This window comes from Eutrema salsugineum, unplaced genomic scaffold (genome assembly GCF_000478725.1).
Source record: "Eutrema salsugineum unplaced genomic scaffold, Eutsalg1_0 scaffold_5, whole genome shotgun sequence".
NCBI lineage: Eukaryota > Viridiplantae > Streptophyta > Magnoliopsida > Brassicales > Brassicaceae > Eutrema > Eutrema salsugineum.
In genome coordinates this window covers 2,514,105-2,584,646 of record NW_006256612.1, presented here as the reverse complement: position 1 = coordinate 2,584,646, position 70,542 = coordinate 2,514,105, and the positions used below count along the sequence as shown (strand labels likewise).

The 70,542-nt window shown below is 36.5% G+C and overlaps 4 protein-coding genes and 2 pseudogenes across 4 annotated transcripts; 3 read left to right on the top strand and 3 right to left on the bottom strand.

Moving 5' to 3' along the window:
• The first annotated feature begins 10,769 nt into the window (after positions 1-10,769).
• Positions 10,770-11,252, top strand: LOC112083928. Its single transcript, XM_024152150.1, has one exon. The coding sequence runs from the start codon at positions 10,770-10,772 to the stop codon at positions 11,250-11,252; it is 483 nt and encodes a 160-aa protein (XP_024007918.1).
• Positions 11,253-16,149: 4,897 nt separating this feature from the next.
• LOC18991806 lies at positions 16,150-17,380 on the top strand (annotated as a pseudogene).
• A 15,101-nt stretch (positions 17,381-32,481) lies between these two features.
• Positions 32,482-34,069, bottom strand: LOC112083927. The gene is made up of 3 exons (XM_024152149.1): positions 33,781-34,069; positions 33,441-33,681; positions 32,482-33,229 (listed from the first exon to the last, which is right to left on the bottom strand). The coding sequence occupies exons 1-3, from the start codon at positions 34,067-34,069 to the stop codon at positions 32,482-32,484; spliced, it is 1,278 nt and encodes a 425-aa protein (XP_024007917.1).
• A 23,977-nt stretch (positions 34,070-58,046) lies between these two features.
• On the top strand, positions 58,047-58,472 carry LOC18991803. The gene has a single exon (XM_024152583.1). It carries the CDS (start codon positions 58,064-58,066, stop codon positions 58,316-58,318), a length of 255 nt encoding a protein of 84 aa, XP_024008351.1. The 5' UTR covers positions 58,047-58,063; the 3' UTR covers positions 58,319-58,472.
• LOC18991802 (glycine cleavage system H protein 3, mitochondrial) lies at positions 58,466-59,563 on the bottom strand. The gene is made up of 4 exons (XM_006415128.2): positions 59,320-59,563; positions 59,130-59,218; positions 58,861-59,031; positions 58,466-58,774 (listed from the first exon to the last, which is right to left on the bottom strand). The coding sequence occupies exons 1-4, from the start codon at positions 59,429-59,431 to the stop codon at positions 58,646-58,648; spliced, it is 501 nt and encodes a 166-aa protein (XP_006415191.1). The 5' UTR covers positions 59,432-59,563; the 3' UTR covers positions 58,466-58,645.
• An 823-nt stretch (positions 59,564-60,386) lies between these two features.
• Positions 60,387-63,964, bottom strand: LOC18991801 (annotated as a pseudogene).
• Positions 63,965-70,542: the final 6,578 nt, after the last annotated feature.

Below are 70,542 nucleotides of genomic sequence, written 5' to 3'. Positions count from 1 at the left end.
CAAGATTGAAATTGTGAACACGTGATTTCGTGAACCGTTCGTAGAATCGTAGTGTATGTCCTCCATAGTGGTGAGGGCAATTTCGATTTTTTCACGAATATTCATATTCTTGCGGGTTGTCATCTTCTTGATTGTTCGTACAAAACAAAGAAAGGTGGCCACCTTTGGGTGGCAGCAAAAAAAAGTCAAAGACGTATACGAGCTGTGCTTGATAGGATTTTTGTGTTCAACTTTTTATTCTTTAGTACTTGATTTATGGGAACATTTTGTCGATATGAGAATCTCTATATTCGAAAATCATTAATTTCAGTTCGTGTTTGTGACTTGACATCTTGAGTTATAAGAACACTTTGTGATTTTGCGATGAATATACGCAATAAAGATGTAAAACCTAACAATGGAGTTAACTTTCAAGAGTACTATCATTATGTAAAGAACTGTTGACAATCACCACTGAGTACTGATATATACTGATAATATATAGCATATACTATATATCTTTATCGTTTAATTAATATTCTAGTATTATATTATCTTAGACAACATTAAAAAAGGGAGAGTTTGCTATATATCCAGGTGATCCAAAACGATTAATATCGTAAATATGTGTTTTTGGGGCGTGATTTAAATATATAATGTGGTATTATATAAAATAGAGTGTCAACATCATATAGAATAACAGGATAGTTGTTAAACCTCATATGAAGTTCAGAAAACACATTATGTCACATGGAGACTTATTTACGATTTTCCAAATAATTGACCAACATATGGTCACTTAAGGTTACTAAAAAATGATGGTATTCTTTCAAAATATAATGATGCCTTCTGGTACAGTAATCATTTAATAACTTTGTACAAGCTGTAACGATATCAGCTCCTATTATGCAAAAAGCGAAACAGTATTGTTGTTAATAATCCATTAACTGTTTAGAACCTATTTCGAATATTTTTTTTTTCTTACAAAAGCTATTGAGAATATTAACATGAGAAAATATGTTAGTTTGTACTATGGTACTAATAATCCATTAGCTACCATCCCTACGCAATAAAAAATACGAAAAATATTAAGAAATTAATTGAATTTTTGCTGGAATTGGGTTTTGTGATGTTACCAATGCATTACTGTTTTTTTTTTGAAATCAAAACAGTGTGACCCAAATTCTCAAGTTCCCCTTCTGATCTAACCTAAAAAGGATCCATCGTAAATTTTTTGACTAAAACAAAATAAATCATCGTAAAATTGAAGATTTTATCTATACTGTCATGTGGGCAGCTAGCTGTTAGATATAAACTTCCACATATTATCTAGAATATAAATTCTTAATAAGAAAATAGATAAACTAAGAAGAGAAATAAAATAAATATTTCTATATATATTCCCTAAGTTTTGCATGGTGACTCTACATGGAATATAGAATTACAAGAAACAAAAACGAGATTTTTTAAAATGAAAAAAATAAATTTAAAAGAAAAACTATTGCCAACTATACTTGTAACATCCCAATTCAGGCCTAATTGGGAAAAGTCCATTAAGACCAGACCTGCTCTAGCAACCCTAATTTACCCCCATATTTAAGTGAAGAATTAAATGAGAAAAAGTCTTATTCTCATTCTTTTAACCCTAGCCACCAAAGCAAAAAGGAAGAGAGAGAGAGAGAAGAGCTCGCCGCCGCCGAGGGAGAGAAGGGAAGCCGCCGCCTGAGCTCGCCGCCGCCGCCGTCTGAGAGGAGACGGAGTGGTCGTCAGCCTCCTCCTTCGCAGAAACTCCTTGATTCCTTTGCTACCAGTTCTCCTTAAGTTAGATCTGCTTTTAGGCCAAGGTGAGGATTAGATCTAGGTTTTCTTTTTATTCTTTTGTCTTCTTCTGGTGTGTGGAGTCTAGATCTGATGAGCCTAGGATGTTTCCTTGTGCATCTAGCTAGATCCATGTGTGAGTCTAATGAAAAGACCTAGGATCTCATTAGAGGAAGAACCAGCATGTTTGATTGTTCACCCTGATGTGTGGTTAGTGATTGGTAGTGTAGCTAGATCAGGTGTTCATCTCGGTGATGGTGTGCCGAGGTATGGACTTGTTTGCTGGGCTATTGCTGTCTGTGTGACTATAGCGGTAGTTCAACGGTGGGGGAAGGTACGCCGATCCTTCCGGAGCCTGTATGGCTGGAGGTGTGTCTTTGTGACTGCCTGGTATTATGTCTGTGTGACATGGGAGATGTTGTCCTAGTCTGTGTGACATGGGAGATGTTGTCCTAGTCTGTGTGACTAGGAGGTGTGGCCAGATAGGCGGGTTGGAGACACCATTGCTTGCTAGTTGTTTGTGCATCGCTAGGATGCTTGTGTGTTGCTTGTTGGATTTATTCTTGACATGTTGGTGGAAAATGAATGAGTGGGAAGGGAGCCTGGTTTGGTTCTCACTGAGTAATTTCCCCAAATTACTTACTGAGTAATTTCCCCAAATTACTCACCCCTCTCTTTATAATCCATATTGCAGGTGAGTGTGATGAATGTGATTGTGTTGATGTCTGGGAGGAACTAGACGAGTAGCTCTAGTGTGGTGTACCTTCAGAGATGGAGGAAGATTTTTATCGCTTTAAAAACTATTTTTCGTATTTCCTTTTAAGACATTGTTTTCTGCTTATTTTTGGATTTATTCAAGTATTTATTTATATTGTAAGACTGGATTTGGTTTTATTTGGAATAAGATTTAAGGATTATTCAGAAATTATTGGTTAGGTTAGATAATACTGCCGGTTTAGTCTGGTTTTCTTTGGAACCTAAGACCGGGGTGTTACAATTGGTATCAGAGCCTAGGTTCGAGTTAGGAATAGAGAGAGTGTCTAGTCTAGAGTAGTGGGATTGGGAATTAGACTTTTCTTTTAAAAAAAAAAAACGTTTTTAAAAAAAGTTTTCAAATATTTTCGGATTTAAAAAAAAAAAAAATTTCAAGTTCAAAGATTTTTTCTTAAAATGTTTTCAAACAAACTAAACCACCACCTAGATTGGTCTCTCTAGTTATTGTTTGCCTATTTTAATTGCAGGAAGTTCAGTCTTTACGAGATCAGACTGACTTATCTGTTCTCTCATGTTGTGCAATGTAGATGCCTCCGAAAGCCAGAAATGTGCGCACCAGATCCCAAGCTCGTCGTTCAGGTGAGGATGAGGAGACCACTGACACGACAGGAAGTGTGAACCGAGTTCCAATGAACCCGCAGGCTGGAAATCCTGAGGAAGATGTACCTGTTCAAGTGCCTGCAGCAGCAGCTGCAGAAGCAGTCCATGCTGCAGTCTTGGAGGAGCTGCAACGCTATCGGGAGATGTATGGCCACTTGAACCAGGGAGTGGGTGTGAATGCTCAGCAGCAGCCGCAGCATCAGCAGAATACGCCTCCGCCGCCAGTGCATGAACCGCCGCCTGTGGTTGTGCCGCCAGTGTTTGTTCAGCCACAGAATGTGCCGCCACCAGTGTTTGCTCAGCAGCAGTATGTGCCTCCGCCTCCTGCGCCTGTCAATGTGTTTGGGCTGACATATTATCAGGCCATGAAGCACCTGAAGGATATGGGGATGGAAGCTTTTGGTGGGAGATCTGACCCAGTGTCTGCAGATAACTGGAGGAAGAGGTTGGAGAGGAATTTTGATGCCATGAGATGTCCGGATGGGTACCGGAAGGACTTAGCCGTGCAGTATCTGAAGGAAGAGGCGCTGATATGGTGGGATGGTGTGGTAGAAGCAACTCAGGGTCGGTATGAGTTGGCTTACCATGATTTCCAGGAAGCATTCGCTAAGGAATATTTTCCACCCGAAGCCTTGGATCAGATGGAGAGTGCCTTTGAAGACCTGCGCCAGGAAAACCGCACTGTGAGGGAGTATAAGGAGGAGTTCAACAGGTTGAGGAGGTTCTCCAGGAAGCACTTCAGTCAGGCAGACTTGGTCCGTCAATTCATGAAGGGCTTGAAGTTGGAGTTGAGGAGCAGATGTTCTGTCAGGAGGTACCCCATATTAGTGGAACTTGTGGAGACAGCTCCCATTCAGGAAACCAATTTGGATGAGCTTAGGAGGACCAGGCAGGGTCAAATCCGAGCACCCCGTGCCCTGGAGGCACCAAAGAGGACATGGGATGATATAGCAGCAGGGAGAGCCAACGGGAATGCTCTGGAGTGCCAGCGTTGTGGGAAGAGGCACACCGGTCCGTGTGGATTGATTAAGTGCTATGGATGTGGAGGAATGGGTCACCAAGGCAGGGATTGCCCAAGTGCTACGAGGATTGGCAAGTGTTATCGCTGCGGGAGATCAGGTCATTACAAGAAGGATTGCAGGATGCCACCGCTTATTCAGCAGGAAGGAGGAGCAGCGCCAGGAGCACCACCAGCTAAGAGGCAGGCTGTTGGACCTCGTGTCTTCGCCATTGGAGATCTTGAGGGAGGCGCACCGATCGCTGGTAAGTGAATGTTTGAGTGATTCTATATGTTGCTTGTGAATAGGAATGTAGAATGGAAATGCATAACTAGACATAAGTATGAATCATGTAGGATCGGTCTCAGTAGAGGGAGCGATTGCATATACCTTGTTCGACACCGATGCCACTCATAGCTTCGTGAGCCCGAAGTTGACCAAGTGTTGGAGTTTTTCTGGGAAGTTCATTCCTAGGTCTAAGGCAGTGAAAACTGCTGGGAATGAACAAGTAAGGACCATTGGGGTACATGAAGGTGTACCAATTTTGTTGGAGGGTGCAGGATTTCCATGGAATCTAGTGGAAATGGAGTTGAACCTCTATGATGTTATTCTGGGGATGGATTGGCTGAAGCACTATGGAGTCGTCCTGAATTGTCGGAGGTCGAGAGCTTATCTTCCACAACAAGGAGAGGATTTAGTTTTTCAAGGAATGAAATTTGATGTAGGAGTGCCAATCATCTCAATGATTCACGCAGAGAATCTTATGGAGGAAGGATGTGAAGCATTCCTAGCGACAATCTCTATGTCTGAAGAGGGAGCAGACAAAAGCCTTGAAGAGATACCAGTGGCAAATGAGTATGCAGATGTATTTGAGCCATTAACTGGACCACCACCAAGGAGGGAAGTTGACTTCACTATTGAAGTAGAACCAGGGACGGCCCCTGTTTCGAAGGTCCCATATCGATTGACACCAACAGAGATGGCTGAGCTAAAGAAGCAGTTGGAGGACTTGACGGATAAAGGATTTATTCGGCCAAGTAGCTCGCCATGGGGAAGCACCAGTGTTGTTTGTAAAGAAGAAAGATGAGAGCTTTCGACTTTGCATCGACTATAGAGGATTGAATAAGGTGACCATCAAGAACAAGTATCCCTTGCCGAGAATTGATGAGCTATTGGACCAGTTAGAAGGAGCTTCATGGTTCTCCAAGATTGATTTAGCATCTGGTTACCATCAGATTCGGATAGCAGAAGAAGATATCCACAAGACAGCATTTCGAACTCGCTATGGACATTATGAGTTTGTGGTGATGCCGTTCGGATTGACGAATGCACCTGCAGCTTTCATGAAGTTGATGAATGATGTTTTTCGGGAACACTTGGATAAGTGTGTGATTGTTTTCATTGATGATATTTTGGTCTACTCAAGGAGTGAAAGGGAGCATAAATGGCATTTAGGAATGATTCTTCAGAAGTTAAGGGATCAGCAGCTTTTTGCAAAGCTAAGCAAGTGCAGCTTATGGCAAAGGAAGATAGGATTCCTTGGGCATGTTGTTTCGGAAGTAGGAGTGGCAGTAGATCCTGAGAAGATCACTGCAGTGACAGAATGGCCTGTGCCTAAGAGTGTTGCTGAGGTTCGCAGCTTTTTGGGTCTGGCAGGCTATTATCGCAAGTTTGTGCCGAATTTCTCTAGAATTTCAAAGCCGCTCACAAGTCTAATTGGAAAGAATGTCAAGTTTGAGTGGACAGAGAAGAGATCCCAGAGTTTTGAGGAGCTGAAGAAGAGCCTCACAGAAACTCCGGTGTTGGTACTCCCGAGGACAGGAATACCTTATGATGTATACACCGACGCCTCTCGATCCGGATTAGGATGTGTGCTTATGCAGGAAGGGAAGGTCATAGCATATGCATCCAGGCAACTTCGGAAGCATGAAGTGAACTATCCAACTCATGACTTAGAGCTAGCCGCTGTAGTTTTTGCTCTTAAGATATGACGCGCCTACTTATATGGAGAGAAGGTGCACATATTCACAGATCACAAAAGTTTGAAGCATGTGTTCACCCAGAGTGATCTGAATTTGAGGCAGAGGAGGTGGATAGAGTTGTTGGCAGACTACGATCTAGAGATTTCATATCATCCGGGAAAAGCTAATCAGGTAGTTGATGCCTTGAGTAGAAGGAGGAGTGATGTTTCTGAGATCAAAGAAACACAGGAACTGATAGCAACAATGGCGAGGTTGAATTTGTGTGTTGCTGAAGTAGAGGATGACGCCGCTGGATTAGAAGCATTGGACAATGCTGACTTGTTGTGGAAAATACGGCAAGAACAGGGAAAAGGTTTGGCTTTGAAGGAAATGTTTGACAAGCAAGTGGTTGGGTACCACCAGGCAGATAATGGAACCTACATGTACAAGAATCGGGTTTGCGTTCCTAAGGATGATGAGCTAAGGAATGAGGTGCTGAGTCAAGCCCATTAGTCCAAATTTTCTATTCACCCTGGAAACACCAAGATGTATCGGGACCTGAAACGCTATTACCATTGGGCAGGTATGAAGCGTGACATTGCTGCTTGGATTTCTCAGTGTGCTATATGTCAGCAAGTGAAAGCAGAGCAGATGGCGCCAAGTGGACTACTCCAGAACTTGCCATTACCAGAATGGAAATGGGACATGGTGACAAATGGATTTTGTGACAGGGCTGCCAAGGACACTAAGTAAGAAGAATGCGATTTGGGTAATCGTAGACCGCCTTACTAAATCAGCTCACTTTGTGCCAATCAGAAAGACAGATGGGGCCGAGCAGTTGGCGCAGAAGTATATTGATGTGATTGTGAGGTTGCATGGAGTTCCAGTGAGCATTGTATCTGATCGAGATCCGGAGTTTACAGCTAGTTTCTGGCAAGCATTTCAGAAAGCATTGGGAACAAAGGTTCATTTAAGCACAGCCTATCATCCTCAAACGGACGGCAAATCGGAAAGGACGATTAGGACCTTGGAGGACCTGCTAAGGGCTTGTGTCCTGGATTGGGAAGGAAGCTGGGAAAAGCATCTTCCTTTAGCAGAGTTTGCTTACCACAACAGTTATCATGCCAGTATTGGAATGGCTCCGTACGAAGCTCTTTATGGGAGACCTTGTCGTACACCTCTCTGTTGGACAGAAGTAGAAGATATGAGAGATTTAGAACCAGAATTGCTGAGGGAAGCATCTGAGCAAGTGGAAATGCTTAAGATCAGGCTGAAAGAAGCCCATGACCGACAGAAAAGTTATGCTGATCAGCGAAGGCAAGAATTATCTTTTGAGGTTGGTGATATGGTATATTTGAAGTTGAGAACCTTTAGAGGGAATGATGAGCATAGGAAATTGAAGAAGCTTAAGCCAAGGTACTTGGGACCGTACCCTATTGTCGAAAGAATTGGAGAAGTGGCTTACCGCTTAGAGTTGCCCAAGGAGTTAGCTGAGTTCCATGATGTGTTCCATATTTCGCTTTTGAGGAAAGTTGTGAGGGAGCCAGAGCTCATTTTGCCTCAGCCGCCATTAGATGTAAGAAAGAATTTCTCAGCAGTATATCAACCGGTGGCAGTGTTGGAATTTCGGAAAATGAAGATCAATGGTAAGAGGAAGCCGTCGGTTAAAGTTTGTTGGGAGAGGGATGGCATCCGTGAGGAAACCTGGGAGTTAGAACAGGAAATGCGGAAGGGTTACCCGGAGCTCTTTCAGGACAGGTGTTGGAGAGAATTCGGGGACGATTTTCTTGGAAGTCGGGGAGAGTTGTAACATCCCAATTCAGGCCCAATTAGGAAAAGCCCATCAAGACCAGGCCCGCTCCAGCAACCCTAATTTGCCCCCATATTTAAGTGAAGAATTAAATGAGAAAGAGCCTCATTCTCGTTCTTTTAACGCTAGCCACCAAAGCAAAAAGGAAGAGAGAGAGAGAGGAGCTCGCCGCCGCCGAGGGAGAGAAGGGAAGCCGCCGCCGCCGCCTGAGCTCACCGCCGCCGCCGTCTGAGAGGAGAAGGAGTGGTCGTCAGCCTCCTCCTTCGTAGAAACTCCTTGATTCCTTTGCTACCAGTTCTCCTTAAGTTAGATCTGCTTTTAGGCCAAGGTGAGGATTAGATCTAGGTTTTCTTTTTATTCTTTTGTCTTTTTCTGGTGTGTGGAGTCTAGATCTGATGAGCCTAGGATATTTCCTTGTGCATCTAGCTAGATCCATGTGTGAGTCTAATGAAAAGACCTAAGATCTCATTAGAGGAAGAACCAGCATGTTTGATTGTTCACCCTGATGTGTGGTTAGTGATTGGTAGTGTAGCTAGATCAGGTGTTCATCTCGGTGATGGTGTGCCGAGGTATGGACTTGTTTGCTGGGCTATTGCTGTCTATGTGAATATAGCGGTAGTTCAACGGTGGGGGAAGGTACGCCGATCTTTCCGGAGCCTGTATGGCTAGAGGTGTGTCTGTGTGACTGCCTGGTATTATGTCTGTGTGACATGGGAGATGTTGTCCTAGTCTGTGTGACTAGGAGGTGTGGCCTTGTGTGATAGGCGGGTTGGAGACACCATTGCTTGCTAGTTGTTTGTGCATCGCTAGGATGCTTGTGTGTTGCTTGTTGGATTTATTCTTGACATGTTGGTGGAAAATGAATGAGTGGGAAGGAAGCCTGGTTTGGTTCTCACTGAGTAATTTCCCCAAATTACTCACTCCTCTCTTTAAAATCCATATTGCAGGTGAGTGTGATGAATGTGATTGTGTTGATGTCTGGGAAGAACTAGACGAGTAGCTCTAGTGTGGTGTGCCTTCAGAGATGGAGGAAGATTTTTAGAACTATTTTTCGTATTTTCTTTTAAGACATTGTTTTCTGCTTATTTTCGGATTTATTCAAGTTATTTATTTCTATTGTAAGACTGGATTTGGTTTGATTTGGAATAAGATTTAAAGATTATTCAGGAATTATTGGTTAGGTTAGATAATACTGCCGATTTAATCTGGTTTTCTTTAGAACCTAAGACCGGAGTGTTACAATACTAATAATGGTAATTTGCATGGTTATATATAATAATTAAAAATGCATGTTTCAAGGTACCAATTACACAGAATATATGGTGACATGCATCAACTAATAGACAATAATATAAATAAAGAAAATATATTTTACCAAAAAAATAACAATACAAAATAATAAAAATATGTTGCAATCTACTACATATTTGCCATAACTTCTATATTAAAACTGAAGTATCTTTTGTGTTTAAACAGATTTTTTTTTGTTTTCTACTATTCTACTTTTGGATATCTATTATTTCTGTTGCCAAACAAATTTTTCATTTGATTTTCTTATTTTAATTATTTTTGGAAAATAATAAAATATATTTAAATAATTCCAAAAATTCTAATTTTAATTTCATTTAGTTTAAATTTTCTTAAATACAGATTAATTAAATTAAAAAATTACAAAAATAGTTGTTATTATCTTTATAAAATAGTAAATAGGATATTATGTTCATATTTATAATATTTAAATTTAAATTAAATTCTCATAATAAAAAACAATAAAAATATGTTATTATATAGTTTTTTTAATAATCAATTAATCTAAAAATTTTAATATTTAAAATTAATAAATCTTCATATTATGATAATATAAGAGATGGATTAGAATTATGTTTTATAAATATATTCATTTCTGAATTAATAGAACGGACGAGTTAAAATTATATTTTTATAATCGTGATTAAATTTATTAAAAAAATATATAAAATAAAGTTTTTCTGAATACAAAAATAAATATGTGTCACTTATTAAAAAATATTATATCTATAAAAATAATATATTACAAAATAATATTAAAAAATCAATTTTTCGTACGGGCGCACGAGTAATATCTAATCCGAGTTAAAATATAACTGAATCCAATGGGGTTCAATTTTTATATTTCAAAACTAAAATTCAACCCCTATCGTAAATCTGACTCAAATATCAGAGTTAGATTGGATCTAACTAAAAAATCCGACCCAAAACACAGAAAAAACACGATCCAACTGTAAAAATGAAAAATTAAAGAACGTGTTCTTTGCGATTTGGTTCATCTCCATTCAAAAGAATTTAGCCTATCTAGCAATGAAGTTGTGTTTGGAGAAGGAAGGTATACGTACTTATACGAACTTGAAAGAAAAAAAATCATAAATATTGGAATAATAGATGGGTTTAATATGTATGTTGTTTTCAATTGACCAAGAAATTTAAAAGAATAATAGCTTAATTTTTTTTATTCTTTATAGGAAAAATTCTTGAAAAATACACCAACTTATTTTTCTTTGGACGTTTAATACACAGACTATTTTGATTGGATAAAATATACACAGACTTTATAATAGTTGAGCTTTAATACACGAATTTTTGAATTCCGAAAGTTTGACACCGATTCTCTAAACTCCGTTAGTCTGTTTAACAGATAGTAATTACACCGTTTAGTTTTTAAAAACACCGTTTAAGGATAAATAAACGTGGGTTTATTAACAGAAGAAAAGACACTAGTTACCCTCTCCATTCACCCCCAACTCGATTGAACCCTAATTCGAGTCTTCTCTCTCTCTCAACCTAAAATCGAAAATGGAAAGCCAAAATTCACGGTCAGATGCGAACTCTCTCTGTCAGAGCTTTAACCAGAAGAATGATGGTCCTCTCTGTCACTGCAGCAGACCGACTTGGATGTCTAAATCATGGACAGACGAAAATTCGGGGAGAAGATTTTTCAAATGCAATGTTCATGGATTTTTGACTTGGGCAGATAAAGAGAAGCCAAATGGGTGGCAGAAGGTGAGTTTATTGGAAGCCCGAGGTCAGATTCGTCGGCTAAAAGAAGAAATTAAGGATCTTAGAGAAGTGAAACAACAAGGTTTAAGCGCAACCGCATGTGATTCAGTCATGGTGAAATCGGAAACATGGAAGAAGAACAATGAAGAGATGAAGAAGCTTGAACACGAAGCTATGGCATCCAAAGAAAGGGAAAATTGCTCCGCCAATTTGTGGTACTTTCGTGGGGGTGGATTCATCATAGTTACGGCTATGATCATTAAAATGTCGAAGACTTAGCTTTGTAGTTTGAATGTTAAGTTGTTCCTTTCTGTTTGGGTTTAATGATTTAAGTTGAACTCTTGTGTTGTTGGAATCCCTTGTTAAACTCTCTTGAAATCTGTTGTAATGGTTTTTGTTTTGTTGATGCATTGCCAGTGTTTTCTAATGCATCTGAAGCTTCACTAGAGGTGTAAAGGAAAGAAATGAACAAAAATTGAAGCAGAAACCAAACATAAGAACCATAACAGAGTGCATACATAGAAGCCATTACCGAGTAATACATGTTTAAATAACATTTTGTTCCAAAACAAGAGTGCATAAATATAAGTCATAACCGAAGAAGGCTGTTGCTTAAAACAGCATTCACCTCCAAAATAAGAGAACTAAGTTCCAAAAACCACACCAAACAAAGATAGAGATGATCCTAAAAATGTTAAACCAAAGATAGAAATGATCCTACAACCAAGGAGCACGAGGAGGTGGTTGTGATGATGAAGGAGGTCGAGTTGGTGCTTGTGATGATGAAGGAGCTGGAGGAGGTGGTTAGGACGATGAAGGAGCTCAAGGTCGAGGTGCTTGGCTTGTTGAAGGATATCAAGGAGGAGGTGCTCGTGGAGGTGGACCAGTCATATCAACTGCCCTCGACCAAGTCTTAGGATCTGTTCGCTGAAGATCTTTAAATGCATCTTCATCAAATGCCTTCAAAGCATCCATATTGTAGTTATGATCACCAACCGATGAGCTGTATGTTCTTGCCCAGAAATAATCCTCATACTCATGTTGGCCGTAAACTTTCCTCTAGTTGGCATATATATGTCGAGCACAATGCCTATGTTCTGCATTTGGTAGGAGATCAGACCTTTTTGTTTGTCAGAGATCACCGTGAATCCATTCCCTACTCCCAAGTCAAGGTCAGTCTTCAATTTGTCAACAAACCACGCCCAAGAATCGTTATCCTCTACTCGAACAATAGCCCAAGCTATGGGATATATTCTGTTATCATCGTCTCTTCCGACTGCAGCCAAAATCTCGCCCTTCAACTCCCATTTCATAAAAGACCCATCAAGCCCAATGATTGGTCGTCAAGACCTTTTCCAACTGTTTCTCAAATTTGCAAAGCAAATATAGAACCTATCGAAGACAGCCTTACCATCAGCTCGCGGAAGAGTAACAATCTTTGTAGTTACACCCTCATTGCTTCTTATAATTTCAACCTCATAATCCCACAGCTTAGCAAATTGCTCCCTTTGAGTTTCGATTATGAAGTTTAGAGAAATTCTTCTTGCCTTCTGACATATCCACTTGGATACATTGAGAGTATATCTCAGCATGATCTCGTCTTTAATGTCTGTCCATTTCAGACCAGGCCTTCTCCTCGCTTCATCCTTGTATAACTTCCCAATTGTCCCCTTTTTGAGCATCCGAGCTTTACTACTCTTCATATGAGTATGTCCATCGACATAACTCTTCACCATCTATTTTTTTATCGGCTTCTTGACTGAGCAATATATACGCCAAGGACATTTCTTATTCGTACATATTGCTCCTAACTTATTCTTCTCCCACTGACAAAGAATGATGTCAAATTTGGTTTTCAAGACATACCTTAGTAGCTGGTCTTTAAACTCTTCACCACTTCTGAAAATCTGCATTAACCACAGGTAAGGTTCCTTCTCGTTACTGTATGAAGCTCTAGATTTCTGCGTTTCCTTTCTACTGAAATCTTCCCATTCATCTTCGGTATCCACAGCAGGTTCTGGTCTGTCAGCATCCTTACATTGTCTCTCTATTTCAGCCTCATCATCGAATGCAGACTCCACATCATGTTGTCATGTATTGTTGTGTACTTCACCAGCAGCTCCATCACCTTCACCAAACACTTCACCGACAGGTTCATTGTCTCCTGCAGGAACTTCCACGATGGCTCCACTAAATCCACCAAACACTTCACCATCACCACCATCGTCTCTAAGCCGGATTTCTTCAAAAATTTCCTCAACCCTTGGATCATCCGCTCTTTCTTGCACTATTTCTTCTTCTGGTTCCTCAACACCAGCATTTTCATTCGCATTGTTGTTAACATCATCATCAGAATCAGACTCTTCTCTCTCATTTTCCCTATCATCAACGGCTTGTAGAGCACCATCATCAGACTCTTTTCTCTCATTTTGATCACTTTGCGGAAGTACCACTTGCTCGAGGAACAAATCAATTTCTCCTCCTTTCATAGCTACAGCACACATTTCTAGTATCTCTGCATCAGAACTGAGATAGAAGATAGCCTTACATGATTCCATTTCTGCCTCTGGGAGCTTGTACCAAACTTGTTCCACCGCACCACCACCCGTGCTCTTCACAGAATTCTTCAAAAATCAACTATGTCATGTAATCTGGATCAACCACTAACCCTCTCTTCACGGATCCTCCCTCGTATGTCCACTTACTCTCCCTCGAATGCATAAGTCCTCAATAGTACAGATTCACCTTGAAAGTGTCACTGCAACATTGAAGATAAAAGGGTAAATCAAAGCAAATCCATGCATCAATCTAAACCCTATAACAATATGGAACCAGAAAACACGACACGACATCAAAAATCGATTTCCTACCTCATTGTCTCGAACTCTTCGTTTCAGGATTTCAGCACTCGTCTCTTCTCGGTTCTCTTTAAATCATATCGCGTCGAGTGTGAAATCAAGATACGACTTTGAATTCGTGGATGGATTTCGATAATGTGGATTAGGATTCGTAATTCGATTTGGAGAAAAATCGATTTCGGTTTCTAGGGTTCTTTAGTTCGATTTGGAGAAAAATTAGAAGGGTAATTCGGATCTTTTCTTGTTTTAATTAACTCACGTTTTTATCCTTAAACAGTGTTTTTAAAAACTAAACGGTGTGATTACCATCTGTTAAACAGACTAACGGGGTTTAGAGAATCGGTGTCAAACTTTTGGAATTCAAAAATTTGTGTATTAAAGTTCAACTATTATATAGTCTGTGTATATTTTATCCAACCAAAATAGTCTGTGTATTAAACGTCTAAAAAAATAAGTTGGTGTACTTTTCAAGAATTTTTCCATCTTTATATATTATAAGTATGTCACAATTTGGTCCATACAAATTGATGATGTTATCGCCCCATACCAAATTCACTGATCTGAAATTTGACCGAACATCAAATTATGACAACATCGAAGCCATCGCTGACAGCTTAATCCACGCCAAGGCCCAATCAACCACCATGAGAAACCGATAATCTATTCTATTAAAACAGAAGCACATTTAATGCTTACATCCAAACACTCCTAAATTTTTTTTTTAATATTTATTTTATTTTTATATTTAATTTCCGAAAATTAGCTATTAATTTAGATATTTTTAGATTTCCTAAAATCTAGGTCATCTTTAATTTAAATTTCAAATTATTAGAAATTTAATGAAATTTAGTTACAAAAATTTGCATTCAATTTAATTTAAATTCAAAAAATTCAAAAAAAAAATTATAATTAAATTTTATTACGAAAATTCAGATAATAATTTTAATACTTTAAAATTTCTTAAATACAGGAGAGATTTAATTTAAGATTTTAAATTTAAATAGTATTTTTATAAAAATACATAGTAAATAAATATTTTATCATATTTTATCATAATCAATTGGTCTAAAATATCAAATATTTGAGATTAATAAATATTTATATTATACAATAATATGATCGAGCTGATTAGAGTTATATATATATATATATAAATATATTTAAGGTCCATGAGTTAATTTATTAAAACATGTAAGATATTAAGATGATTTGAGACAATTAAACTAACAGGTTAGCCAGTTTATATATATATATATATATATACATTTTTTTAATAGCACAAATAGTAAATAAATATCTTATTATATTTTTTCATAATCAATTGATCCAAATATTCCATATTAGTAAATATTTATAGGGTTATAAAATTACAATTATAGTCTTATACGGGTTAATTTTTTTTTTTTGACATCATACGGGTTAGTTTGTCAAGACATGTAAGATATTAAAAATTATTTAAGACAACTAAACGGATGGATTAACAAATTCATAGATGTATAGATTGTTTATGTGTAAATCAAAATTCACATAATAACAAAGTTTATAATTAACATTAGATCAATGTATACTTAATTAACGTATACTCTTATTCTACTAATATACAAATTTTACTGTTTAAAATTAAAATATGATAACAATTTTTTGATTTAAAAAAATAAATAACAAAAATAAATTATATCTAAACAAAAAAGATAAATACAACTTATATTAGAAATAAAAAATAAACATTCTCGTGCGGACGCACGGAGTTAAAATCTAGTTTTTTTTTAAAAAAATACCATTAATGCTAATTCATGATTCCATCATGTTTATCGTAAATAGACTGTATTTTACAAGAAAAAGAATGAAGAATATGACTAATCGTTTGGCTTTGAATTTGTATTCCTCGAGCAAGATGTTCACATGTCACTGAAATTTCTTAAAGTACCATAGAAGTAATGAGAGATTTGTTGAAGTTTAATCTGAACAATTTCGGTTTTGTGATTATTGTGTCTATATAGTATTCAATTCCATGTTCCATAACAGATATTGCATATAAACTTTTATATTAGTATATTGGTCCAAAACCTTTATAAATGCGTTTTTCTTTCTTTCTTTCTTGTCATTCCGACTTTGTTTTCAAAGCTAAAGATCAAGCCTCATAGTCCACATCGAATTTATGATCAACCTATAGTGGCTTGAAACCGAAATCAAAACCACGATTTGGTTCGGTTCGAAATGAATGCCCTAGGGCTCCCGAACTCTATATGTATATATATTAGAGATTGCCTACAATGAGTTGATTTCCATTCATTTATCTCTCTCTGATCCGTCTGATGATGGATTCACTCCCGATTGATCTCATTCGCGATATATTCTCTAGATTGCCTGCCAAGTCAATAGGAAGGTCTCGTTGCGTGTCGAGGCAATGGGAGTCCATACTTTGCCGTCAAGATTTCACCGAACTGTTCCTAACCAGGTCTTCTGCTCGCCCGCGTCTCTTCTTCGCATTTAAAGGATATCAAAAATGGCACTTCTTCTCATCGCCTCAGCCTCATAGTCCACATGACAGGTCGTCGTCGTCTCTTGTAGTAGAGGCCGATTCTCATTCTCAGTTGAAGCTCCCTGGAGGCATGCGGCTAGACTTTTGTAGTCGTGCCTATGGTTTGTTCTGTTTCCGTCTGGTCTCAAATCAGTATGTGGATACGGTACAGCATGTGATATGTAACCCTACCACAGGACAGTACACGATCTTACCTAAACTGAGAACGAACAGACAAAGGTGGTACAGCTTTTTAGGATTTGATCCGATTGACAAGCAATTCAAGGTACTACTTTGCATGGCCGAACTATCTTTTGAATGTGATTATAGAATTCTGACATTAGAAACCGGAAAGATGTGCTGGAGGAAGATCAAACCTCCCTTAACCCATCATCCTGCTGCTGACTCGTCTCAAGGGATATGCATTGATGGGGTTTTGTATTACTTTGCTCAAGAATATAAAAACCCTTGTGTGATAGTTTGCTTTGATGTTAGGTCTGAAAAAATTCATGTTTATCAACGCACCACTATCCATTTATGAATGGGATGTGATTAAATTGATAAACTATAAGGGTAAATTAGCTGTGATTAGTGGGCTGCGTAATTCCACTACTGGCTCTGATGAAAGGCCTATCCTTGAGTTTTTTGTGTGGGTTCTAGAGTACTACGAGTTTCAAGAATGGTCGCAATATGCCTACACTTTTCCGGATCACAATTTCATTGATCGCTACAATGTTTTTGTTGTTGGAGTGACCACAAAAGGGGAAATTAATTTTTCGAAGAAGTATGGACGTACACCAGATTATGTGTTCTACTTCAATCCCGAAAGCAACACTCTTCGCAGTGTTGAAATCCAAGTTAACCATGAAGTGCTTGACCACAGGAGTTACACCAGAGATGGAGCTAGCACCTTTGTAGACCATGTAGAGGATCTTAATTTTGATATGAGAGCTCACCTGCTACAAGATCGTCTTAGGTTTGAGAGCATTAACAAATTTGATGCCCTGTCTCTTTTAGATTATGATTAATTTGCAGGTGTCAAAACCTGATTGCTTCCCTTGCTCTCCCAAATCGGCTAAAAAGTTCCTATTTAATCAAGGTTGTATTCTCTTTCTGTAAACATCAAAATTATCAAAGAAATTCTTTTAAGAAATAAAGTTTTTGGCTGAAGTTGTCTCCATAAAATATAGCTATTTTGGCTTGTAAGTATGTTTGACTTGTAGAGTTTCTTGAGAGCCTTATCACTCTGTTGGCTTAATTAGCATTTTGTTCATATTTTCTTCTTTGAGAGCCCTATCACTCTGTTGCTTAATTAGCATTTTGTTCATATTCTCTTCTTTGAGATATGAGACGCGACTTTCTTTCTTTCTGCATTTTGTTTAATTTGAGTTGACAAAATAGCATTGGTAAGAGTATTCTTGGCGGCAACGAAGATTTTTGGTGGCTCTGTAGCAGGAACGAGGAGAGTCACTTCAGCACCAAAAGGGTTTCTTTTCTTGCCCTGTACGATGGAGATAGAAGCAGAAGAAGAAGCAATACATTGTGCCAGTCTCTGATTGGGATGCTTGATGATCCCTTGTCCTGAAGATACTTTTCTCACTTTAGCTTCTCACAATACCATGTGGAGTTGCTCTCTGCTTATACAAATAATGAAGAGATAAGATACATCATATATGTCTATAAATAGTAGTAGACTGAACCTGATTGCACCCCTTCTCCCCCAAATTGGCCAAGCTTTATTTAATACAAGCTTTATTCTCTTTCTGTAAACATCGAAGTTATCAAAGAGATTCTTTAAGAAATTAAGTTTTTAATTTATGTCGGCTTGTCTTCATAACATTTATCACATGGAGTCTAGCTAGTTGGCTGTGAGTATTGTGTAACTTTGTCATCTACAGGTTTCGTGTGAGCTTTTTTTTTATATTTATATTTTTTCTGTTGGATTAGCATTTTGTTCTTTCTGGTTATCATAAAACTGTTTTCGTAATGTTAATATTCCATACTTTGAGATCTGAGACGCTTCTCTCTTTCTGCATTCATTTTATTTAATTTGAACTGCTAACGATAAGCGACGGTGTGAGAGAAACTCAGGTTAGAAAATGACAAATTTTTTTTCAGTAGACTAAAATGGAATTGGTAAGAGGTTTCTTGGCTACAAAGAAGATTCTTAGTGGCTCTGTAGCAGGAACGAGGTAAGACACTGCACCAAAAGGGTTTCTTGCAGTGTACGTCAGAGATCGAAGCAAAAGAAGAAGCAGAAATACAATGTATTTGTGCTAGACTGATCTTCTCGATCCGTAAGAGCCAAGGAAGAGCTCGCATTCAATCTTACATCCATTTTTTAGGTTAAAAACTAAAAACGAAAAATTCAAAACGGGAAAATTAGAAGATCAACCAGAAAATTCTACGCTGGAGACAACATCAGTATTGACCAACTAAACATTATCTCTACGCCAAAATAATGTTTTCAAAGATCAAACTATCGATCGATCTTGTCGTTTCAAAATAAAACAACTTTAAAAGAAACAAAATTTTCTTTGTATCTCTCTAACAGAGATTCAGTTACTGAAAGAAGTGTGTAAGAACTCTATTAGTGTTAATAGGGACATTTTTGATGAAGTACTCTTTGTCCGTGATAAATTAGAGATAAAAAAAAAAAAAAAAAGCACCACTGTTTTCGATTTCCTGGTCAACTGAAGATGATGGATGAAGCCATAAAGTGCCTTTTTATATGAATGTTAAATTTATTCAAAAAAAATGTTTTTACATCCAAGATGCTAGCAAAGTTAATAAAACCAAATGCTATTACATGTTACAAACTAGATAATTAGCTTGTTGGTCATGAGGCAATCCAGTATTGGAAACCATCTTCATATTTCCTGTCACCAAGATGTCAAAATACCAATCATTCATGAAGGTCCAATAACAAAACAAAGAGTCTAGATCTTCCAACACAAGTACAACCAGAGTATGTTGCAAGCAACGTCTCAAGCAGATCAAGTGAAACCGAGAGAAGACCATGAGCAAGAGGAGCCGCATAATGAAGTCCATCAACAACAAACTTGGACCGGGTTACTTAAAAATTGTCAAGAGATAACAAATGGCCAAACTCCAAAGAATCAAGGCCTCTGGCCTCTATTACCAAATCAAGCCCAAGTATACATGCTATCTATCTCGCCAATGCACCAAGAAACTTAGGAGAGAAGGTTCAAACTCAGTCAAAGGCACACTAGTCTCAGCCACCAAATAAGGTAAGTATTCAATCAGTTTTATTCCTTTGACTAACCGAGTTTCTTGTCTTTGATCTTATACAGCGATAATATAGTTTAGTAGTTTTTCATTCTTTTTTATTTTCCATTATTGTTGCATTTTCAATTCACAAGTCATGTTGTTGAGTCTTTATTTTAAAAGTTCTGTTGTTTTGAGTTTTTTTTTTAAGTCAAGCCGCATTATATAATACCATTAACGGTCGTGTAACTTTTTCACCTTTGATATTAATTAAAACGAGAATTTTCTTTCACTAAGTTTTCTGATCAAAACTTGTCTTCTTTTCTCTAGTTGAGACCAGTACCTCTTAGAGCCGAGAATCTGTGTTGTATCATAAGTCTTTCACAACTTGTGTGGTGCACTTCGATCCCTTTCATTCCATTCACTTCCACCAACCGATTCATTTGTCTAGAGCTGCTCATTCATTTGAATCACCCCTTGGCCATCGATCAAAGCTTTGCTTCCGAGACAATATAAGTCCTGGTGCTTGTATCGTTTTTTGGTATCAGAGCTGAAGTTCCTTCAGACCAAGTTTTGTCTATCTGATTCAATCTCTACTTGTTTATCATTTACTTTGTTTGACTTCATTACCTTCATTGCATCATATATAATATATATATATATATATATATATATATTCACTCATTATCGTAGAATTTTGTTATCATACCATTATTGTTTTAAAAAAAGGATTTAGTTTGAATCATATCATCTTGCTGCATCATTTTATTGATGTGCTTCGGTAGTCCAATAGTTCATCGTTTAACTATTTTGTCATCAAGTTAAGAAAAAGAAAAGAAAAGATTGCATTGTTCCCGAGTTGCATTTGAAAGTTTTCCATATTTAGAATCAATCACGTTTGATTTTTTGGAAGACAGGCATAGTTTCCTTAATTCTTGTCAATCATAGTCTGTCATTTTAAGTCAAAAAAAGAAGAAGAGAAAAGCACAATTCACATTTCGAAACAAAAACTTACCATATTTGTGTTTCCTTATTTCTTTGATGGAGACTAAACAGTAAACACCTTTCTCTTGTGTTTTTCTTTTGCAATAACAATAAGCCATGGGAGAAGAAAGCAGCAACAATCAAGACGCCTTGTACCAGTTGGTGGCTAGCATGAGAGATGAGATAAAGTCCTTGAGACTAGAACTTCGTGACCAAATCACTCAAGTCGAGCAAATTCCAAGAGCACCAATGCAACCAGTTCGTATTTTTGGCAGCCATGGAATCAACAACGTGGAAACAACACCAAGAAACTATGGCATACGCATTAACGAGCCCTACACCACCGATCAAGGAGAAGAAGAAGATTCATATCAAGATGATGAACCAAATCCTCGAAATCAAAGAAACCAGGGGCAAAGAAGACGTGTGCCCGCAATATGATTAAGGAGATGCCGATGATGAAGACTATACACTATATTTTAGGCAGAACCAGAATCACATCAAGTTGACCACACCAAACTTTGCTGGAAAAGTTGATCCAGAAGCATATTTAGATTGGGAAAAGAAGATGGATCACATCTTCAACTGCTACAATCACCCCGGCCCCAAGAGAGTAGCACTAGCAGTAGCTCCTCACCGATGGTGCACTTACATGGTGGGACAGAAAAGTGTCAAACCGAAAGAGGAGCCGCTTGAAAGCTATCAATACATGGGTCGACATGAATGATCTAATGAGGCAAAGGTATGTTCCTCAACATTTTTATAGAGACTTACAGTATCGTTTTCGAACTATTAAACAGGGAACCGGGACCGTGAAAGAATACTATGAAGAGTTTGAATGCTTGAGGAACCGATTGGAGCTCAATGAAGATGAAGAGGCTCTAATGACACAATTTCTTAATGGGTTACAAGAGAAGATCAGCCAAAAAACGGAGAGACAGGTCTATCAAGATTTCAAAGATCTCTTCCACTTATCTATACAAGCAGCAGCACATAAAGAAGAAGATCACCAACACTAGAAGCAAGCCACAAACCGTTTGGAACTCAAACTTCAACAAACCCCTAGACATAGGCAAGAGTGTGGATATTGATTCACGTTTCAAAGACAAAGCGGTGGAGACAAGCAAAGACACCAGACCAGAGGCTGGTAAGACTAATTATCCTCTACGTGCAAGAGATATTACTTATTTTAAATGCAGGGGAAGAGGTTATATGTTTCGCGAGTGCCCAAACAACTGAGTAATTCTCATGACTCAGGTTGGAGATTATGAGTCACAAGATGAGGTTGACGTTGAAGGTGATCCAGACGATGAGTATGGTGACATAGCTTATCTAGACACAGGAGAACTCCTCATCACTAAATGCGTCTTGAGTGTAATGGTGGACCCAGATGAGACCATACAAAGAGAGAACATTTTCCATAGCCGTTGCACCATTAAAGGCAAGGTATGCAATCTTATTATAGATGGTGGGTCATGTATTAATGTTGTAAGTGCTCACATGGTTGATAAGCTAGGCCTTGAGAGAACTAAGCATCCACGACCCTATTGGGTGAGATGGCTCGAAGACAAGGTAGAGCTTAAGATTACTGATCAAGTAACAATTCCATTTAGCAGAGGTAAACATCAAGATCAGGTGTTATGCGATGTAGTTCCTATATAAACTGGACATTTACTGCTAGGTAAACCATGGCATTTTGATAGAGAAACTAAACATAATTTGGACTAACACGTTTTGATATATTCTACTTCAATCCCAAAAACAACACGCTCTACCGTGTTGAAATCCAAGGTAACCATGAAGTGTCTGACATGAATTAACCAAAGCGTTTACGTCTTTGTAGACAATGTGGAGAATCTTAAGTTTAATCTTATGAACACAAGCCCGCTCACCAGAACAGAAGCGTAAACCCAAGAGTACAGGAACGTTTGAGAGCGTTAACAAATTTGATGCTCTGTGTCTTCTGCGATCCCTTGCTCCCCCAAGTCGGCTAAAAGCTCTATTTATTAAAAGTTATTCTCTATAGTCATCAAAGAAATTCTTAAGATATTTAAATTTTTTATTTATGTTAGGTATTTTTGGTTGTAAGTGTGACTTCTTATTTACAAGTTTTTGTGTGAGCGTTATCTTTCCGTTGGCTTATCTTATTTTGTTCTTTCTGTCTGATTATCACAAAACTCTTTTTTTTTTCGTAATCTAATATTATCTGCTATGAGATAGTCGCTTCTTTCTTTCGCCATGGATTTTTTAAAGATAAAAGGAAACACTTTGATTAGCGATGGTGTAAGAGAAACTTAGATTAAGATTCAATACTTAGTTTCAATAGACAAAAAGGGCTTGGCTGCAAGAGACTGAACGAGTTGGGTTTTGTTGAGGACTCTTGTTTCCTACTTTCTTTTGATCTGTGGTTTAACACTTATATAACACATTGATTCATAGAGAAGAAGAGAAAAGCCGCTGAAACATTTATGAAAGAGGTTAGAGAGCAAAATACAAAGCTAATCAGATGCTGAGTCTCGGGTTTAATTTCACTCTTCTCACTTATAATGCTCTGTTAAATGGTTTGAGTTTTTTTTATAAAAAAATAATAATTCTTGAAGAGTAAAGACAGTACCTACTACACTGTAATCGAGGCATTAATTTATAATTTGGAAACTCAGAGGATACTTGAATACTTTATTGATCATGGCCGCAAACCAAAGACTCTAAGAGTTAGTGAGATTTGATTCTCAGCTGCTGAATGTTAGGATGGAATATCTGCGGACTCCATTTACTCTATTTGAGATGATTCCTGCTTCTAGATAATATATACTAACCAGTTCGTTTGAAACTCAAATTTGTATGAGAAACTCAGATTGCTAACCGTGAGACTGTTTGTTTCGCTTGTAGTGAATATACTAACCAGTTCGTTAATTATTATGTAACATTTTATGTTCTTTACTTCATTCTCAAAAAGAACTCTCTCCAAATTGTTGAAATCAAAGGTTTTGGAGATATGTTTAACGCTGGTAGTAGGAGTGATGTTTACGCCTTTGTAGACCAAGTAAAGGAGCTCTAATTTGATATTATGAAGGCAACATATGCTATGTTGTTTTTTGGTGACAAAAATAGTTTTAAGAGGTCCTGTTAAAGCAAGCTAAGGAATGTAACGGGCCGAAAACGAATTCACTTGGGGGTGTTAGGGGCGAAGTCCCTACAATTTCTTTATTGGGCTAGATTTAGGTTTTCCTTTCTCTAGTGGGTTTGGGAGTTGGTTTGTTTTAAAGTTATAAATACAAACTTAAAGATTTGTAATTACTCATTCACATAATCAATAAAAACCTCTAAAAAGGTGTTTACCTCAATTGTGATTTCTTTCTATAATTTATTATTTTCTTCGTGTTTGATTCACAACATGCTACAACATCTATAAGCTCATCAGAAAAGAAGCGTAAACTCACGAGCACATCAACATCATCTAACATTGTCAATACTCAAGGGGATGATTAATTTACGGGTGTAAAATACTTACGTTTATTTTATTCATGTCGCCTCAAGTTGATTTCATGATATTTATGACATAGACGCTTAGCTATATTGGCTGTGATTGTGACTTCTCGTTTACAATTTGGTTTTTTATCTGTTTAAATTATTATGTTTGATTTTTACTCTAAGCAAACAACTTACTTCTACAATATACATCTGGTATATATTTAACTAGGTTAGGACTGGCGCCAAATACGGGTTTACAATGTATACAAAGCTGATTCAAATTTATAAAAGGTTTGCAAGTTATATATAATCTCTTGAAAGGATATGTTTTAATATTCTTTTATTCTAACAATACTAACTATCATAAATCATTTATGTAATTTTTTTATAACAGTTAAAAGCTTCAATAGTTGGATAATGGTATTGTAATATGTATCGTGAATAAACCCATAAATTTTTATAGTTAAATAATGATACTTTTGAAAACGTACAACATAATTTGATGTTATAAACTGGTTTTTAAGAGAATTAGAACAACTAATTAAGATATACAAGATTAAAAAAAAAAAACAAATCCAAAAAATAATCACTATTCAAAATTAAGATCTAAATATTTACCAAATAAGTGTATAAAATTCACAAAACCAATTGAGTTAAGAAAAAAATGAGTTTTTCGTCTCCACATAATCGTTTTTCATTATTTTCTTTTTTTTCTCATATTTATCTTTTGGTTTTTCTTCATTATCTTCTTTTTCTTATCTTTCTTCATATTCTCCACCTTTAACTCTCTTTCTTCTCTCACAATATTTTTAGTTTCCTTTCATTTTCTTTTATTTCTTCTTCATTCTAGATGTCTTTTCTTACTTTTTATTCTTTAAGTTTTTTTTCACATCTTCTTCTTCGTATTTTTCACATCTTATCTTCATCTTCTTCCTCTTCTACTTCTTCTTTTTCTTCATCGCCTTCGTCTTCTTTGTTCTCTCTGACTTTTATTCTTCTTGTATTTCTTAATCTTTTTATATTACATGTTCTTGAAAAATTTAACTCTCTCTCTCCCCTTCCATGCGTCCCTCCCTATCATTCTCTCTCTCTCCATCCATTTGTTTCAGTATTTCTCTCTCACTCTCTCCTTCCTCCCTCGTCCTAAGTTGTATATATCATACGATTTAGACAACTACATTTAAAATAAGAAATGTTTCGGAAATAAAAAAATAAGAACACAGAAAACACAAACTAACATAGATTTAATGTCATGTACTCAGAATGTTTAACTCTCTCTTTCCCCTTTCTCTTACTCTCTCTCTCTCTCTAGTTCTCTCACTCACTGTCTCTCTCTCCATCTATATGTCCCTGTAATCATTAACTAAATTTCTCTCTCTCACTCTCTCTCTTTCTCCAAATTCATCGTCCTCATCCTCTTCCCATTCTTATTTTTCAATATTTTCGTCTTGTTATAATTTTTCTTATTGTTTTTTGTCTTCTTCTTCTTCTTCATCATCGACTTCAATTTTCTTATTTCTTATGTTTTCTTTCATCTTCTTCATTGTCTTCAACTTCTATATCAATTCCCTCTTCAGATTTTTCTCCTTCTTCTTGCTCTTCTATTTTGTTACAATCTTCTTTCTACTCTTTATCTTTTGGTTTAGTTTTTCTTCGTATTTTACTTATTCTTTTTTTTTCTTTGGTTTTTATTCGTCTTCTTCTTCATTCTCTAATTTAAAGGCCTTTGTTTTCTTTTTCTGTCCAAAATTCTTTATCTTCTTCTTCTTCATCGTCTTTGACTGGTACTTTTTTTTCTTCCTCTTATATATCTTTCGATTTTCTTATTTCTCATTCTTTTCGTTCATCTTCATCATTGTTTTTGACTTCTTCTTCATCATCTTTGTATTCTCTCAGTTCTTCTTCTTCTTTATCTTCTTCATCTTTGATGTTTATTAGCCTTCTTTATTCTTTACTTCTTATTCCTCTCTGGTCTTCGTCAGACTTATATTCTTCTGGTTTTTCGTCATCTTTTTTTTTTCATCTTCACCTACTTCATTTTCCCATTTCTTTTTCTATTACTTTGTTTCTTCATCTTTCATTTTTTTCTTCTGGTTTTCTTCTTCAACTCGAACTTCCTTTTTTTTCTTATCATTATTCTTCTTCACTATTTCGTGTTCTCATCTTCTTCTTATTCTTCATGGTTTTATTCAAATTTATATTCGTCTTTTTGTTTAATTCTTATTATCAACTACATCTTCTTCTTTACATTTTGATTTATCCATTTTTTCTCCTCTTCTTCTACTTCTTCTTTTTCCATTTTTTTCTTCTACTTTGTCTTCTATATTTTCATCATCCTTGTACCCTCCGATCGACTTCATCTTCTTATTAGATTATATAATAATACTAATTTTAAGAGCATAGTTAAAAAACCCCAGGATATACATTGTTTACTTTGATCATGACATATGCATAGATTATATAATAAATAATAATTTTCAGAGCTTAGGTAAACAATCACAATCATATCTAACAAAAATCTAGACATATTGGAAATCATAAACACCACAAAAAACCAATGAATAACTATATGGCATCTTTGAAAAAATAAACTATCGTAAATAAATAGAAAAAGAGAATCTTGACTAAAAACCACACTACAATTCTATATATATATATATATATATAGTGTAATCATTAAACCACAAAACATATAACTAAAACGCACCAAATATCAATCTAATCGACCGAAAAAATAATACAAAACCAAATTCAAAGACCCAAACAAAAAATTACCAACCGAAGAAACGAACCACTAAGTACACAAATCCTTAGCTACTGGATATCATCTATATATAAGCGTGAGCACTAAGATTAACAACTTCCAATAAAAATACCTAACAACGTCCAACAAAAGTCTCAAATAGTAAGCCTCTCAATCGAAACCAGACAGAACAGAACAAAAAATTGAAGAAATTGTTAAAATAATATAATTAAAGAAAAGAAAATCAAAGACAATGCAAAGAATTGACGGAACTTATACTAAAAATATTGAAGAGATCTCCATACATGAAAGGGATTCATCATAGCACCTGCACGTAACAAAGCAGTGAACCTCATTTGAAGAGAGCAGTGAGAACCCCATTGACTTGCCTTATAGAAAGTTTTGACATACTCGGTATCATCATGAGTTAAACTTAAATCATAACATGCATTTTTGAAAGTAGGATGGACAACACCATTTAATTATTCTTATATCAATATAAGAACATGGACTGCAAACAACGTGCAATAAACCCTTAATCAGTAAGCTTCCCCAGCTTAAGGGTTACAGTTGGATATAATACTCGGTGTGGAGATGCCACAGAGGGGGATGCCATGACGTTTTTTTACAATCTCAAACCCAACGTATCAGAGATTCAGAATACAGATACGATCTGGCTTATGGATAGTTCTGATTACACTTCGAAAAACGATTTGACATTGAGGCAGATGATACAGAAAAATCTGAATATCATGAAGGGGAAATTCATAAAAAACTATTTGACATTGAGGACGATTGCTAGTCGCTACAGAAAATTCATAAAAGTTTTGAAGCAAATAACTATAAGGCAATAAATTTACAAATGAAAATTTATAGAATCTAAAAAAACATTTCAAGCACGAACTAAAATAAAAACATAAATTTATATTTACCTGAAGATTTCATTGTAAGACGAGAGATGAAGTACAGAACCAACAATGGAATCTCTACTAAGAATAGGCATAAATAATAGTATATATTTTTTTTTAAAGAGATGTACAATTTTTTTATAAAAAAAATGCTATGATTTGGTTTTTTTTTTTTAAAAAAAAAGAGGTAAACGTTTTTTTTTTCTAAATTAGCTATGATTGTTTTTTAAAAAAAAAATGTGAACAATTTTTTTTTTGAAAAATATGCTTAAACTTAGTAGACAGATGTTATATGAGTATATTTAGCACGATGGATACGCTAGGTTTTAGGTTAGTATCGACTTCTACATTGGTGGCCCATAAATCGTTGGCTAGGACGAACTTCAAGACTAGTGACCCATTAACAAAATCGCTGGGCTATAATTGAGGGAAAAAAAACCATGTAAGACTATGTACAATGATTTGTTTTTTTCAACACCTTCTTTTTTCTCTTTTAAGACTCCACATCATCTTTTCTCTCTTCCATCTAAGAATTCAACATTCACTCACTTTTTACCCTCTACAATAGTTTGTTTGATAAAACTCAACACTCTACCCTACTACACTTTAACATCTCTTTAATTGCAAAACATTTCAAATCTAATAATTGTTAAGATTTGAATATTTAAAAAGATAACTATAAGAATTTTGGGTGAAATTATTTTAAGATTCATTTTACTAAAAAAACTAATAAATAAATAATCAAAAGTTAATTAGAAGCTAACTAGCAAAAAAAAAAAAATTATGTCCAAATTAAGTGAAATTAGTCTCTATTTATAAAATATGAAAAATGATAAATTTTTATAAAAAAAAGTTGAAAAAATATAATTTTTTATAAAATAAATGATCTCAAATCTTTTAGATGAAAAATATATATCAAGAATATGAACTGCCAATCAATAACTGCCACATGCTTTTTCTCTCTCTTCCTTTACTTTTTCAACATGAATCTTTTCAACATAATTTAATCCACATCAGATTTTTTTTTGTTTTCAGCTTGCCATTCCAAATGTTCAAGTTTAATTTATTTTTTCAACTAGCCATTGTAAGGGCATCTCCAAAAGCAACCTTAAATCTTCAAATATGAGGTTTTATTCACTCCAAAAGCAACCGTAAAACTTCAGAATTTGAGGTTTTGAACAATGAAACCTTATATTTGAGGTTGCACTGTTCAAAACCTCAAATTTAAGGTTTGCAATTTTTATTTGCATTTTAGTCCTCACAATAATATATTTTATAAAGAATTACTTTACTTTTTACGTTTATCATTTTAATCCAAACAATTATCTTTATGTAAATTTATCTTATAATGTAATTTTTAATTTTATTATAAATTTTATAATATAATTTTAATAAATGATATTTTTAATGTATTTTTTTGTTATTTATAAAGTTATATGATTTTTAATAATAATAATTAAAAGTAAGGATTATAATACAATATTTTAAATTTTGTAACAGTAAATTTGAGATTTTACTTTTGGAGACAAACACCATCAAACCTTAAATTTGAAGTTTGACCAACCTCAAATTTGAAGTCCTTTTTGGAGATTGATGAAAGAAAACAAAAACATAATAAATAAAAAAAAGTTACTAAAATCATTAAAAAATGTATATTGATAAAGTTAACAATTATCTTTAAACCAAAATTTAGACTAAAGAACTTGAAATTTGGATGAAAGAACTAAAAAGAGATTGATAGTTAAACTAAAAATCAAAAATAGATTCACTTATAAAACAATATAAAACAAAACCTCTCTCCTAGTACGTATAAAGAGAGAGAGCAATCCAATAGGAAAAAAAAAAAACTAAAGATTTAGATTCGTCCAAGGTTCGACCGGTTTATGCCTTTAAACCGAATTTGACTTAAATTTATCGAACCGCATGGAATTTGGTTCGATTCGTAATGAATGCACTAGAAGTCTAGAGCACCATATGTATACTGAGTTAGTGTTCCTGGAACAGAGATATATTCAAATGTCACTGAAATTTCGTTAAGCACCATATGTATAAGTAGTGAGAGATTTGGTGAAAGAAATAAGTTTTAAGATAACAATCTTGGTTTTTGTGATTGTTGTGTCTACTATAAAACCCAATTCTTAGATACAAGTTATTGTATATAAACTTTTATATATTAAAAAATGCGTTTTTGTTTTTCCTTGTAAATCCGACTTTATAGTTTATTCTCAAGGCTAAAGATCGAGCCGAATTTATACACTTGAAACATTATGATCAACCCAATGTGGCCTTAAACAGAAATCAAACCACGATTTGGTTCGGTTCGAAATGAATGCCCTAGGGCTCCCGAACTCTATACGTGTATATATTAGAGATTGCCTATACGATGAATTGATTTCCATTCATTTCTCTCTCTCCGTTCCTTCTGATGATGGATTCACTACCGATTGATCTCATTCACGATATATTCTCTAGATTGCCTACCAAGTCAATAGTGATGTCTCGTTGCGTGTCGAAGCAATGGGAGTCCATTCTTTGCCGTCCAGTTTTCACCGAACTGTTCCTAACCAGGCCACCGCGTCTCTTCTTCGCCTTGAAGGATATCGTAGCAATGAATGGCACTTCTTCTCATTGCCTCAGGCACATAGTCCACATGAAAGGTCGTCTCTTGTAGTAGAGGCCGATTCTCATTCTCAGTTGAAGCTCGCTGGAGACATACGGCTAGTCTTTTGTAGTCGTGCCTCTGGTTTGTTCTGTTTCCGTCTGGTCTCAAAACAGTATATGGATACAGTGCAGCATCTGATATATAACCCACCCACAAGACAGCACACAGTCTTACCTAAACTGAGAATGAACGAACGAAGGTGGTACACCTTTTTAGGGTTTGATCCGATTGACAAGCAATTTAAGGTACTACTTTGCATGTCCAGACCACTTTTTGAATGTGATTATAGAATTCTGACATTAGGAACCGGAGAGATGTGCTGGAGGAAGATTAAACCTCCCTTAACCCATTATCCTACTGCTGACTCGTCTCAAGGGATATGCATCGATGGAGTTTTGTATTACTTTGCTCGAGAAAAAGATGAAAGGCTTTGTGTGATAATTTGCTTTGATGTTAGGTCTGAAAAATTCAAGTCTATCAACGCAATATCCATTTATTTTGGATGGGATGTAAATTAGCTGTGATTAGTTGGCGGCGTTATAACACTCGCTCTGGTGAAAGGCCTACCTTTGAGTTGTGTATGTGGGTTTTAGAGGATTACGAGATACAAGAAGCGCCAAAATATGCCTGCACTTTTCCGGATAGTAAACTCATTGATGTTGACGTCGTTGGAGTGACCGCAACAGGGGAAATTGTTTTGTCGGAGATATATAGATTGAAACCTTATTATGTGTTCTACTTTAATCCCGAAAGCAACAGTCTCTGCAGTGTTAAAATCCAAGGTAACCATGAAGTGCTTGAGGACAGGAGTTACCAAAGAGTTTGCACCTTTGTAGACTATGTAGAGGATCTTAATTTTAATATGAGAGCTCACCTGCTACAAGATCGTCATAGGTTTGAGAGCATTAACAAATTTGATGCTCTGTCTCTTTTAGATGATGATTAATTTGCAGGTGTCAAAACGTGATTGCTTCCCTTGCTCTCCCAAATCGGCTAAAAGTTCCTGTTTAATAAAAGTGGTATTCTCTTTTCTGTAAACATCAAAGTTATCAAAGAAATTCTTTTAAGAAATTAAGTTTTTGGCTGAAGTTGTCTCCATAATATTTATAGCTATTTTGGCTTGTAAGTATGTTTTGACTTGTCATCTCAGGTTTCGTGAGAGCTTTATCACTCTGTTGGCTTAATTACCATTTTGTTCAAATTCTCTTCTTTGAGATATGAGACGCTGCTTTCTTTGTGCATGCATTTTATTTATTTTGAGTAGACAAAAATTGGCATTGGTAAGAGTATTCTTGGCGGCAACGAAGATTCTTGGGGGCTCTGTAGCACCAACGAGGAAAGACATATCAGCACCAAAAGGGTTTCTTGCCATGTACGATGGAGATAGAATCAGAAGAAGAAACAATCTAGACATTGTGCCAGTCGCTTATTGGGATGCTTGATGATCCCTTGTCCTGAAGATACTTTTCTCAGTGTAGCTTCTCATAATATGATGAGGAATTGCTCTCTGGTTATACAAATCATGAAGAGATATAAGCAGTGCCGGATCTGGAGACAGCCTGATGAAACATTCGCTTATAGCCCCCAAAATTTTTCTTTGGTTATTTATGAATTTTTCGACCCCCAAATCACAAAAGAAAAAATTTGTTCTTAAATTGTTTATAGCCCCCAAATTCTCAGATCCGGCCCTGGATATAAGATGCATGTCTGAAACTAAAATTAACCATAAATAGTAGGCTGAATAACATTTATGCCGTAATATAAAATCAGTGAACTTTGTAACAAGTATTTCGGAGGAATTCGAAACGTATCTTAGATCGGTACTAAGTTAAAACTAGCAACTAAAAAGTTCAAAACAAATCAGAAAACTCATCAGAAAATTGGAAGATGGTAAGATTGTAACCGAGAAATACGATGAATGAGGATATTGTATTGCAATCAAGAGAATTACAAAGATTCAGTATCCATTGTTATCGATCTCATCACGATCGAAACCCAGAAGACTCATATCGTCTCACGAGTTTGTTACAACTGAGAAAACTGAATAATCCCAAGTTGAATTCCCCAACGACTTTTTAAAAGGAAAATATCAAAAAACGGCAAATACTCTAAAACAACTAGAGTCTTCTTAAGTCAACTTGACACTTTGACTTTCTTCTCTTCTCCTTTGCCATTTTCTCCATCCACGTTTGCAAGATTCTTTTTCCTCTGTCTCTCATAGACCCTACCGTGGAACCTATCAATACCCGCCCCTTTAAGATGCAGCGTGTCCTCAAGCGCAAAAGTTGGGTAAGATCGTTCAAACTCCCGAACAGAAAACCAAGTCGCCTCATGTTGAGGAAGATCCTTCCAAGTAATAAGCAGTTCCAATCCACCGTGCTTATCAAAACGTGTCTCCAACACTGCATCCGGTTCCAACACAAACTCTCCCGCATCCGTGAATGTCTCCGGTAATGCAGTTACAGTGTTTTGCGAACCAATGGCTGCCTTTAACTGAGACACATGAAATACCGGATGAATCTTGGAAGAAGCTGGTAATTTCAATCTGTATGCAGCTTTGCCAATCTTCTCAATCACTTCAAATGGACCATAAAATCTGGCCGCCAATTTTTGACACAACCTCCTCGTGACTGAATGCTGTCTATAGGGTTGAAGTTTCAGATAAACCATATCTCCCATCTCAAAAGAAACGTCTCTTCTATGTTTATCTGCATATGATTTCATCATGTCCTGAGCACGAGTCAATTGTTCCTTAATCTGTGTCAACATCGTGTCACGTTCTCTCAGAGCCTTTTCTAACTCAAAGTTAGCCGTTGAACCTTCTTCAAAAAACAGCAAGGTTGGTGGTTCACGTCCATACACCACATGAAAAGGAGTCGTTCTGAGGGAAGAGTGAAAGTTGGTATTAAACCAAAATTCAGCCCAGTGCAGATACTTGAACCAGGTTTTCGGATGGTCGGATGCAAAACACCTTAAGAATGTTTCCAAACATCGATTCGTTACTTCCGTCTGGCCATCTGTTTGTGGGTGAAAAGCGGAACTGAATTTCAGTTTAGTTCCTGCCAAGCGGAAACACTCTTTCCAGAACTTACTCAAGAATATCCAATCCCGGTCTGAGGAAACCGTGTAGCCGAACTATCTCAGAAATGAACTTGGAAGCAACCTTGGTTGCAGTGAACGGATGTTTTAGTCCAATAAAGTGGCTGTACTTGCTCAACCGATCGACCACAACCAATATCACGTTAATTCCATTTGAAGACGGTAGCTCTTCGACAAAGTCAAGACTAATATCTTTCCATATTTTGTCTGGAATCGGAAGTGGTTGTAACAGACCTGCATGGGCCAATGTCGAGTATTTGTGAGTTTGACATGTACCACAAGCAGATATGTAGTCTGATATTGTTTTCTTCATTTCCTTCCAATGAAATAAACCTTGTATTCGCTTCAAGGTCTTTAGAACACCCGAATGACCACCCATAAAAGCATCATGAAACTCATGTAGAATCAACGGTATCATCGATGAACTCTGAGGAATCAACAATCTATTCTTGTACCACACACGGTCATCTTTCAGAATAAATCCCTTCTTCACTGGTTCTGAAGATAACAACTTAGCTTTCAGTTCCTGGATGTCAACATCTTTATCGATTTCTTCAAATAAAGTCTGTAACTGAATGGTTTGAGGAATAATCACCGCAAAAAATTCCACTACTGATACCATTCGAAGTTCTTGATCAATCCGAGAAAGACCATCCGCAGCTTTGTTTTCCACCCCCGGCTTGTAAAAACTTTCAAATTGATATCCCAATCATCTCTGCAACCATCGTTGGTACTCCATTGAGACTTCTCTTTGTTCCAAAAGGAACTTTAAACTCTTCTGGTCGATGTGAACAATGAATTTCCGACCTATCAGATAGTGTCGCCACTTTTGAACCGCCAGTACAATTGCCATCAACTCCCTCTCATATATTGGCTTTAACTGTTCACGAGATGTCAAACTGTGGCTGAAGAATGCAATAGGACGTTTCTGTTGCATCAAGACTGCCCCTAACCCGAAACCTGAGGCGTTAGTTTGGACGATAAATGGTTCCTCGAAGTTCGGTAATTGTAATACTGGAGCTGAAATCATAGCATTCTTTAGAGTATCAAAGGCTAACTGAGCCTTAGAAGACCATTCAAATCCATGTTTCTTCAATAATTCTGTTAATGGTCTAGCGATGCACCCGTACCCTTGTACAAACCTTCTGTAATATCCGGTTAGACCAAGAAATCCTCTTAAGGCTTTAACTGATTTCGGTGTTGGCCAATCTCTCATTGCTTTCGTCTTTTCCGGATCTGTTGATACTCCTTTTTCTGATATTATATGGCCTAAATAATCGACCTGAGACTGCCCAAATAGACACTTTTTCCTGTTTGCAAATAGTGTTTGTTCCTCAAACACCTGTAAAACCATTTGCAAGTGTTTCACATGCTCGTCTATTGATGCACTGTAGATGAGGATATCATCGAAAAACACTAGCACAAACTTCCGAAGAAATGATCTGAAAATCTGATTCATCAAAGCCGGAAATGTAGCTGGGGCATTAGTCAATCCAAAGGGCATCACTAAAAATTCATAGTGACCCTCATGTGTCCTAAAATTTGTTTTAGGAATGTCAGCTTCAGTCATCCTTATCTGATGATACCCTGATCTCAGATCCAACTTAGAAAAGATCTTCGCACCGTACAGTTCATCCAACAATTGATCTATCATGGAAATGGGATACTTGTCTAAGATTGTTGCTTTGTTAAGTGTTCTATAATCCACACAAAAACACCAGTTGTTGTCTTTCTTCCTCACCAATAAGACTGGACTGGAGAAAGGACTTTTGCTGTGTCGGATTATACCAGCATCTAACATTTCTGTGACAAGCTTCTCCATAGCTTCTTTACTCGCGTGTGGGTATCTATATTGTCGTACCGATACAGAGGTAACTCCCGGCATTAATGTAATAGAGTGTTCATTGCCTCTAATTGGAGGTAGACCCGTAGGAACCTCGAATATATGTGGAAATTTGTCAAGAACAGTGTGTACCGGGGCTAATGATTTTAGGGAAATTCTTTGAGATTGTAGGTCAGCATCCCCAACTAGATTAACTCTTTGACCTCCATATATAAAACTCCACTCATGATTTTCCCAATCCACTTCGCATTTGCCCAAGGTTCGCAGCCATTGTACTCCCAGAATTATATCAACACCTCCTAATTCCAGAGAGATAAAGTCTGCTGTGAACTCTGTTCCTTGTAAGTAGAAAACGATTTGTTTACATACTCCTGTTCCATCCGCTAGAATACCAGTGCCCAATTTAACCTGAATATTCTTGTGTACCTCCATTGGAAGTTTGATCTGCTTCACTACTTTTGGATCAACGAAGTTGTGTGTGGCACCACTGTCTATCATGAAAACCAGTGTCGATTTGCCAATGGTGCTTCTTAACTTTGTCGTGGAAGGTGCATCTAATCCCATGAATGCATTGAATGATATTTGCATCATCTGTATCTCCTCCATTGTAGATTCGTCTTCCCTTTCAATCATATTCTCATCCAAAACTTCAAGTTCATACCCATTCACCACCGTGATAACCTGAAGTTCCCTGTTCGGGCATATTGCTTCATGTGCCTTAGAATATTTGGCATCACATTTAAAACAGAGACCATTCTTCCTTTTCTCATCCAATTCAGCATCAGAGAACGTTTGACGGGGTCGGAAGTTGGTTCTATCAGCTAACGCCGGCCTATTCTGATGTCCATTTGAGAATTGACCATTACTTGTAGCTGATGTTTGTTGCACTGATTTCTGCCAAGGCTTTTGGAATGGTGCTGCAGATTTGTAGTTAGTGGTAATGACAGCTTTCTTTGGTTTCCAATCTGGCTGATAAGCTGCACTGACCAACTTACAAAATGCACTTGACTCCATTTTCAAGACAGCTATAATATGGTTCCTTAATCCTTTTGGCTCCTTCATCCTGATCACCTCTTTCATTTCAGGTTTCAATCCGTTGTAGAAAACATTAGTCAGACTTTTGTCATCCATTCCTGATACTTGTGACGACGACTCCTGAAATTCTGTCGCATATTCTCGAATTGAACCAGTTTGCTGGATACAGCACAATCTCTTCCCTGGTTCGTCATCCATTGATTCCCCAAAATTGTCAAGCAATCTTTGTTTAAAATCCATCCAACTCACAAACATTTCTTGTTCAATTTCCCAGTTAAACCAGCTCAACCCTGGACCTTCCAAACTCAGCGAGACCAGATCCAATTTTTGTGCATCCGTATAACTTCCCAATCTGAAAAATCTTTCTGCTCTTGCAATCCATCCATATGGTAAAGAACTGTTGAACACTAGCATATCGACCTTTCGTAATAAACTCTCACGAGTTGCTAAAACATCCGATATTCTCCGATAACCTAACTGATTATCATCCGATTCTGTTCCAGAGGGATTAGAGTGAACCTGTTGATTCGCTCGAGAATGCGACGGATTTGTTTCGGAATCAGTCACGATTGCTTTAGATAGCGCTCGTTCCTCACGATGAGCAGGATCGAGCTTCTCCAATGTTGATGCGATCGTCGACAATAGTTCCGAGTGTCGATGCATCGCTTCCGCTTGAGCTTCTAATCTCCGATTTATCGCAAACATCCTCCGACTTAGTTCTCCCGTTTTCTGGGATGATTGTTCCCAGTTCTCCTTCATAACCTCCATTTCCGCGTGAATTTCCTTCATATTCTCTTCCACCGCGGTCAATCGCGATGAAGACTCCATTGCATCTTCCATCTTGAAGCTTGAATCGCGAGATCCGAAACGTCACGACGCACCAATTTGGTAAGATTGTAACCGAGAAATACGATGAATGAGGATATTGTATTGCAATCAAGAGAATTCCAAAGATTCAGTATCCATTGTTATCGATCTCATCACGATCGAAACCCAAAAGACTCATATCGTCTCTCTACGAGTTTGTTACAACTAAGAAAACTGAATAATCCCAAGTTGAATTCCCCAACAACCTTTTAAAAGAAAAATATCCAAAAACGGCAAATACTCTAAAACAACTAGAGTCTTCTTAAGTAAACTTGACACTTTGACTTTCTTCTCTTCTCTTTTGCTATTTTCTCCATCCACGTTTGCAAGATTCTTTTTCCTCTGTCTCTCATAGACCCTTACCGTGGAACCTATCAGAAGATCAACAAGAAATTCAAAATTCAACGGTGGTGAACGCTGCAGACAACATCAATATTGACGAAACAACATTATCTCAACACTAAAATAATGTTTTCAAAGAGCAAACACATGATCTTTAATCCTATTTAAAAGATTTTTTTTTTTTTTTGGTCTCTCTAACAGAGATTCAGTTGCTGAAAGGAGTGGGTAAGAACTCCATTAGTGTTAGAGAGGCATTTTCGATGAACTAGTCTCTGTCCTTGAACAACTAAAGACAAAAAAAAAGCACCATTGTTTTCGATTTCTTGGTCAATTATAAGACGATGGATGAAGCCATAGAGTGCTTTTACCTGCTGATGTAAACAAGATTTTGATCCCAAAACTGAAACTTGTAATTGATTTCGAGTTTGTTATCAATGTCGTTGATTGCACAGAGAAAGCATGCATGCTGATATATATAGGATGAAGATTAAGTCGAATTTGACAACCTTATGATAAATAACGTATTGTGCAAGGAATAGAAATTGAAAAGGCCAAAGAATCATGGAGAGTTTTTGAATTAAGCCATAACATCCTCACTTACAAGTTACAAATACCTTGAAAAAGGCCAAGGAATCATGGATGAGATGGTGAAAGAAGTTTTGTCCAGATGATGTGACATACATATTAGAGATAAGAGGGCAATCCAATAGACAAAAGAGTCACGAATCGATCGGTTTATGCCTTTAAACTAAAAATTTGGTTCGGTTTGGAGTAACCCTAAAGTCCCCACGAACTCTATAGATCTTCATAGCGATGATTTGTAGATTTGTGCAACATACAACAATCATGAATTCCATCCCGAATGATCTCTTTCTAGAGATATTCTCGAGACTGACTGCAAAGTCTGTCGAGAGGTGTTGTTGCGTGTCGAAGCAAAGTCCTTTTCTCGTCCACGTCTCTTATACGTCATCGAAGGACTTGATGGTGAGTGGAGCATCTACTCCTCGACTCAGCTTCAAAATCAAAGGCGTCCCTTGTATTAGCTGCTGATTCTCATATGAAGCTCTCTGAAGACATGCGGCTAACATTTTGTGGCTATGCCGCTGGTTTGATCTGTTTCCTTCGCATGCCGATCTCAAACAATGAAGAAGATTTAATGCATGTGATATGTAACCCTAGCACAGGACAGTGTGTGAGCTTACCTAAACTGACAAAGAGCATATGTTCAAATAGCTTTTTAGGGTTTGATCCGATTGACAAGCAATTCAAGGTACTGTCCATGGCTACTCTAGATTATAATGATGATCTAGATTATGATGATGATCATACAATTCTGACGTTAGAAACTGGAAAGATGAATAGCATATGCATCAACGGGATTTTGTATTACTTTTCTAGAATTAGGAGACCACCTTATCAGATAATAGTTTGCTTTGATGTAAAGTCTGAGAAATACAAATTCATTGAGGCAGATGTCTTTGATGCTAAACTGATAAACTATAAAGGTAAATTAGGTGGGATAGCATGGCATGCCATTAAGCTGCGTATGTTTGTCCTAGAGGATGCCGAGAAACAGGAATTTTTGGAATATGTCTACACTTTTCAGAGTAATTATTTATTTAATCCCTACAATAAAGTTTCCATCGACGTCGCAGGAGTGACAGCTACTGGTGAAATTGTGCTGTCCATGAGTAATACAAATAGACTGTTTTATGTTTTCTACTTCAGTCCTGAAAGAAACACTCTCCAAAGTGTTGAAATTCAAGGTTTTGATGAAGATATGTTTTACAACTCTTGGAATGAAGTTTATGCCTTTGTAAACCATGTAGAAGATCTCAAGTTTAATATAACGAAGATAACATGCTGCAACTTCTATATGCCCACCAGAAGAGAAGCGTGAACCCACGAATTCACCTGCAACAAGATCGTCAAGATGATGATTCATTTACAGGTTTAAGATGCTTAAGTTTTTTAATCATGTCGGCTCAAGTTGTTTTCATAATATTTACGTGACTTCACGTTTACGGGTTTTTGTGTTAGCTCTATAACTCCGTTGTTATCTTTTTGTTTTGTTTTACTTCTTCCAAAGTTTATTAACCTTTTTACGGATCACCTTTTTGCGGATTCAATTTTGGATATTAACCAACTTTTTTTCAGACAAAAACTCGAATAAACAAGAAGAAACAGAAAAATAAAAATAGTATCTGGACATCACTTCTTCTTGGTAAAAATCGCATCAATGTAATTTCATTAACAAAAAAATAATCGAAAAATCAGTGGGAGAGTTTTTGGATCGATCAGAGCTCGATAGTTATTTTTTATCGATAGTTATTTTTTATGAACTCGATAGTTCGATAGTTATTTTTTTTGAACTATACCGGTTTTCAAGACCGGAGCCATCAACCACTCGGCCATCTCTCCGAAAGATAATTTCTATTTTATCTTTTTTTTTTCGCCAAATGTCCTTGGAGCTAACTAAAAGATTAACATATCTTTTAGTTAGCTCCAAGGACATTCGGAATTTCATATCGGATGACACCATTTTTGTTAGGGATAGTAATAATAATAGTTATTTTATATATTTTGATATAAAAAAAAATTTGAGATTAACAATGATTTGAGTGACCTAGAATTTTTTTTTTATAGTTATTGTAATTCTAGTTATCTGAATAATAGATCTAAAAGTGACAACGATCTGCACTTTCTTAGTTCAAGATCCCTCTTACTAATACTAACTGGAATCAAAGAATTAGTAGATGGGTTCCGCCCAAAATGGGAATGGACTAAGGTTATGAACTTGTAATCTATAATCTGATGATCGAGTCGATTCCATGATTATAAGTTCATTCCATACCGGACCAGACCGGAATAAGGTTATATACATTTTCATTATGAGAAGGGGTCATTCGAGCGTATCTAAATAGATACGTCTCTTGAATCGCCAAATATATATTCTTTTTTTTTCTTTTTCGATAGATTAGAAATCGACAAATAAAAAAGAAAAAGTAAGTGGATCTAACCCATCGAATCATGACTATATCCACTATTTCCGAAGAATCTCCGGCTCATGCATGTCTTCTGTGATTCTTCTTGCTGAAATCAAAGCTTCGATGGAGGCAACGGAAATCTCCCACCGCTTTCTTTGACGTCTCTTTGGATTCTCCACTGGCATCTCTGCCGCTTGCATGTATCTTCCGGGATCTTCACGGCGATTCCTCTCCACTTCGATTCCTCTCCTTCTTGTCCCCTCAAAGCCTCGGTGGATGCATCGGAGGTTGATATCCGAAACGATTTCTACGGTTATTCCTCTCCATTTCGATTCCTAACCTTTGTTTTTTTATCAAGCTTGATTTTGATTGTTTTCTGTGCTGGATAAGTTTAATCAAAGAGTGTGGAGGCTTAGTAGCTTGTAGATAGTTTTGATTTATTGATATTGGTTGAATTTGTGTCCTGAATTCGATTAGAGAGCGATGAGTATAGATGAGTTTGCAGTTGTTTGTGGTTGATATCAGGAATTGATATTTGCACAATATATAAGTGTAAATCGTGATGGTTTTTAAGGATTTGGGGTTAGATAATAGGATGGATGCTTTGTTACTTGGTGTTTGTTTTTGGGTTTGTGTTGCAGATTCTTTTATGCAGATTCATGCTTTGTTACTTGGTTTTCTTTTTTGCAGATTGATCACCCGTGATTATGGTGTTCTTCTCTACACATCGAATTCTTCCTCTGCACTTTGCAAGCTACATTAAGTTAAGGTAAGTTTTCTAATCAGTTAAGATGGTTTGGTTAGTATTAAATGTATAGTTAGTTTGGTTAGTATTAAATGTATAGTTAGTCGTAGTAATGGTTTGGTTAGGTAATAAATAGAGTTGTGGATGATTGCATTGTTAAGGGTTAGATAGATGTCAAGTCTAGGTGGTTAGAGAGAGCTTGAATGTTTCTCAGCTGCAGTATTAAATGCATAGTTAGTCTTTTATGTAGTTTCTTCTCAGCTGCTTCTTCTTCTTTCTGCTTCTCATTTGCTTCTTCTTCGTTTACTCTGCTTCTTCTTCTATTTTGGTTTCTGCTCCTTCTCATTTGCTTCTTCTACTTTGCTTCTTCTTCTATTTTTGTTTCTGCTTCTTCTACTTTTCTTGTCGTCTGCTTCTTCTTCTTTGTTTCTGCAAGTCATCTGCTTCTTCGTCTCATCTCCTTTTTCTTGTTTCTGTTTCTCATCTCATTTGTTCTTCTCATCTCCTTCTTCTTGTTTCTGCTTCTCATCTCATTTCTTTCTTGTAAGATATGGATTTCTCCTCAACAAATCCATACTCCCAGACATCTAACTTCGTCGACTTACTTAACAGTCAACAAGATGGTGTCTTCAGCCTCGGTGAAGAGACACCTGCATTTGCTTCAAGTTCTAGTGAAGCTTCCCCTGCACAAAAAAAAAAGAACCTGGAGTCCAACGGATGACATCTTGCTTAACAGCTCTTGGCTTAAAACAAGCCAATACCCATTTGTTGGAAATGAGAAAAGGTTTGGGGCCTTCTGGAAAAGAGTTGCTACATATTTTGGAAGCTGTCCAAATGGTGAAGTCCTTGAACCTGCTTCTGCGATCCATTGTAAGCAGAGATGGCAGAAAATTAATGACTTGGTCAGCAAGTTTTTCGGTTCTTATGAGGCGGCAACTAGAGAGAGAACATCTTGGATGAATGAGAATTATATTCTCAAAATGGCGCATGATATTTTCTACATTCTTCATAAAAAGAATTTCACTTTAGAACATGCGTGCATGGAAGGAGCTCAAGAATGACCAGAAATGGTGTGATCTTCAACAAGTAAAACCGCTGGGAGCTCAAAAATAAGAAGGGTAGATGATGGTTCACAATCCGCATGCTCCATTGCAGAGACAACAAAGACCTGCGAAACAGCAGACCACCGCGAGTTAAGGCTTCAAAAGAGAAGGGTAAGAATAGCATTGAAGAGAAGAAGTGGTCATTGGCCGAGTTTCAGACAATGTGGGCAATAAAAGAGAAGGACAATGCTATGAAGGAAAATCTTTCAAAGATGGGAATACTTTAATGTCTTCTTGGGAAAAAAGAACCCCTTTCTGAATATGAAAAAGTTCTGAAGAAGCAGTTGATAACCGAAATGTTCAGTTAAGTTGTGTTTTGTAATAAGTTTCTATTTGTGTTTCTATTTGATCTGAAGTTGTTGTCTCTTTTGTTCAAGTTGTTGTATGAACCGATTCTTAAGTGTTTCAACTTGAGAATCATGTTTTATTTAAGAATGTTGGCTTAAGTGTTTCAAGAAGTTTATGATGTCTTTGCAAGTTTATGTTTTTTTTTCCGACAGCCTAAAAGCACCTAGAACAGTTGGATAATCCATACCGGTGGTACTGAGTTTACATACATAACATCATGAGGATAGACTCGAGCACTTCTCGCTAGATTGTCTGTCTTCATGTTCTTTGTGCGTGTGATATGTGATAAAGAGAAGAAACTAATCATGTCGTTAATCTTCACAATCTCCTCCAAGTGTAGAGCAAATGCTGGCCATTCTTCGGATGTAGACACCATCTTCACCAACTCGGAACAATCTGTTCCAAAAGCTACTGACATCTTTTGATTCTCTAACATGCACAACATAGCCAAAATTAGTGCTTCCATCTCTGCATGTAGAGGTGTCAGACTCCTTCTGACATTTCTTGCTCCCATAATTTTGCCTATAACTCCTTCATAGAAATAATACCAACTCAGCTCTGAGGTTAAGTCCGTCTCTTTCCAAGAACCATCAATATAACACCACCATTCCTCATATGTGCTAGCTAGTTATCGGAACTTTCGATAAATCCGTGTTTGCATTTGGACTAGCGTCTTGTTCAGACCTTTGTGCCAGTTCAATATAAATATTTGAATAAATTTTCTCATTCCTTGCTTTCCAAACATACCATGCTATCCACGGAAATTGTGTATTGTTTATATCCTTAAGAAGTCTCCAAAAAAGATGATCAAAATTTGAAAATACCGAAGTCATTGGAAAAAAACCTGTAGGTATTGGTATCCGAGATAAAGCTCAAGTTTATATAGCAGGAGGGCATTCAAAAAGTAAATGATTAAGAGTTTCTTCCTCCGCTCCACACCGTACACATTGTGTGTCACATTGTATACCACGGGTTCGTAGTCTAGCCAACACCGATAAACACTTGGATATTGCCTGCCAAATAAAGTGTTTTAACTTTGGTGGACATTTTAATTTCCATGTATATGCTTGTAATGCCGTTATTTCGGGGCCATATCTATTCGCTAAGCTATGACTCAAACCGTTTTGCTCAACTTGATAGCCTGATTTAACCGTATATCTTCCGTTTTTTGTAAAATGCCATCCGAGATAATCTGGTTTGAAAGCCCTACTAATGGGTATTCCACAAATGATTTCTATATCCGCTGGTTCAATAATTGCATTATCAGACCCAGATTCCACGAATTCATGGCAGGGTCGATCAAGTGGTTTACCATAAGATTCGGTAATAATTAAAACCCTTGCAAGTAGCTGATTTCGGGCAAGAAGATGGTATCCAGGGATCATTCCATACTGAGATAGGCCAACCCAATCCAACTCTTTTAATTAGCCCCAGATTAACCAGAGATCTAGCCGATATAATACTACGCCAACCGTAGGACGGTGAGTAGGAGCGTATAATATCCAAAGGATGTGTTTTCCAATAATATCGTCCCTTAAATACTTGTGCAAATAAAGAATTTGGCCGATCAATCAGTCTCCACAACTGCTTCGCCAATAGTGCCGTATTAAAATCTTCAACCGTTCAAAACCCAATTCCCCCTTCCGCATTACCTTTACACATCTTCTTCCGTGCTATCCAATGCATACCTCTCTGATAACCATCTGAACTCCACCAATAACGTGCCGCTGCACTAGATAGCTTTGTCGTCGTAGATTTAGGTAATCAAAAGCATGACATGACAAAGGTGGGCATTGCCGATGCCACCGATTTAATTAAAACTTCTTTGCCCCCTTTTGACAATAATCACAAAGTTCAACTATTAATCCGGTCATGTTGTCGATCCGCTACATAATTAAAAATCTTACTCTTGGCTCCACATATACTTTCTGAGATACCAAGATATGATCTTGTGCCTCCGTTTCTAGAGATTCCTAAAGCTTGTTTTAGTTCCTGTTGTACTTCCCCTAGAACCGTATAACCAAACTGAAAAGAGGATTTGTCAAAATTAATTTGTTGCCCCGAAACCCTTTCATACTGTTTTAATATTTGGAGGATCATTTGACATTTCTCCTTGTTTGCTTTACAAAAAAAAAAACTATCGTCCGCAAAAAGTAAGTGTGAAATAGCCGGACTTGCTTATGCAATCTTTAAACCCGTTAATAATTTTTCCCTTTCTGCTTTCTTTATATTTGCTATTAAGACCTCTGTACATAGTATAAACAAATATGGTGATAGAGGATCTCCCTGACGTAGTCCCCATCCCTTGGTTAATATGTCCTTTGGGTTGTCCATTTAACAAACTTTGTACCTGACCGAAGTAATGCACCGCATCATCCATATGACCCATTTCTCCGCAAATTCAAATCGTCTCAAGAGGTTTTCAATAAAAGACCACTCGATTCTACAATAAGCTTTGCTCAGATCCGTTTTGATTGCCATATATTTGTTTTTGCATGACTTATTGGTTCGCAATCCGTGAAACATCTATTTTGCTATAAGAATATTATCTGAAATCAGTCGTCCCGGCACAAATGCTAATTGTGTTTCGGAGATTAAATCCGGCAACAATCGTTTTAACCTTTGACACAGAACCTTAGATATGATTTTGTATCCAACATTACATAGACTTATGGGTTGTAATTTCGTCATTTTCGTGGGTCTTTCAGTTTTTGGAATTAGACAGATATTTGTCATATTCAGTCTTTCGTTGAAAGTCCCAAATTCTAAAAAACCATTGAGTAAATTTACAATGTCGGCCTTAATAATATGACATGATTGTTGGTAAAAGAGCGCTGTCATGCCGTCTGGACCAGGAGCCTTCTCGGGGCGCATCATAAATAATGCACTACGTACCTCCTCCTCGGTAGCCATGTTGGTGAGCATGGCGTTGTTATTTTCCGAAATTAGTGGTTGTATTTCTCCTAATGCTTCCTCGAAATCCGATGGCAAAGTTGACGTAAATTATTCATCAAAATACCTAACAGCCACCTGTTCGATCTCGTCTTCCTTTGTAACCCATGTGCCATTTGCATTGTGTAAGTCAATTATCTGGTTCCTTGCTCTATGTTTTTTAACTAGTGCATGATAAAATTTTGTATTTTTATCTCCCACTTTAGCCCAATGAGTCTGATTTTTTTGTTGCCAAAATAATTCTTCATCTCGACATGCTTACCTTCAACTTCCGTGAAACTTTTCTTAACTCCTCCTCTGATCTGGAATCATCATTTTGAATTTCATCTAGTATTTGTTTCAAATTCTCAATTTTCTCCCGCCCATATGGCTTTAGGTTTTTTTGCCATATGGAAATTTCTCTACGACAATTCCTTATTTTATCCGTAAATGACACCTCCCCCCCCACACCTAAATCTCATCCTTTTGAGATAGAATCCATCAGACCGTCTTGTCCTATCCATCTCTTGTCAAATCTAAATTGTGCTTGTTTCCGGAGAATTTTATCCTCAATTGTAGCGACAATTGGCCTGTGATCTGATCCAATCATAGCGAGATATTCCCCCAATGAATGAGTGAAAATATCATGCCAATTTTCAGTGGTGAAAGCCTGATCTAGTCTGCACCTGACTAGTTTTGAATTATGTCTTCCCTTCCAAGACATAGTGTTTTCAGGCAAGGAAATTCCAAAAAACCACAATCCCTTATCATAGTATTAAAAGACACAAAGATAGATGCATATCTCAGTGCACCACCTTGCTTCTCAATATTTCCAGTGATCTTATTTAAATCCCCAATTATGAAACATGGTTCCGATCTGGTAATGCTCATTCTTGTTAATTGTTCTCAAACTTGATCCCTCAGTTTTGTAACTGGATCCCCGTAAACAAACGATAAAAACACTTGTTTCCCGAGAATATTTGCCTTAATATCAATTATTCGATAATTTGAAAATAGGATAGAAACATCATGAGAATTATCATAAAATAAAGCAAGTCCTCCACTTGCACCGCACGGTTTAACCATGTATAATTTATTATAACTAAAATGAAATTGAATTTTTTGCAAAAAGGTAAAATCCTGTTTGGTTTCAGAAAAAAACAAAAATTCGGGTCTATGCTTCTTACAAATCTCCTGAAGATAATTTATTGTCCACCGATTTCCGAGCCCTTGGCAATTCCAACTAAGTATTCTCATTTATAGGACCGATTTTAATGCGTTCAGCTCCTCCTTTGGGTTTGATGATCCCCTTGGAGCCCATGGAATCGCATTTTTGTCAGCCACTTTTTCCTTGGCGAAGCCAAATATTGCACCAACCTTTCCTTTGAAGTACGACCAATAATCTGTGAATTTGTTTTGGTAGATTTTTCCTCATTCCGGGTTTGGGGAGTTTCGTCACGTCCTTGTTGTTCCCTCCTTGTTCTGTAATCATCGCCGAAATATCATCCACCGAAGTACCGTTAATCGACTTACTCTCAATCAGACCCACCTTTTCTATGTTCTCGCTAAACTCCTTTACCTCCTGGTTCATGTGATTAAAGACGTTCCTGAATTTAAAATCCTGTCTTCATGGACATTGTTCTCTAAGATCTGCTCCCACAAACTCAAGTCTTTCCGCAACTCTCCTTCTTCTTGTGCCAGTTCCCCAAAAACTTCATCCATGCTAAGTCTGGTTCCCGGTTCCTCCCTCCATCTCAAGACCTTGAGTTGTTACCGTATTGTTTTTTGGCCCTGTCCCCGTGGTGCTGCTCTCCATATCTGTTGGTTTCAAAGACCCAAAAACCCATGCTACTGTCGGTCGCTCATCATGTTCGATTAAGCCTGCATCCTCAAATGTCAACAACACCTTCACCGAGACTTTCAACCTCTTCTGTGATCCCTCAAATGTCATTTCCGACCCCAATTTTTTGAGTAAACCGCTATGTGTCATCGTGTTTAGTGTTTTTGTAAAGAAACCGAAATGAGAAAAAAAAGTGTGTGTATTCGAAGAGAGGAGCTCGTCTCTTTTTATCCTCTTCCAGTAAATTCAGATGATTCTCAATTAACCCCACATCCCGAATCTGATTTTGCAATCGTAGAAGATAGCACCATCTATCAAAACTATAAGTAGGAACTTTTCCATACTGATTGTCTGAATCCCACATAATCCTCCTCTCTCTCGAAATCAGATTAATTCTCCAGCTTGACCAAATATCATTCGCCGATAATGAAGAAGTGCAGTATTTTTTATTGATTATTGATAGATTCGATAGACCTGATTTCCTGAGGAGATAATCAAATCCTCGATGTATTATCCATCCAGAGTCTCCGCCGTATCGATTTGCCCAGATCCCCTTTCCTAAACTTCTGTCTCCTCTGATTCGGAGACGTCTTGTTTTTACCGTAAAAAATCCCTCAGATTCCCTCAATAGATTTAAGATATCTCGATCCAATGTTGTGATTACTAGAGATACCGCTAAATCAACCCCGATTGACCACATATATCCTCTATGATCGAAGATAATGTTAGATCTTCTGTATCTCCATCGCCATGTGAAGTTTTATTGTTTTTTCCTTAAAATGTGTTAGATGGTTTGATAACAAAAAGTGATTCAATATCAAATTTGATTGGTTCTTAGGAAGTTTATGTTTATGTTTACAATTTTATGTCTAAGCAAGTTCTGTTTTTTTTAATATCTGCAAGAAACTTATGTTGTATCGTGATCGGTTTGGTTGTGGTTGTGAATCATTTATGTGCGGTGTATTGTCTTTGTGTTTCAGGGAGTGGTAACAAGAAAAAGGAGTTTGGGTCGGCACAAAATAACAAGGGTGGTGGGCACAAAAAAAACATGGAGTGGTCACAAGAAATTGTCATGTTGTTTCTATAATAAGTGAGGGTTTTGTAATTTTCTTGTGTGTCATTTGACACCACTAGTTGTATAAGTATTTTGTCACTACAACTTTGAAGAATTAATATCACCTCTCTTCTATATATAGTGAATAAACGTTTTATCAAGACAACCATCTCCCATTCTCCTTCTTCTATTGTTGTATTCATATTTTCATCATCTTCTCTTATAGAAAACCATCATCTTCCCTTGTCGAAAATTTATCTTATCTAAACTTCTGCAAACCATCATCTTCCTTTATCAAAAAAATCATCTTCTCTAAACTCTTTCCCTTATTTACTTTACCAAAATAATCTATCCTAAAAAGTTGTAATGGCTTCTTCTTCCAATTACAATTTTGATGGATCACTTGATGATTCTTTTAATCAACATTTTGATCATGTTTTTGATCAAACTTTCCAAAATCTTTGCAATGATTATGAAGATCATCAGGAGACAACCAGATCAAGAAAAAAGCGAGCTTATATCGAACGAGAGAGTGAAGAAGGCCATAATCGAATACGGAACGATTATTTTAGTGAAAATGCAACATATCCTGCAAATTATTTCCGACGCCATTTCAGGATGAACAAGGCTTTGTTCATGCATATTGTTGGAAAACTTTCCAATGAAATTCCATACTTTCATCAGAAGAAAGATGGTCTCGGAAGGTCTGGTCTTTCGGCACTTCAAAAGTGTACAGCATTCATTCTTCTTTTGGCATACAGCAGTGCAGCTGACACGGTTGACGAATATCTACGGCTTGGTGAGACCACTAGTCGTAAATGTCTGGAACATTTTGTCGACGGAATAATGAATTTGTTTGGCGATGAGTACTTAAGAGCATCATTATCCCTAAACCTCCTAATGAGTTTTTTAAATGTTTTTTTATTATTAAACATGGATTAAGAAACCTGCTTAATCTATTGTTTTTAATGGTACATTGGTAGAACCCTTAATGGGTTTCTTAATTTTTTTTTAATAAAGATGTTTTATTTAAAATAAAGATAATTATTTGATTATAACATTCATAACTTAAACACAACTCACACATAAACTTGTTTTCTAAAGAAAATATAGAAATAAAAGTTCAGTTGTCGTCTTGATTACTCCCAGAGTTTTGTCATATATGCTCAACCAAATCCAATTTCAATTGTTGATGCAGTTGTCTATCCCGTAATCTTGTTCGAGCAGCCATCATATTAGCAATGTTTGAGGGCATATCCGTTGAAAACGTGTCATCTACGTTTCCACTTCTGTTTCCTTCTCCTTGTTGGAATTCTGAAACATCAAGTAGATTGTATCCATCCCTTTTGTCTTGTACTATTATATTGTGTAGTATGATACAAGCTCTCATAATCTTTCATATTTTTTCCTTATCCCAAAAAAGAGCTGGATTTTTAACAATGGCAAATCGAGCTTGCAAAACTCCAAAAACATGTTTCACATCTTTTCGGACAGATTCTTGACGTTGAGCAAATAAATGTGCTTTTGGTCCTTGTGGAAGTGAAATTGATTGGACAAAAGTTGCCCATTTTGGATAGATACTATCTGTCAGATAGTATGCCAAATTCTAGTCCTTTCCGTTGATAGAAAAATTCACTTGCGGAGCTCAACTTTGTATGATATCATCAAAAACCGGTGAGCGATCAAATAACATTTATATCGTTTAAGATACCTGGAGGGCCAAAAAAAACCATGCCATATCCATAGATCATATGATGCAACCGCCTTTAAACGATGTGGGTTTTCCTGCCCCTTGTGAATATTGCCCTTTCCAAGCGTTAGGGCAATTCTTCCACTCTCAATACATACAGTCGATGTTTCCTATCATTCCGGGAAATCCGTGTTACTCTCCAACATAAAGTAAGCGTTGAAGATCTTCTTGTGTGGGTCTTAAGAGCATTATTATTGCATATGGATTTCTTATGCAATTTTTTATTATTATTTTTTGTTAAGAAACTATGATAAGAAACTTTTAGTTTATTTCAGTTCATTCGGTTCATTGGTAGAACCCGATATGGGTTTCTTAAAAAAAAATTGATGAGCCTTTTGCTCGTCCGGCTTTGTTTGGTTGACTCTGTTTCGTTGCTACTGATTTTTCTTCTTCTTGGTTTGCTTTGCATACCAACAACACATGCTCTTCCATCTGCGAGATAAAAATTGCAGGTTGTTTGTTTCTCTGTCCGTTCTCAACATGTCATTGATACTTAAGAACAGGAGAGTTATTCAAAAATATAGGAGGAGGAGAATCGGTCGGTGGAGACTGGTTCTGAGGCTCTGGTTCGTTGAAATTGGGGAAAAGATGTTATCAGAATCAAGATTGTTTCTGGGTTTGCTGCAAGACCCAGATCCAGATCCGTTCTCAAATCTGAAATCATCGACGGATAGTTGAAGAATAGCGTCCATGGTAGCATGAAGTATGAAGACTAAAAGAGTTTGAAAGTAAAGGAATCTCTTTTTTTTTTCAACAAGCAGAGGAAGAAGACGAAGACGAGAAAGCGGTGCCAAAGTTCTAATGTGAACACACTCGAGGGAGCTTAAACAAATAGGAAGAGGAGAAACGAGAAATCGAGAAGACAAGCTGAGATAGATGTGAACAAAGATCACTCACCAGCAAGAGACGGTGGAGAATACGCTGCCGGAGATTGCCACCGTTTGGATCAACGAGGAGGATTTCTGCATTTCTCTCTCGACGGAAAAAACAAGGAGAAATCCAAATAACAAAAGACTTGGGGAAAAGAAAGAAGACCAATCCCGCACAGACACGTGACTGAAGATACGTCTCTTATTGTCAAATTAAGAAACGTTTCTTAAGCTAAAGAAACAATTTGACTATTTTTATTATTACATTTCACTAAGAAACCCTTTAAAATACTGTGTTCATGATACTCTAATCAAACATAATCATCACATGCAGTGGCCTACTCACTAAAGAAGATAGTGTATCATCTGACATCCTTAAATCTTAATACAATATAATTTTTTTTGTACTTAAAATATGAGAAAAGTTGATAGCATATTTGGTAAATATTGTCTAGTGATCCCTTTAATCAGGTTCAAACATTAAATATACTATTTTGATATTTGTTTAAGTTTTTTAGTTTATAAATTGACATCCTTTAAAAACAATTATGGGTCCGCCACTAATCAAACGTATCATATAAATCAATCATCAGTCAAATTTAAATATGGGAGGATTACTACACTAACCTTAGAAAGTATCTATATTATTTGTTTGGCGCACTTTTATTTTTTTTACAAAACTAACCTAGCATACCCAAAACACTCTTTTCGCATTTGTTGAAAAAAAAATTAATTACAAAAATGCCATTACTTTTTTAATGCCACGTAAGCAGAAAATAGCGCTGAAAATTTGATAAGTCTACCAGGCTTTAACGGTAGACTTATCAAATTTTGGTCAACGCAAAAATTTTGTCGGTAGAGTTATTAGGACGATGGTAGATTTATTCGAGAGTTGGTAGATTTTACAAATGTTGGTAGACTTATCTTGGTAGAGTTTTGACGATGAGAGGTAGATTTATTATGTTTCGGTAGATTTGTTGTTATGAATGGCAGACTTGTCAAACGTGTTGGTAGACTTGTTAAACAAAGCATTGACTTTCTCGCATAGTTGACTTTGTCGGTAGATTTATTGACAATGAGGTAGATTTAATTTCTGAGTTGGTAGACTTATGTCATTTGGCAGTAGATTTATGTGAAAAAAGTTGTCAATACGTGACGGTAGATATATCTGTTTTATGGTAGAGTTATATCTAATTGGTAGATTTTTCGCTTTTGTGGTAGATATGTTTGTTTTGTGGTAGATTTAAATTCAAGTAAAATTCCTTTCGGTGAGTGGTAGATTATTTGTTACATGAGGTAGACTTACAGAATGTTGGTAGATTTATTTGTTTTGTGGTAGATATATTTGTTTTGTGGTAGATTTAAATTCAAATAAAATTCCTTCCGGTAAGTGGTAGATTAATTGTTATATGAAGTAGACTTACAGAATGTTGGTAGATTTGTTTGTTAGTTTGGTAGAGTTTATGTAATCTGATAGAGTTATTGTACGTATGGTAGACTTCTTATAATAATCATGTGGTAGATTAACTAAGTTTGGTATTTACAAAGATAACCTCGATCTGGTAGACATATGAGGTGTTTATGGTAGACTTGTTTCTTTGGTAGAGTTATTTTCCATGCTTGAGGTAGACTTAGTTGTTAATGTTTGGCAGACATTTGACTTTTTGGATTGAAATTACTTTTTTGTCCTAAATGTATTCTGCAATCTACGAAAAAACCAGATGTGTGGTAGACTTGTTTTGGAGTGTCGTATGTTAGACTTGTTCCATGGTTATATTTGACTTGGTTTTGTTACCATTGACGTTTTCTTTGCATGAGTTTGCTAAGATTATGTCGGTTAACTGTGATTCGATCACAGATGATTATTGGTCTTTACGATATAGATGTCATAATCAATGGTCAAAAATTTCTAACATGAATATTTCTATGATATATCTTTTCCCTAAGATAACTTTGCTTTTCATATATGTTATCTGTAATAACCATCTCTTTACTTATGATCTTTTGATTTTGATTTTTGAATATTTGTTACATTTAACTCTATTTACATAAACTCTTACAACATCACAATGTCCAATGATTTTAGTTATGTGTTTTGATTAAAATTTTATTCAGTTATGATATACATCATAGTGAAAGTAAAGAAATAAATTGAATTGAATAATAACATTACTTGCAAATGTGGTAAAAATGTGAAATGTCTGGGTCAATGTTTTACGACAAATATAATTTGAAAACAAAAATATTATCATTTAAAATCTAGTTATCATTTTTACAAATTCAAATATAGATATACCATCAATTTAATAATAAATCTACCATTATTTCAAAACAAATCTACCAAATACAAATCTACAATTCATAGTAAAACATGTCGGATCGATGCTGGATATCCCATCAAAGATTTGTTCACCATGGCAAAGCCCATAATCTGTCAGAAAAAAATAAACAAATACTGTCATTCGTATATAAAATTCAAATATATACGACTGATAAATCTACCATAAGTAACTAATAAATCTACCAAACACATATCATTTTTCAAATAAGTTACCATTAAATGACTAATAAATCTACCAAACCACATCGTTTTACAAATAAGTCTATCATTAGATGACTAATAAATCTACCAAACGACATCGTTTTTTAAAATAATTTTACCATCAAATAACTAATAAATCTACCAAACCACATTACGTTTTCTAAGTATATCTACCATCAAATAACTAATAATCTACCAAACTACATACCGGTTTTCAAATAAATCTACCATCACACATTATGAACTTTACAACCAAAAAAAATATAATATCGATCTCCAATATATCTACCAAACTTATCTGAAAAAAAAATTAGGGTTACGGTTTTTACAAAAAACTTACGCCGCCGCCAAAAAACTTACACCGCCGTCAAGAGATCCAAGCGATTGAGCCTTGCTGCGACTTCATAGTAATGGAGGAGAACCAGAGGAAGGTCTTCGGTCAAGTGGTAGAAGGCGGAAGGATCTAGACTCGAGGGAAGCACAATGATCGATGATAGGGACAAAATCGCTGTCTAAAGGGATGTGAGAGGTGCACTCGTGCCATCGGACGATTCTTGTGATCGACGGAGGCGAGAAAGGAGTGATCCACCGCCGGAATCAAGAAATGCGGCAAAAAAAAAATTCAAATCTGGGTTAGAGAGAAGCGAGAGAGAAGATGAGAGAAAAGATAAGAGAGATAATGTTTTTTTTTCATATTAAATATTTTTTTTTTTTTTGCACTAAAAAATTATTTTTTTAATAATTTTTTTCAAAAAATAAAAAATAAAACAATTTTAAAAAATAAAAAATCGATTTTTTAAAAAAAAATAATAAATCAAAATGGTATTCTCGTAATAATATTGACTATTTGGACAAAATGGTATAAGACCAACTTTATAAGGTTAGTTTAGTAAGGTGATCAATATGTTATGCTAAGTTTGTCAATACATCAACTTTAAAGACTAGTCTGAGAAATTTTTACTTTAAATATTAATACTCGTTAAAATAAATAAGAACTCACCTTGGTTTACGCGTGTTTGTATTGGTGGTAATAGCTTGGATACAAGTTGAAAACTCATTTTTTTTATTATAGTTTCAACACTAAAATAATGTTTTTAGAGATCAAACACATAATATTGTAGTTCTTAAAACAACTTTGAAAGGAAAAAAAATCATAAAATCTTTTTAAAATATTCTTTTTCACCAGGTCGTTTCCTGGATCAAAATTAAAAACAACTAACCAAATAATTTGAGGTTAAACAAAAAAAAGACTGTGCAAGTCCTAAAACTCAGAAAAATGGATAGAAATCGGCTTATGATTTTGACTAATCAAGTGGGTGGGGGGGCGAATGACCCAATGAACTTTTGAAAATTGGTGTAATTTATCAAAGCTTAATACCCTCACTCATAAAATTATATATACTCTTATTTATTTATTTATGCCCCTAATAAAAAAAATTCTGCCTCTCCAACAGTTATTAAAAGAATCTGCTTCTCATCTTAGCATCCTCCTGTCACATGCATTTGAGTTATCCTTCATCTCGAAAAAATCACTGAGCAAAACGATCATAACACGTTTTTAAAGGCTTATGGGTGCAAAAAATGGAAATTGGTCCGCTTCTTGTACTTTTGTGCTTCCCCCTGGTCTCTTTGATGATTTAATTAATGACTTTAGATGATGATATTTAATCTCAGACAGTCAGACGAAAAGTATTTTGGATAAGAAGAAGCCTAACTACCTAAGAGCACCTCCAACAAGAAGTTTAGAAGGGGTTTTTAATCAATAAGTTAAATAAATAAAAAAAAAGTATGAGAAAGATTATAAAAAAGGCTTTTAAAATTCTTATATTAGAGTCCTATGAAAAAAGGGGATCTAACACTTGTCTATATTTTATTAGTTTGATTGTTTAACAATAACAAAATTAAATTAAATAATTAAATTATATTAAAATAATAATATTTTATTTTTGAGAACCTCCTTTTGAAGATCATTGATGGAAGTGGTCTAAGGTCTAAAAAAGCTTTATAAAGTCTCAACTTCTTTTGTTACTCAGATTTTTCAAGATCGTTATCGCTTCATCTTGACACTGTGAGCTATTAAGCTTATCGCTTTGTCGATGGACCAAATCTGTTTTAATATTTGCTTCCATGTGTTTATCCTTTTTTTTTGCCATTGAATCAATTCATAACTTAAAACTTTTTGTAAGACCAAAATTGTTCATTTTTCAATGATATTTACATTCTTCGCAAAAAAAAAAGGGAAAGAAATAGCGAAATGGGACATGGTGGTGTTTCACGGTTGAAAAAGAGATTTTGGGAGAGAAATCTGGAGGTAGGTCAGAGCAACATGCATACAAGAAGAGGGAAATTAATAAATTTGCATGGAGCAAGGGTTTTATTGCATGGGATACACCTATATCCACACCCTAATTGTTTGTAAACGTTACAACTTAGATTTGGTCCCTTTAGATTTTGTTTTTCGATGAGATTTGGTCCATTTAGATAAAACTAATTTATTGTACAAAAAAATCAAACCGAATAAATCGGGTAACAAAAACTTTAGTTCAATTCGACAATCAAACTAAATAAACCGTCTTTAGAATCGAACCGAAACTAAATTTTTGTCAATTTGGCAATATTTTTGTTTCTAACCGAACAGACCCATCATATCCTTTCCTAACCTAAATGATCGTGTGTAGTTAAGGACGACTGGTAATAATGTCGTTTAAACTATAATATCGAAATATAGATGACTTTTTCTCGATTAAAATTGCTATAGTTGCCTAGTTGATGGGGAATGGAAGAAGATTTGATGTATTTAATATTAAATAAATAAATAGATGACCGTTTCCTTTATTTAATTTACTTTTCCTTTTCTATAACATTATCGAAGTTGTTTCTCAGAAAGATACATACATATCACAAGTGGTCAAGTTCACATCGTTACAAAGGAAAAGTTGGAACACGATGTTAAATGCCATGATAATGTGTTGATTCGATCATCCTCTTTTGCCATAATGTTCAACATGTATGACTTCTTTCCGTATTTCCCTTAATACTTTTCAAAGATCTAGATTTACTTGTACTTCTTGTATAAAAATTTAGTTTTTCAGATCTACTAAAATTGATCTATAATTCATATATCTCACATATTCCAGACTTTCAAACTTATTTGCTTGCTATTAAGTACAATTTTATTTCCCAATAATAACCATCTTTTATTTCCATTTTCAATTTCTCTCACTTATCTAAACATTTTCTACACGTATCAAAATCTAACAAAATTTATAACAGTTTTAAGAATCACTTTCTTGTGAACTATAATGATTTTTAGTAGCAATTAGTGACAAAAAAATCATTTTTGATGGTACCCAAAAGGTAATATAATAAAGATGGATTGATATAAGAGATATAATATGAGAGAAAATAGAAGGACTAGTATTCAATTAAAATCCACTTGCTAATTGCATACACAATTGTCGACGTGTGAATTAGCTGGCAAAGAATATTATAATCTTTTTGGTCAACAAAAAAACGTGGAAAAACATTAAAAAATGGCCAATAAAAATCAAACCAAAATTATCCAATTTCTCTCGAACTTTACGTTTTCCATTGCCGTACGAATCAACGAGGTGCGTTTTCTTCTCTTCCTCGCTGCTCCGTCCCTCCCATTTCTTCCTTGGATTTACCGATTTCGTTTTCTGTTTTTCCTTTCGTAATTGTGCACAATGAATCGAAATTGTTGTTTCTGGGAAAGAGAAATTTGGTCGGAAACAAATAGAGAACGAAAAAAAAGAACAAAAAAATCGCGATTTGATGGGGATTTTGTGACTCAATTAATTGGATAATTATTGAGGTTTATATTTTTTTATCCTGATTTGCGAGAAAATCGCAAGGAAAAAAAAGAGGCAAAAAAAAAAACTAAAAATTGTGTTGACTTCATGTTTGAATCTGTCACGGACTTTAGGGTTTGGTTTCTCTGTGTAGTTTACAGAGTTTGTATGTTAGCGATTGATTCGTTTCTGTATTCTACATAAATTGTAAAGCTTTTACATGTTTACTTCTGTTCTGTTTTTACTTTTATAGAATCTATGTAATTTCTTCATTTTAATTGGTCGGAGAATTTTGATTGTTCATAGTAATTGGGTTTTGCCATAACATGTATCTCAATGTGAAAGATTTGAGATTTGAACTGGGTTTTGTCATAACATCTAATTCAACGTGAAAGGATTTGAGATTTGAATTGGGTTTTTGAAGTCTTGTGAAAATGTAAATTTGTGTTTTTTATATAACTTTGAGAAAGGTGTTTTCATATAGAAACAATGTAAGATGGGTTTGTTCCTCTTGCTATAAAAAAAATGCAGAAGCTTAAAGGCATTTGATGGAACAACCTAGTGACAACATCTCTCAAGAACAAGCTCGTGAGTCTCTCATAGCCATCTCTTACACTTCACCTGAGGAAGAGTCCTCAGATGTGAAACCTGTCATCATTACCACAAACGGATTCACCAAAAGAAACTCAGAGGATGCAGAAAAGCTCAGATCTCAGCTGATTTCAATCTCCTACGACGAGTCACCGTCACCTTCACCTTCACCGGATGTATCTGTTTCACCGGCTATCTCCAACGGTATCTGATAGGAGTTTATGTACAGATCATCAAAGTCTTTTCTTTCTATGCTTGCGACTTTGGTTTTGGTCTAAAAGTAGACCATTTGTGATATGTAAACCGTTTCTCCTTTTAACTATATGATGGAATATCAAATGAAAGTTCTCTTCTTTGTGTTCTAGACTTAAGACATGTCTTATTATTTAAAGCTCTCTTGAGTCTCATTGAATGATCTTTAAACCAAATTAGTATCACAGAGATACAAGCTGATAGAAGTAAGAAACATCAGAAGTGAAAGATTGAAACTTTAGCATGGATTCTCTTGTTTTGCTCTTTTGTTCAGGACATTCAACTCTCTAGTGAGCAGCGTCTTCCTCTTCGCAGAACTTGGTGTACTCCTTTGGACCCATCAAGGATTCCAACTCTGCGGGGTTGCTTGGTTTCACCTTTATCATCCAACCATCTTCATAAGGGCTTGAGTTGATCTACACAAATGAAAAGACCGACGAATCAGTTTTGATACGCGCCACGCCAGACACTGAGTTATTATCGTTCAGACGAAAAAACTTACCAAACCAGGTGAATCGGTGAGCTTTGTGTTAACCTCAATGACTTCCCCAGAGATTGGAGATAGAATCTCACTTGTGGCCTTCACACTCTCCACAGCTCCAAAGTTTTTTTCTTTGCTCACTGCACTTTTTTCTTCTGGCAGCTCCACAAACACAACTTCTCCTAAATGGCCCTGCACAACATCAACAAATAGATAATCTCTCTCTCTCTTTCAGACACTAATCAATAAATCTGATCCAAACCAGTTCTGAAGAGCTATGTTTTTGTTACCTGGGCATGGTCAGTAATGCCAATGGTAGCCACAGAGCCTTCATGTTTCACCCACTCATGTGAATTTGCATACTTAAGTCCTTCCAACACTTAAAACCCAAAACAGCCACTAAGAGTTTTCATACAGAGTCCTATAACCAGAGCAATGCAAGACACAAGTTGTGTAAAAGGATGTTGTTGTTTATTTTACCTGAGGAGAAGCATCTGGAGATGGAGAAAGCTGGAAGGAGATGAGATTTGGAGGCAGAAGAAGAGAGCTTGAGAGCGTTTGCTGTAGAGGAAGCCCACATTCTCAGTGCCATTCTTTTCTGGTTTCTTTCTTTTTCGTTTGTTCTGTTTTCTCAAAGGAAAGTGGGAAAATGGTAATGTGAGCTTCTTAATGGCTTTTCTTTACTTTTGCGTTCTATCTTTAGATGTATGGCAGAAAACGAAGGCCTCATCTTAAAGGTGTCGTCGAAAAAAGTGTGACCCAAACCTTCTCTATGAGTCGGAGGGTTTTTAGTTTAGTCCTTTTGGATGGGAAAACTTTTAGGAGCAAAGTTCTGGTGTATTGTATTATAGTATTGGAAACTATAGGGGGTTTAATTAAAAATTAATAAATATTTTTTTATTTCCGAAAATAAAATTGACTAAAAAAGCAGTGAAACTAACAAACTCAAACTTGGAAATTCTTTTGCTTAGTAGTACGTAGTAGCTAAGGATTTCATATCGTTTTGTACAGTTTGAAACCACTTTATATTAAAATTTTCTATGAGCGTTTGCTGTGGTGGGTGGTTTTGGAAGATGCCAAGTTTGCTGGGCTTTGTGTTAAACATGTCTAAGAGCAATGCCATTGTAATAGCAAAAGTTTGTCATCATCACATACGGAAAAGTAAAATCAAAGCAAGAATCATGGCAAAGAAAAATAAAAAGAAAATAAACAAGAATACCATATGAGGTCTTCAAAGAGCCTTAAAACTATATCATTACGAAAAGAGGAGTTAATTAAATGTAGTATAACCAGAAAAAAAAAATATGAAAAGCCAAGAGAGTGATGAAGCTCACACTAAACTTGTAATTGACAAGTCACACTCACAGCTAAAATAGCTAAGACTTGATCTTCTTATACATGAATTTTGCTTGGCCTAGAGGATATGATCAGCCAACAATGATTCAACACCTGTCCTCGCTCTAGGTTAGCTAATAACTCGTACTTCTTAGGCAAGAGGATTCTCGTCTACTTCTTCTTCACAGATGGAGAAGAATTGCAGAGGTTCGTTAGCATGCGTTGAGATCCTCTACGTGGTCTACAAAAGCGTGAACCATACCATGATTCGTAAAACCTTGGATTTCAATATTTTGGAGAGTGTTCCTTTCGGGATTGAAGTAGAAAACATAAAACGGGTAACGTGTAAAACTCATCGATAACACAATGTCACCTGTAGCCGTCATTCCAGCCACGTAAACACCATCAACGAATTTATCATTCGGAAAAGTGAAGAAATATCTTGACCATTCCTGTTTATCAGCATCCTCTAGAACCCACATATGCAGCTCAGGCGTTCTAATACCATCGTAAACATTAGAAGTATCCCAACGAATCCAACCTAATTTACCCTTATAACCTATCATAGTAGCCCTATCAAAAGAATCCGGCGCCCTAATGAATTTGTATATCTCAGACTTAACATCAAAGCAAACTATTACTAACACATATGTTCTATCAATTGGAGCAGCCATGTAATATAAAACTCCATCGATGCATATCCCCTTTTTGGTGGAAGGATGATGGTTTGAGGGACACTGGGTCTTCCTCCAGCCCATTTTTCCATTTCCTAATGTTACAATTCGATGATCATTATTATAAGCCACGTACAATACCTTGAATTGCTTGTCCACCGGATCAAACCCTAAAAAGCTTTTCGACCCTCTATCAGTTCTCAGTTTAGGTAATCTAGCACGCTGTCCTGTGCTAGGGTTACAGATCACATGCACTGTTTCATAACCATTCTTTCCTGAGATCCACCTATGACGGCGGCAACAGATTAAACCAGAGGCATAGCCACCAAAAGTCCTGCCACATCTCTTTAGGACACTTCAAACGAGCATCGGCTGCAACTACATGAGACGCCTTATTCTCAAACGACAAATTATGAGGTTGAGGCAACGAGAAGAAGTGAACATAATGAGGGTGATAAATTCCTTGGATAGCGAATAAGAGACGTGGACGAGCCGAAGACATGGTCATGAACAACTCGGTGAAATCTGGATGGCAAAATATGGACTCCCATAGCTTCGACACGAAGTGTCGCGATTGACTTTGTAGGCAATCTCGAGCATATCTCGAGAACAATATCGATCGCAGAGAAGAGAGTTTGGTGCCCTAGGGCATTTACAAACGGAACCAAATCAAGGTTTGGTTAATATGTTTCGATTTCGGTTTAAAGGCATAAACCGATGGAGCCTTGGATGAATCTAAAACGTGATTTCTTTTGTCTATTGGATTGCATTGGATTGCTCTATCTTTGTATCTTATTAGAATGTTGTGTAACTAATTGATTTCCTCTTCTCTGTTAACAATATAACAGGCGGCTTCTATCTTCTTCTCCATGAATCAACTAATGTGTTGTAAGTATATGTATAACCTTCTTTCACCATCTTATCTCTGTCAGCAAAAGCTGTCTCCAAACCCCCTTTGTTACTACAATCAAGTAGGAAACAGAGTACGGAACCAAACCCATCACCTTCATCTTCCTCACCTCACTCAGAGACAGAATTGGGACTTGTAGAGTGTCCAAATCTGGTTGATAAACTATACCTTAAACCAGAGTGTCTGGTTGGTTAACGTTAGCCTTTTTCCAAATTTTGAATTTCCCTTTCTTGCACAATACGTTTCTCATCATAATGTTACAGTTTCACACTGGTCTAGTTTTAGTTTTTTTTTTTTTTTGGTTTACATAAATGCAAGGCTCTATTTTTTGTTTGTTTCAACTTGTGAGGTTGTAAAGCACACAAATCCCCAGTGGTGTAGCCTCTCGCATGTGATATTCTCGAGGCTTACAGTCTTGCCATAAAAGCAGAGGCTGTTAATGCTTTTGGTGGTAGCGTAGTGTACGAGGTAATTTGAAAACAATATTTACTACTCCCTCCGTTTCATGATAAGTGTCGTTTTAGATTTTATTATTTGTTTCAAAAATAATGTCATTCTGCATTTTTAATGTAATTTTTTTACTTTTATTTCCTATACTATCCCTTATTTAAAGATAATAGTCTTTGTAATTAAATGTTATAAAAAGTATATTAATTAGGGATATATTTATATATTTTCTTAATTTCTTAATCTGTGTGAAATGTGTCAGACACTTATTATGAAACGGAGGGAGTATTAAATCAGTAACAAACAGAACTTGTCTTTGACCCATAACATAATTCAATCCTCCTCCATCTGTTTTTTAGGTTCTTGCGAGGGAGATTTGAGTGTTAAGGGTAATGAACAATTGCATGTTGGGAATGGGAAGCGCGCCACCGAATCGAGTAGAGAGCTTTTGAGAATTAGCTTTTAGGAAAGTCGAGTAGCTTCACTGGCCAGTGATGCATTCTTCCCAATTTGGTATTCAAAACCGTAGTTCTTCTCCTCATAATGGATTTTGATGGTTTTTCTTAATGGAATCAGCTAAATTGAGATGCGGTGAGAAAACTTTTATTGCTGCAACAAGAAGTATGGAGTCTCTCTGCTCTTCACCAATAACAATACATTTCAGCCATTAGATTTATTAGATTCTGAAGAAAGTCTCTACAAGAAATGATGAGTGGTAGATCTTGTAACATTGAAACCTTATGAGATATGATTCTGAATCCTTGAACAACTGTCCAAAACGCCGAGATCTCTCTGTGGAAGATTTTACTTTATGTAAACCACAGCAGGAAAAAAAATTCAAAGCAGAAAAAAAAAAAAACAAGAATACCATAAGAGGTCTTAAAAGAGACTTTAAACCTTGTCATTATGAAATGAAGAGTTGATTAATGTAGGAACTAGGAAAATAATATGAAAAGCCAATTGAGTAATAAATTCACACTCACAGCCAAAATAGCAAAGACTCTTGTTTTTTACATGAAAATTTTGCTTGGTCTAGAAGATCATCAAAATAGCCAAAATAGCAAGTTGTTAGTTAGGATTAGGATTTTGAATTTAGATTCTCTAGGATTAGTTTATAAGGAACTTATGGCATTTGTAAAAGGAGGATATTATTGACTCAATTAAAATCAAAGAGCTTTTATAGCACTACGAAAAGTACTCTTGCTCTTCTGTTTTAGTCGAATTCCCATCGTCTAAAACAAACCCTTGAGATCGATTCGTGTTCTTCATTGCGAATACGTTTGGTCTTTGTCGATCGGTCCGTCCTGAGGTCATTCGTGTTCGTCGTTGCGACTACGTTTGGTCCTTGTCCATCGCTTCGTCTTTGAGATCGACAGCATTCGTCGTTGCGATATTCGTCTTTCGCTCTGCTTTTGAGATCGACCGCGTTCGTCGTTGCGAACACTTTTTGCTCATCGTCTGTCGCTCCACCTTTGAGATCGACCGCGTTCTTCATTGCGATTTAGTCTGTCGCTTCCGCCCTCTTATCATTGAGGCAACGAGTAAAAGCTCCACGTTCCTGCTGTTTCGGTCGCAAATAAGAGACGTGGACGAGTCAAGGAGCTAGTTAGAAACGACTGGTGAAATATGGAAGGTGAAGCATGGACCCCATAGCTTCGACATGCAACGAAACCTTCCCACTGACTTTGCAAGGCAATCTTGACAGTATATCGTGAATGAGATCAATCGGGATGGAATCTGAATTTTCTCCTCTCATCATAATCTTTCGTACTTTGCTGATCGGATAGAGAGATATATGAATACAAATCATAAATCACAGAGACTCTAACATATCTTCGCTTAGGGCATTTGTTTTCAAGAACTAGCTTATAGTGCAAGCAGTGCCGTGCTTAGAGTATTAGGGGCCTAAGGCAAATGACAAAAAAAAATTTCTATTTTGCTCTAATTATTTCTAAAAAAATATAAATTGTAAATCAGATTTAAATATTATTTTATAAGATATTATAAAGTATTAATGCTTTTTATTAATTTATAATAAATTTTCAACCACAAAAAATAACACAAAAATATATATTAACTAATATACTAATTTTCTTTTTTTTTAGACACCAACCAATATACTAAATAAAAATACAAAATTAAAGGCCCTAAAACTTGCTTAATATTAAGGGGGCCTAAGGCAAATGCCTTATTTTTTGTTCATTAAGCACGGCTCTGAGTGCAAGGCACATGATAAGTAAAAAAGTTAAAAGAATAGTTGTTTTGATTCACAAATAGTTTCTCCTTAGTTTTTTTTTGTTTTGTTTTAGTATTTGGTCTAGGTTTTGATTTCATATATATTGAGGGGAAAATGGATTGGATTCATGTATACGAATAATACCTTCGAGTTATTTAGGAAGTTTAAAGTAGTTTTTTATTGTGAAAATTTCTCAGACTAGCCTTTAAGGTTAATGTATTGACAAACTTAGCATAATATATTCATCAGTTTACTAGACTAACCTTAGAAAGTTGGTGTTATACCATTTTGTCCAAATAATCAATATTATTACCAGATTGCCATTCTATTTTAAAAAAAACTTCAAATTAAACATTTTAATACATCTATATACATAATAACATTTTCAATACAACTCATATACATACGTATATACAAAAAAAAGAAATCATATACATATGAATTTCTTAAAACAGAAATTACAAAAATAGAAAAATAGAAACCCTAATTCTGGCGGCGACTTCAGAGGCGATTCGGCGACTTCAGAGGCGATTCAGGGTTCTGGGAGACGAAGAAGGCGATTTCGGCGGCGACGAAAGTTTTTTCGGCCACTCATCTGGTAAGTGTTCACGTCTGGGTTAGTTTCTCGTCTCGAACAAGTTTTTGTCTTCGGTTTTCGCGACAGTTGTGTTTGGGTTTTACTCGCGACGATTGTGTTTGGGTTTCAATGGTGGTTTCGCGCTAATGGCGGAAGAGAACTCCATCTGTTCGTAGTCGAAAACTGTTTTGGCCTTTACTCAGAAATCGTAACCCTTTGCTTATTTTTTTCAGGGAAGTATTATTATCGGCGGGTTCTGTCTTTCGAGAACGGTTTCTAGAGAGCTCACACGATTTCCGGCGACCAATTTCTGTTTGTAGTGGTTCGGTTCTAATTTGTTTTTGGTAGACTTTTCAGCAGTTGGTTGCATTTGTTCGATTTGTATATGCTAAACGGTAGATTTTTTCGTGTTTAACAGAGTTCTTTTCTATGTGAGGTAGATTTTTTTTCGTTTCATTGTCTGGTAGTATTGTTGGTAGAGTTATTGTTGGTAGAGTTATTGTTGAGATTGTATTGGTAGATTTATGTATTGTTGGTTGATTTATACCATGTGTGGTAGACTTGTGGTCGTATTTGGTAGATTTTATATTATAGTTGCTTTCGAGTTTGGTAGACATATTCATTGTAGATTTGTTTTCATATGTGGTTGATGGTGGTGTGAGGTGAGGGTGTCAAGTTTTACCCTAATTGAAATCAATAGCTGCAAGTGCACAGCTGATCGATTGTAGTACTTAGAGATCGAATCCACAGGGAAGGAGGATCTTTTCCTGCAAAAAGCCTTTGAAATAAGTATTAAGTAAGGAAGTCTAGAACAAAAATGGTTTAGTGGGGGTTTGGTAGTGTGTTTAAAATGTAAAAACGAAATATTAAAAGAGGATACGGGAATTAAATGGCGTAGTAACTAAACTTAACGAAAATAACTAAAAATGATAAAAAACGGATATTCTAATGCTTAAATGAAAATGAACTAAAAAGGAAAGACAATATTGAACTAAAGCTTGAAAGAAAATCGGTGTAAATCAATGGAGAAGAAAGCATTGGGCTTCAGGGAAGTTTTCTCACGGGTACAAACGATTCAAAACATTGCTAGAGAGTAAATTTGATAAGATCTTAGCTTAAACTTTTCGAACTGGAGTCACGGACGTATGAATACGCCACTGTCATGATCATAGACAACTATCTCTCTCAACCCTGACCAGTAGGTTTCCACTCTGGCCCTGGAAGAGAAGAGATGCATTATGTTTAAGACTCGTCCTAATTCACAAATCGCCCATAGGTAGGTTTCCACTCCTATGTTTGTTTTGCTCTCCCAAACGAGATCTGATACCGGATGAACACTTTCGTGTCACCAAGCATCTGGATCAGATTGTAGTTCATGAAGCTACTCTCATGCAGTAAAAACGAATTCAGAAGAAAAAGTTCTAAGATTCAGCTCAAAAGCTCATGGAATCCTCATCGAACATATTAATCCCCATCGAAAATCCCTTAATCCCAACAATAAAACTACTCAGACATAATGAACGAAATCAAAGACATAGTATTAATAAGTAGAATAGAAACCGAAATTGAAAAAGAAAGAACAAGGGTTCAAGAGAACAAATCTCTCTCTCCCTAAAACCTAAAACTTAAAAGTATTATAAAACAATAAGAAAGATAGAATATGATCGATTAGGGTTCCTAAGACATGTATTTATAGTGCTCAAGACCTCTCTGGACGTCTCTTAGGGTTTCTCCAATTGTGGGCTTCAGAAATGGGCTTTTTGGGCTCAGAGGTTGATGGCCACGGTCGGAAGGGCTCTGACCGCGGGGAATGAGTGGTTTGCCGCGGTCGGGATGCTCCTGACCGCGGGAAATTGCTTGTTGGCCGCGGGTGGAAGTGCTTGCGGGCTGGTTTAGGGGACATCTTGCTCTTCGCGTATCTTTTGATTGGACCGTTTGATTGCCAAGCTGTAAAGTGCACTGGAAAGCTGATACTTCCATCTTTAAGGTCTCCAAATTTGAGCTGGATCAGACGGTGAGAAGGCATTCAATCAGGGGTGAACTTCTGACGGTTTGACTATGATCTGAAATCTGGTTTTCTATCTATTTTGTTAAGCTTTTCCCTAAGTTTCCTGAAAAGAGTCTTGAAACTACAAATACTAGAAAAACGTGATAAAAGTACTTAAAAGCAATTAAAAACATAGAAAAAGTATTTCAAAACGATCCATAAAAGTGGTCAAAATACGGTGTTATCAACTCCCCCAGACTTAAACCTTTGTTTGTCCTCAAACAAAGCAAAAGCCTAAACTGGTTAAGTGAAAACAAAAATAGGGAATGCACAAATATCATAGACATGAACTCCTAAACTATGACCAAAGATAGTGCATCAATCCACAACTTAGTCTAGAAAATTCTCACCAAAGCACAAGAGATACTAGTCCACTTTTTCCGTCATGCAAAACTTAAACAATTTAAATCTTGATTTCAGTCAACTAGCTCTCTACATTCATTAAGTTCAATAGTGAGTTCTCATTAAAGACATCATCCAGGGTAGACGGCATTTGGCATTAAAGGGCTATTTAAGTGGTGGAGTTAAAGTGTTTCGAGTTACCTGAAGATCTGGAGGATGCAAGATAATATGCAAAACCGCAAGAGAGATAAAGACCTGTTGATGACCACAGTTTTCAGTCACTTCTTCTTGCCCAATGTTGTTGCATAATCCTTCCTCCTTTGTTGTAAACAACTGTTCCCCCAGACTTAGATTCTTTCTGGGAATCAGAAAACAATCTACAAAACTCCATAAAATCAAACTCCAGTTGCCTTGGGACTTAAAATTCGACCTCTCTAGACTCTATAAGGCTTTTATTTCCTTTCTTTTCTTATTTTCGGATTTTTTTTTTTTTTTTTTTTTTTTTTTTTTTTTGGATATGCCTTTTAAAGAGAGAGAGACTAGAGGACGAGATTGTACCAAAATTTGAGATTTTTCTAAGGCAAACTGAGCTTCCTCTTGTGTTGAATCATTCCGGGAAGTTTTCCGGCAAATCGCAGGTCTCTGTCCTTGGTGACTGAAAACTGCGTCGTTCCTCTTTCTCTCCAACGTTTTTGCACTTATCTGCATATAAGACAATAGAAAACAAGAGTGCATGTGGTTTGAAAGAGGATTGGTTAAGGTGGGGAACTAGCTAAAGATGAACTAGCCATTCAGGATCAACTGAGAGTGGTAAAAGGATAAAGGAGTCCTGAATGTATGATTCGTTTCCCTGGTCTAATGCTTCAATGAGAAAATTAAGTCCAAATTAAGTCCAAATAAAACAGAGCTAGTGTATCCCTTCATCTAAATCGAAATCATTCAAATTCCTCTGGGGTACTTCGTTTCAAATGTGCTTAGCTACCACCTAGTCTAGTCCTAAATCATGAATGAGCATGTCACTAGGAACAGTCTAAAAGCACACAGTCAACTATCATTGATTCATGTTCACCATTCCCTTTAAAACGTATTTTGTTTTGAAAACCGATTTTGAAAAACTTTAAGGAAAATGCAAAAAGTGTAGATAATGCAAGACTCATGAAAGAAAGGTGGTTAGAAAGGGATGAAATCCTCCCCCAGACTTAAATCACACTGTCCTCAGTGTGAAACAAGTCGAGATTGGATGAGAAAAATGCATAAATAATCGAATTGGTAAGGACAAAGAGAACTTACCTGGATCCGGGATGCTGGTGGAGATGAAACGGATTCATTCGAAGGGGTTTGGGAAGGTGATTAGGTGGTGATGAAGGTAGTGGAAGGTGATGAATGAGGTGGAGGGTGATTGGTGAGGTGGAATGAGGTGAAAGGGGTGGTTTGGGTCGGGTTTGATGTCAACGACCAATTGCCGCGGTCAGGGGCTATACGACCGCGTCAACCAAGTGCTTGGCCGCAGTAATATTCACGCGACCGCGGTCGAACATGTGTTTCCCGCGGTCCGAACACCTGCGACCGTGGGGGCTTATATCGCGGCCTCTTCCTGCTTCTCCTTGGTTCCTGCTGGGCCGAGCAGTCAGGTACCATCCTTCTTTTTGGTTTTTTCTGGTTTTTTGATTTTTTTTGGCCTTTTTTGTTTTATAAGAAACACCTGAAACTAAGAGAAAAAAAAAAGATCAAAAGGAAAAGAAAGAAAATCCTAAAGAAAACAATACCTAAATGGGTTGCCTCTCATTAAGCGCTTCTGTTTTAAGTCGTTTAGCTCGACTTTTGGTGTTGGACGTGACTTATTCCAATGAAGAAGACCTTGTCCTGAGACAAGTCTTTTTCGACATCTCCTTGCTTTGCTTAGCAGGTTCTTCGTCACTCCAAAGTTCTTCTTCAAACTCTTCTGCTGCAAAACGTTTTCCTGCTTTACTGTTGTATGGGACAGCTTCTGTGAAGACATCTTTGTCGATATTAGCAAATGAAATCCTCCGGTTTGGCCAGTCCATTATAGCTCCGGAAGTTGCTAGAAAAGACCATCCGAGAATCACTGGATATGTTGCTTCTCTTGTCTCGACAATGTAGAAGTCGACAGGCACTATGCAATCTCATATTCTCAAAGGAATTTCATGAGCTATTCCTTGAGGTGTTGCATTAGAATCATCAACTAGGCTAATCTTTGCTCTAGTCCTGCGCAGGTGTTTGATACCAAGTCTCAAAGCAATTGCCTTGGACATCATGTTAAGACAAGCTCCAGAATCACATAGCACGTTTATAAACATTTCTCCTCTAATAGAACAAGAGATAAGAAACTGACCTACACCTTCTATTTTATGAAGTGTTCGAACAGGTTTACCTTTTCTGGCATGATTGAACAAGTCCTCTATCTCAGGGATTGATTCCTTGCTCTCACAGAAGTAGTGGCCTATCATGAAGTCCTTGCAAGCTTTGGCAAACGTGATTCCTTCAGGCAAATTTCGAACCACGTCATTGAATTCGTCGAGCTTTTCCTTGCTGATTTTGTTGGTGTAGTGGCTGCAGTCTTCCGGTCTTTGGAGGTGGATTGAATAAACAGCAGCATCAGGTGATGCCCTGGGAAAAGTCAGACGTCTGGCCCTCCCAAAATAGGTTCTGATATCCTCCTTTGTCTCCTTGCTGTACCTAAAGAAAACTTGCAAACAACCCAGATGCCATATATCATCGAAACCTGTGTAAAGAGGGATCGATTTCACAAACTTGTTGAATTCAATGAGCCTTTCTCTGGAGATTGGTGCTTTTAATTCCACCATTTTGTCTGGATTCTCTCCTTCTATGAACAGACGATAGTCTTCATCTTCGAGGTAGTGCCCTTCATATTCATCCTCATATGCCAAAACTATGTTGCAAGGGAGTACCTCAATTTCTTCTTGAGATGTTTTGGAGCTGATAGCATACACCGTTTGCTCATGAAGAGGGGCTTTGACCATCCCAGTAGATGTATCAAATAAGCATTGACCTGTAGGAGTGGAAAAGGGCTGAAAGGCATCTGAAGGAGTGCTGGCCGCGGGTAGAAGCTTCACGACCGCGGGTGAAAAGGGCTTTGCCGCGGTCAGAATGCTC

What these genes read in the sequence shown, in the direction of transcription:
- LOC112083928 (XM_024152150.1), top strand. Translation starts at nt 10,770, where the DNA reads ATGGAAAGCCAAAATTCACGGTCAGATGCGAACTCTCTCTGTCAGAGC.
- LOC18991802 (XM_006415128.2), bottom strand. Translation starts at nt 59,431, where the DNA reads ATGGCACTGAGAATGTGGGCTTCCTCTACAGCAAACGCTCTCAAGCTC. An exon ending in CTCCAGATGCTTCTCCTCAG is followed by an intron (nt 59,219 to 59,319) that starts GTAAAATAAACA and finishes TTGGGTTTTAAG; the next exon opens with TGTTGGAAGGACTTAAGTAT. An exon ending in GCATTACTGACCATGCCCAG is followed by an intron (nt 59,032 to 59,129) that starts GTAACAAAAACA and finishes GATGTTGTGCAG; the next exon opens with GGCCATTTAGGAGAAGTTGT.
- LOC112083927 (XM_024152149.1), bottom strand. Translation starts at nt 34,069, where the DNA reads ATGGTATCAGTAGTGGAATTTTTTGCGGTGATTATTCCTCAAACCATT. An exon ending in GACCTTGAAGCGAATACAAG is followed by an intron (nt 33,682 to 33,780) that starts GTTTATTTCATT and finishes TGGCCCATGCAG; the next exon opens with GTCTGTTACAACCACTTCCG. An exon ending in CCGGGATTGGATATTCTTGA is followed by an intron (nt 33,230 to 33,440) that starts GTAAGTTCTGGA and finishes CTCTTCCCTCAG; the next exon opens with AACGACTCCTTTTCATGTGG.
- LOC18991803 (XM_024152583.1), top strand. Translation starts at nt 58,064, where the DNA reads ATGGAACAACCTAGTGACAACATCTCTCAAGAACAAGCTCGTGAGTCT.